Source organism: Equus przewalskii, chromosome 5 (assembly GCF_037783145.1).
Source record: "Equus przewalskii isolate Varuska chromosome 5, EquPr2, whole genome shotgun sequence".
NCBI lineage: Eukaryota > Metazoa > Chordata > Mammalia > Perissodactyla > Equidae > Equus > Equus przewalskii.
Window position 1 is genome coordinate 14,470,813 of NC_091835.1, and position 66,460 is coordinate 14,537,272.

General features: G+C 38.2%; 1 long non-coding RNA gene across 1 annotated transcript; it reads right to left on the reverse strand.

Annotated features, from left to right (window-relative positions):
• Nucleotides 1–27,599: 27,599 nt before the first annotated feature.
• On the reverse strand, nucleotides 27,600–59,406 carry LOC139083249 (uncharacterized). Its single transcript, XR_011539805.1, has 4 exons — nucleotides 59,173–59,406; nucleotides 31,974–32,103; nucleotides 30,233–30,408; nucleotides 27,600–27,828 (listed from the first exon to the last, which is right to left on the reverse strand). It is a non-coding gene; the product is annotated as an uncharacterized lncRNA (long non-coding RNA).
• Nucleotides 59,407–66,460: the final 7,054 nt, after the last annotated feature.

A 66,460-nucleotide genomic window follows, 5' to 3' on the forward strand; every position in this document is an offset into this window, starting at 1 on the left:
ATTTATTGAGATCTCAGCATATCCTTGCCCTATGGTATACACTGGAGTAAAAATACAATAAAACGTACATCTTGTATTGAAAGGTTTTACAATTTAGTGAGGGACACAAGCCAATATAAGGCCACAATAAACTTGGTCATTGTCATCTCAGAATTGCACATTACGTATACAATGGGGACTCCTAAGAGTGATCAATTCTTCAGACACAGGAAAGAAGAAGTGGGGATGAGGAGAAATTTTTCCAGAAGTGGTTATCAGGGATTAGTGAGTCACTCAATGCACAAGATCCTTTCCTAACACAGAATTGATATCTCTGAAAGTTTAATATTCTTATATATTCTAATTATATAAAATCAGAAATAGAGATAAAGTGAAATTAAATTCATATAAATCACCAAAAGCATCTCCTAACCCAGTGATGTCTATCATTAATGTTTGGTATGGGTTTTGTCAAACTATTTTTCTATGCAGTAATGCAGCTTAGGTGGGAATCATGAAGAGGAAATTGCATAACCATATCTCTGAATTTTTGTCTATGGTTAGATAACACACTCTCCCAGAAGTGGACTATGGTAAACTGAATACGCCTTCTCAGGGACTTTGACTCTTCCACAAGCTACCAGCCATTATCAGGTGGATGAAATCCCCAGTAGTTTTCGTTTGTTAATTCATTTATTCAACCAACATTGAGCCCTTCCAATATCCAGGTGCTGAGCTGGCTGCTCAGAGAGCAGGGCTCAGTTCTAATAAGGGATAATCCAGTAATAAGGGATAATCAGTCTAGCAAGGGATAATCCAGTAAATTCTAGTATCTGGAAGTGTACATTCCAGGAGATATTAAAGTTCTTACCAAGATTTACCATGGTTTCAAACTTCCCAGAATTGAATGTTCAAAAATAGAAAACGTATGTGGGTACACTCTTCTAGCAATCCAGTGTATAACTAGTATTATCCTCTTTGTGTGATCTTTCCCTCACCGTTCCCATGACCAACTTCTCTTTCAAGCCTCAGCTCCAATGCCTCTTCCTCTTCAGAAACGTTTTCATCCCATTTAAAGAAGCGCTTGTTAACCAAATTATTCACTCTATCGCATCGTTCTATTTATTTCCTTTAGAGAATTAATCCTTTAAAAGATCAATCATAATCTAAATGCATTTATTTGTTTCATTATTTATTACTTGTCTACATCACTGCAATACAAAGTATGGAGGGCAGGGGCCTTATTTATAATCTTCACAGCTATATGCCCAGCATTTTAGAACCTTACGTATAATAGTCACTTATTATATAATTTATTGAATAAACTAGTCATAGGCTCAATCTTTGTACCAAAATGTAGGATGGTATTTACATCACTTAGGATTTATTCACCTGTAAAAAATTGAAACCCAAAAGCCAGGTGGCTTAGTCTCAAAACTGTATTATCTTAGGGGCTGGCCCCGTGGCCGAGTGGTTAAGTTCGCGCGCTCCGCTGCAGGCGGCCCAGTGTTTCGTTGGTTCGAATCCTGGGTGTGGACATGGCACTGCTCATCAAACCACGCTGAGGCAGCGTCCCACATGCCACAACTAGAAGGACCCACAGCAAGGAATATATAACTATGTACTGGGGCGCTTTGGGGAGAAAAAGGAAAAAAATAAAATCTTTAAAAAAAAAAAAACTGTATTATCTTAGACCAAGAAGTTTAAGGATAAAGAAGCATCAGAGTACACTTGGCAGCTCAATGACATCAAAGCCAGGTTCATTCCATCTTTCAGCTCTGTCATACTCAAGAGGGTGGCTCTTGCAAAGGCCAGCTCACCTTGTATTTGCAAGGTATGGCAGTACTTCTGGGTTATCATATCCACACTTGAAAACACATGGAGGAAGAAATGGGATTGTCTCTTGCCTTTTGATTCCTATAATGCAAGAACAAACTTTTCTGAACAACACTTAGAAAATTTCCCCTCAAAGCTCATTGTTCAAAATTCTGTTGCACATCCACAAATAAGCCGATCACAAGGGAAACAGGATGGTAATAATTGGTTCACACCAATTGTTTTCAAACTTTTTGGCTGTGGTCCACAATAAAAATATGTTTTTACATCAAAGCTTAGTACATAGGTAAACACAACTGTTTAAAAAAACTTCTATGAAATTTTTCTTATCTTCACTTTATGTGAAACACTCTGATATTCCTATTCGGCATCATTTGAAAAAGGATACTGTAATCCACTACTCTGATTTTATTATCTATGAATGGTTGCAACCCTCAGTTAGAAAAACGCCACCTTGGACAAGTCAGGGTCTACTTTTTTGTTGGTGGTGGTGAGGAAGATTGGCTCTGAGATAACATCTGTGCCAATCTTCCTGTATTTTGTGGGATGCCTCTACAGCATGGCTGATGAGTTGAGTAGGTCTGCACCCAGGATCAGAACCTGCAAACCCAGCCATAGAAGCGGAGTGGGCGAACTTAATACACTATGCACCAGGCTGGCCCCAGGGTCTAATTTTAGAGGTAGACTCAAAATCAAATGAAGGAAGAATGGATGCCCAAACTACATTGTGATCAAGGGAAAAGAAAAAAATGGCCTTGACATAGGCAAGTAGCATCTACTAAGTGTTTACTGAGTTATTTTTAATATATACAGTTCACTGGAATTTTCATATTACATTGTTATGCGCATTGTATGATAGTCATATTAACTGCAAGAAAGAGTCTAACTACATTTGGCTACCAAAGACAATATGTCAATAATCAAATTAGTGCCTGGAGCCATATCAAAAGGAAAAGTATGTAAGGATTTGTTTTGTTCATTTTTGTTTGTTTCTTTGTTAGAAAAGGTCACTTGTAAAAGTACAACTTAAATACTGGGCCAGCCTAAAATACCAGGTAAGTGAGACCTTCTCAGTTCCTTTGAAGGTTATCATAAACCATCCCAACAGTCTCAGGGTTTCCCTGAAATCCCTGCAGTTGGCTCTTACTGATGATGACATGCCCTACATTGATGTTCGCTGTCCAAGGTATTCTCGTCAGAATGCTGGAGAGCGGCCACCTCCTGAATGTCTCTGAAATATACTAGGTCAAGTCTGACTGGCTGTTTCTCAGAATCAAGAAGCTGCATTTTTCTATATGTGCTCTCAGTCTTCTCTTGGCTTTTACTTCTTGAATATGTATCTCTATTTTCTTCTAATGGTATTATCTTTTTTAAATCCTATTATTTCTAAATTGACAGTAGACATTTTAATTCAATTACAGTATTATCTCATCTACCTGTCACGGCATAGAATCAAAGTGTGCTACAAAATTGGATTTTCCAGATAACTGAATGTGACCATTTCAAGCCCCAACACTTTATTTAATTTTAATTATTTCCGTGAAACATATCCTAAACTGTATTCTAAAACTACCTGTACTAACAGAATGTACTGAGGATCTATACTTTTGTTGATAACTCCAGATGATCGTTAGAGAGAAAATTCATTTCCCCAGTCTTTAATAAAGAGAAGACTTTAGATGTGTCCTACTTAAAAAAATAACAAAAATACGAAAATGAATGCATCATTCAGTGCAAAAAATTGCGGCTGAGGGAGTGAGGGAATAGAGAGAAAAACAAAAAAGCTACAGAGGGAAATTCAGAAAATTGGCAATCTCCCCAAGGAGAGCTAATATTTCTCATTTCTAACACTTGAATTTTTCCCAGTCTCCAGCAAGCCCTATATGTATGTCTGTAAATAGACATGTGTGCTGTGTATAATGTTCTGGCATAGTTTTTTTTCATTTAAGAATATGAACTACCCTGTAAAATGGGTAAACTGAGGCATGACAGATCTAAATGATAAAGTCCTAGAATTTGGAATTCAAATAAGTGTCCTATATCCAAACCTACTTTCTGTGACTTCATATGTTCCCTTTGAATCAGGCCTAAGAATAGTTTGGACACCACGGAGAACACCCTCTCTGCCCACATGATAACTGGGGCAGGGAAAAGCCAGGCTCACCTTGAAAGGCATGTGGCTCTGCACCAGGCAGTCAGGGTCACTCAGCAGGATTATTTTTGCTATTCTACTTGCCTTTCCTCCTTGGCCATGGCCCAGAGCATTCTGGGCTCTGTCATCGCTCTGCATTGTGTGGAGTAGCGCTCTGCTCGTGGAGCAGCCCATTGGCCTTAATACCTGAAGCCACAGCTGCATTGTAGGATTGCTCATGATCAACCTAAGGCCTCCTAAGCCATTACTTTTTCTCTCTCTTCCACATATGATCACAGAAGGCATCACTGTGTCACCTTCTATCATCTGCTTTTGAGGGAAGTAAAGTTTGATGAGCCATGTAACAATCTCTATTAGAGCTTAAGAAGGCAATGGGCCAGACAGTCAAAGATGGGCTGCCCAATTTTCCAAAAAGAAAAAACAGGGATTTATTCTAGGTGAAACTGGCCCTGGGAGGATAAGGGAACATGGCATTCTTTCTTCTGACAAGACAAGAGAAAAATACAAATCTCAAATTTCTGGTGCTGCAGAATGAGGGTGATAGACACAAGTTAATGTAGATGGATATTAAAGTAGTTCATATTAAGGATAATATTAAATAATATAATAATATGAACAACAATAGACCAAATATGAGATTCATTAGTCCATGATGCCAAAGCTCCATCATGCTGAATGAAGGAGAGCACAGCATCCTTGGCACATTTTCAGGGCAAGAATTGCAAATCCTCAAATTACAAAATTTTTCTGTATTATAGTGTGTCTTGTATAATAATGTATCTTGCGTAATTGAAAAAAATTGGACTGAGATAAGAATACGTGAATTTTAATCCCAGCTTTGCCACTAGTCAATATCCAGCTTTTGGCAAATCATTTATCTTTCTTTGTCCTTCAGTATTTTTGCTAAAAAATGGGAAAGGAAAATTCTCACTAGTTGGTCCAGGAGTTCCCTTCCAACTCCAAAATTCTTTGATTTATGTGGAATCCATCAAGCCTTCAACACTGTGCAATTATAAAGGAGGTCATGTAAACACTAACATTGCAGTCACATATATGTTAAATAACCTTTGCCTATAGGGCTACAGGTTCTCAGCTTTCAAATTATTTTCTGTAAAGTCAGCCCCAGCTATTTCTGGGTAAGATGCTGTAGCAAATGCTGGTGGAGCTTTATCCAGATCCCCTCAAGTCCCTTTTACTGTTTCCATGTGCCCTCCCCCAGCTTCTGAGGGCCTTGCTTCTAAGGACTCACGCTTGCGGCTTCCTTCAGAGGACTGTCCTTGACCTAACTGAGTTGCTTTGTCTGCTCACCAAGTGCCAGGAGGCCCTGAGACAACGGCTGACTTGACAGATGAGTGAGGGGGTCTCAGAGCCCAGCCCTCTGCCTTAAGGCAGCACATAATCCATAAGGAGCGCTCTGTGAGGGTTGTTGCCTGAGATCTCACCCCTATCTGTCCTGCTTCTCCCATTCTCTAGGGTGTTTCACATATACTTAGGTGAAAACCTCTTCCTGCTCTTCTGAGCTGGCCTTCTTTTAGACATCCACTGCCTGCCAGCCACTTGAGGAATGTGCCTTGCCAGGATGTGGCTGGAGGTGACTTCACTGGGCACACTGCTCGCCTGCCAGGGATGCTGTCTCCCAGGGCATCTCCAGACTGTAAATAAGCAAGATGCCAAGAGGCCCTGTCTCCTCTTCAGTCCTCTTTGCACCACCTGAATCACGGTGCAGTCTTGTCAGAGAGGAGGAGATGTGTTTCTCTTCAACTCTGTCACACTTTGTATCTACACCCCAGAACTGAGTTGCTGGTGCCCCGTGTTTCATAAGGCCTATTGTGCAATCAAGATCTTCCTCTTTACTGTGATGTTTTCAGTAGTCAAGCTTAGTCACTGACATGAAGCAGACAAAAGAAACATCATCCTGGTTTCTCCATTTCCCCATCACTCCTCTGCATGTCAAATTTTACAAGTAGGTTCCTCGAAAATCACTGGTATCTTGTTCAACCTAAATTCTTGCTGTTACATCTGGAATCAGGTACCAGATCTAGAGAGATCGGAATTCCAGACTTAGCCTTCGTGATCTCTTTAAGGCTCTCTCATCTCCAAGCCAATCAACTTAATAAATTTGGTCCTCCCAAAGCAAGGAAGTGGTAGAATTACTTTTTTCATAAAGCACTACTTTTAAAAAAATCCACTAATAAAAAGTGATTAATAACTAACTTATTTTCATGGATTTTTACTAGAATTTCCATCCAGGTATATTCATTCTTTTTTGTTATCTTCTTCAAGAACCTTAAAGTAACAATATTGGTTAATTTTCACATTATTTATCTGGTAATCACCAGCAAATGTGTCATTTATTCACTCCAGAAGAAAGGAGACTTTGGTTAAGCTGGTAGTGAAACCATACCAATAGTCCTGTTTGTTCTGGACTTCCTCAGGCCAATTTGGCATAGTAGAAACTATCCGGGGCAGTGGAGCAAAATCTAGATTAAGACCAGCATTATTAACATGCAATATGCACAGAAGACCTGACTTAAATCACCATACTCGACCCTACTTTTAAATAGTCCACTCTACACTGGGATAAAAGAGGCATCACAGTCGCCTTCCAGCTCCTGTGTACAATACATCCATCATATAAGATTAGCTTCCCTATTTAAATCAAAAACATCTTATCGGTTGTTTCCTCTCATCCATCGTTTTGTCTCCCTACATTGAAAATAATTGCATGTGTCTGTCAAAGTTTATTAACTAGGCAGTGGAATAGAAAATACATTTTATTTCTAGTATGTCTGTTGACTCTTAAGTGAACTTGATCAGACAAAGCGTCAGCAGGAACCAATCACATTTTATGCTCCATCCTACATAGGACTTGGTGTGGGGTATTGTGATAAAAGAAAGCTTCCAAGAAAGGCATGGTTTCTCTTTTAATCAAGTTTATAATCTAAGAAAGCAACATGGAGACAGAACGAGCATTGTTCAAACACATTGTTCAAACACACTTTTAAAAGCACATTCTTCATCTGGCTTTTATAAAATTTCTCCTTGGTAATAACTTTTAAGGAGATGAAAAAAATTGGCAAGAACAAGATTAAATCAAAATGTCCCAAATAATATGACCAAAGTAACTTTAGAGAAGTGGTTCTTAAACAGTTGCAGGGTCATCAATCCCAGAAAAACATGTCAGTGTGTAAACACTGACATTTTGTAGAAAATGTTAAGGAATTCAAAAGCTCTGAAGCTCCCTGTTGAACCTCCATTTTAGGGTTTTCCAGAAACAGTTTATGAGATGTCCAGTCTTGTTAAAATAGAGGAATATTTGCCCAAACTCTCTCCCTACACAAATTCTCTCTCTTTCCCTCTCTCTTTCTCTCTCTCTCTCCCCTTTTGGTCTTCTGTGAATCAGTTCAAAATACTAAACCACCCACGTTCTCCTATACTTAACAAGAGTTTGGTAGTGAGAAAATAGAAATAAACAAGAACTTCACAAAGCTTTTTGTTTCTCCTCTACCTCCTGACGATGTGGTGATGATGGATTTAGAGAGATCACCAATTCTAATCCATGCCATACTATCCACTCTCTTTGCTTTACTCTAGAGGCCACGCCTACCTCAGAGAACCTGAGTGTTGCTCAGAAATACAAATGCATTTGATTTTGACCTTTAGACACTGCTGAATATGTTGACATTCTCCATGTGGAATGTGTCTCATTTGAATTTTTTAAGCTATGCTCCTGTTTCCCCGTATTATTTAGAGTAACGCTAGCTGCTGTAACAAAAAACTGCAAGCCCCAACATTTTCGTGGCTTAACCCACTGAGAGTTCATTTTGTATGCAGAACAGATGTTCTGTTCCTAATAATTGAGAACAAATGTTTCTGTCCTCAATGAGCAAGTCAGCCCTGCTCTTCATACTCATTCAGGGATCCAGCCAGAAGATGCACAGAAAGGGTAGAGACGCCACATCTGTGTCCACCTCGAGCAGTGAAAGTGCCACACATTGTTCCCACACATGCTCCAGTGGTGAGAACTAGTCACATGGCACCGCATATGAGCGAAGCGGTGGAGGTGGGGCTGGAAAATGTAGTCTCTTGTTTGTCAGCTGTTTCCAGCAATCCTGCCCTGGAGAAGATGATCACAGATTTTGGTGGGCCGCTGGACATCTTTGCCTTAGCACCATTTTGATAAGCAGAGCGTTTCTCACCCTGCCTTGCTTGAGAATCACTGATATGCTCTGTCCAGGTGTGTGGTAGTTATCTATTACTGCGAAAAAAATTTCTCCAACCTTAGTGGCTTAAAGCAACAAATGCTTCTTATCTCAGAGTTTCTGTAGGTAAGCATACGGATGTGACTTAACTGGATGCCAGTGGAGGTATCAGCAGAGGCTGCAGGGAGGATACATTCCCGAGCTCCCTCTCCTGGCTATTGGCAGACCTCGCTTCCTCACTGGCAGTTGACTGGTGGTAGACATCTGGCTCCCTGCCATGTGGTCCTCTCCATAGAGCAGCTCATGACTTAGCAGCTCCATATGGCTCTTCCACAACAAGGCAGCAAGGCAGTAAACAAGAATGCCTGGGACAGAGGTCACAATCTTTTTGTGGCCTAATCTTTGTAGTTTCATCCCAGCACTTTTGCCATATTTGATTCATTTGGAACAAGTCGTAGGTCCAGGCCCTATTCAAGGGGAGAGAAAGACACAAGGGTGTGAGTACCAAGAGGCGGGAGTCTTCAGGGGCCATCTTTGAGCCTGCCTGCTAGAAGTGTGGATGCACAAGGGGAGGTGAGGTCAGGTGTGTTTCCTTCTTGTCTCTTTATCTGCAGTCTCTAGCATTTAAAAATACATAAACAAACATCTTTGTGCTTGCTCTGGTAACAGGCATGCGAGAAGATGGCTATGCCACAGTCCCCCCTACTGCAATTTCGCTTGCAGTCATTTCAGTTAGCTGTGGTTAATGCAGTCCGAAACTATTAAATGGAAAATTCCAGAAATGAACAATTAACAAGTTTTAAATTGAACGCTGTTCTGAGTAGGCTGATGAAGTCTCTCACTGTTCTGCTCCATCCTGCCCAGGACGGGAACCATCCTTTCTTACAGTGTACCCACCTTGAATCCACTACCTGCCCATCAGTTGCTTAATAGTCCTCTTGGTTATCAGATCAACTGTCCTGGTATCACGATGCTTGTGTTCAAGTAACCCTTATTTTACTTGATAATGACCCCAAAGTGCAAGAATAGTGGTGCTGGCAATTTAGACATATCAAAGAGAAGCCATAACATACTTCTTTTAAGTGAAAAGGTAAAAGTTCTTGACTTAATAAGGAAAGAAAAAATACTGTATGCTGAAGTTGCTAAGATTTACAGTAAGAATGAATCTTCTATCCATGAAATTGTGAAGAAGGAAAAAGAAATTAGTGCTAGTTTTGCTGTCGCACCTCAAATAAGTATGTATAGGTAAAAACAGTATATACAGGGTTTAGTACTCTCCCAGGTTTCAGGCCTCCACTGAGGGTCTTGGAATATATCCCCCACTGATAAGGGGGGCACTATTGTACATCTAATTTCTGTTCCCAAGCACAGTACTAAGAGAACACATGGTAGGAGGCAGGAGCTGGTCAGGGTGGCCAGTTGCAAAGCCCATGCAGAACAGAGGCTCTCATGGAGCATGTTGCCTGAGCTGAGCTCCTTGTTACTCACCTGAGTATCACAGGCTCATGGATTCTTTTTTCTCTGCGTTACTTTACTTTTTTTACATGCTTTAACTTAAACAATGAAAACTTCATGATCCAATAATTGGTCTCAGATATGAGTAAACTGGTTAAATATTTATATTAAACATTAATGGGCCCATAGAGAGCTGTGTTCTTTAACTTACTAAATGTCAACAATTGACATATACAAATTTTTTTAAAACATCCACCATAATTGCTTCTAAACTCTATTTATTTATTACATTTGTAAAAATTGTTTTTATTGTGATACAATAGACATAACATAACCATTTTTAAGTGTATAGTCTGTGACGTTAAGTACATTCATATTCTTGTGCAACCATTAGCAACATCCATCTCCAGAACATTTTTGTTTTCTCCAGCTGAAACTCTGTATCCATCACTGATTTTTATAACAAAACCTCAACACTTACTGTCATTTTCTTCTCCTTCCTTGGAAATCTTTTTTTAATTGTTTTTTTATTAAGACTTTATTTTTACAGCCATTTTAGGGTAGCGGGAAAATTGAAGTGAAGGTACAGAGATTTCCCATATACCCCCTACCCCTGCACATGCATAGCCTCCCCCATTATCAATATCCCCGACCAGAGTGGTACATTCGATACAATTGATGAATCTATATTGATACAACACAATCAAAAGGCTACAGTTTACATCACAGTTCATTCTTGATGTTGTACACTTTATGGATTTTGACAAATGTATAATGACATGTACCCATCATTATGGTATCATATAGAGTATTTTCACTGCCCTAAAAATCTTCTGTGCTCTGCCTCGTCATTCTTCCCTGCCCCTCCCCCGGCAATCTCTGATCTTTTTACTGTGTCCTTAGTTTTGCCTTTTCCAGAATGTCATTTGGATGGGATCATACAGTATATAGCCTTTTCAGATTGGCTTCTTTCACTTAGTAATATGTGTTTAAGTTTCCTCCATGTCTTTTCATGACTTGGTAGCTCTTTTTTTAAGCACTGAATATTTCATTGTCTGGATGCACCATGGTTTATTTATCCACTGACCTATTGAAGGACGTCTTGGTTGCTTCCAAGTTTTGGCAATTATGAATAAGCCTGCTGTAAGCACCCCTGTGCATGTTTTTGTGTGGACATACGTTTTCAATTAATTTGGATAAATACCAAGGAGTGTGACTGTTGGATCTTATGGTAGGAGTATGTTTTGTTTTGTAAGAAACTGCCAAACTGTTGTCCAAAATGGTCTTACCATTTTGCCTTCCCACCAGCAATAACGAGAGTTCCTGTTCTTCATATCCTCACCAACATTGGGTGTTGTCAGTGCTTTGAATTTTTAGCCATTCTAATTAGTATGTAGTGGTATCTCACTGTTGTTTTAATTTTGATTTCCCTAATGACATATGATGCGGAGCATCTTTTCATATGCTTATTTTCCATCTGTATATCTTCTTTTGGGAGTTGTCTGTAAAGGAGTTTGGCGTGATTTTTGATTGTGTTGTTCACTTTCTTATTGTTGAGTTTTAAAAGTTCTTTGTATATTTTGGATAACAGTCCTTTAATATGCAGGCCTTTTGCAAATATTTTCTCTGAGTCTGTGGCTTGTCTTCTCATTCTCTTGAGATTGTCTTTCCCAGAGAAGAATTTTTTAATTTTAATAAATTCCAGCTTATTAATTATTTCTTTCATGGATCCTGCCTTTGGTGTATCTAAAAAGTCATTGCCATGCCCAAGGTCATCTAAGTTTTCTCATATGTTATCTCCTAGAAGTTTTATAGTTTTGCATTTTAAATTTGGGACTGTGACCCATGTTAAGTTAATTTTTATGAAGGGTGTAAGGTTTGTGTCTAGATTCATTTTTCTGCTTATGGTTGTCTAGTTGTTCCAGCACCATTTGATGCTTAGAAATCTTTTAAAATTTGATTGTTTTCCTAATTGATACCCTTTGCCTTTCTGTCAAAAGCAACCACTCATTATTCAAATTAAGCCAGAGATTAGAGTTTTATTCAAGAAGCTAAGATGGCTTAGCTCCTTGGTCCCTTGCAGCTCCTCAAATCTGCAGCTGGGTTTCTTTCAATGACACCAGCAGGTTTAACTTACCTTAGCCTGTGGGACCTTATTAAGCCCCTAAGAATAATAACTAACATGAACTTACATGTTTATCTGGGCCACACTGTATTAATCTCTGCTATTGCTGATCTAGGTCTTTCTTTTCATCCTGATTGTAACAAATGAGACTCTTGCTTTTTTCTTGGTGGTCATATAGCGGGATTCTAGTAGCCATGCATTATTTTCCAGAACTAAGTTTCTGCCTGTTCCTCTGGTTCTCACCTCCAGCTGCCTGCCTGGCCTTCCTAGATTTTGCAGGAGCTGACGAAATGTGCCTCTCAGCGCTGGGCTCTGTGCCTGCATCCCTACTGCTCCCTGTCAGAGCCCTCTTATCCTCTCTGTTACCTTGTGCTAGGTCTTCCATGATCATCTATCTCGCCCAAAAGAGACTGACTTATCTCTGGGCTCTGGTTATTCTTTTCTGTCCATCTTGCTGAAACCCAAATCTATGTTCTGTAAATTTCCTTAAGCAGCTTTCACATTCCTCTCAGACAATGAGACTGTTTTGAATTTACAGTAGTCAAGTTTACCAAATGCCTCCAGAAGAAAGAGAAACAAACAAACTACTCATCAGGTCCCAAAAGCAATTGGTTTTGTCCAATGTTGATCCATGGGTCTAAATTCTAATTCTACACATCCAACAGAGACTACTTGTCAATAAAAATCTGTTTTGCTTCTTCTAGAGTAATACGGTGTGTCTGGGTGCTCAGCTGCTCAGGTATACTCTATCTTTCTGTCTTTTGGTAGTTAGATGTGGCTGTGTCACTAAGTTCTCATCAATGGAGTATGAGCAGATGCGAAATGTGCAATTCCTGCCTCACTTGCTTGGAAAACTTTTGCTCTGGAATTGCTCCTCACTTTTCATTCTGCTAGCTGAAGATGAGAATGAGATGGCATCCCTGGAATCTACATGTTGAAGATGTCAGATCTGCTTCACCGTCCAGGGCATGACATCCTGGGTAGGAAGTCCTTCCTACCCTATACCATTAAGAGACAGACACAAAATGAAATTCTATTTTGTTGAACCATAGTAACATCAGCTCAACCTTCACTCTAATGAATACAATATAATTAATAGAAATCTTATATTCGTCATTTAAAAAAAACAAATCTAAATTTTTCTCTTTCTTCCGCAGGTTTAAATAGCTGATGAAGACCAAATGCATTTAAACAGGAAATAATTAAAATACCACATATGCTAGAAATCACCTAAACTTCTATTTTGCTACTTGCTTCACTTTACCACTCCTTTCTTAGGAGGAGGGGTGGAGAAGGGGAAACCCTAAGTGACATCTATCCTTCATACATCAGGCAAATAACAGGTTGCAGTCAGTTTGATATTTCTAGATATAATGATGATTGATTATCTCTCAATTGGCAAGACTGATTATATGCTGACATGAGAACCAAATAACTTGTTAAAGAAATCTGATTGACCATATTGGAGTCTCATGGGTAGATGTTGCATTTATAATGTTCACAGAAGGTGCTTGCAATTCTTTAGGCAACAGATATTGCACAAAACTGAAGAAACAAGAAAAAAAGGATGGAAATGTCTAAAGTATGTGTAATCCAGGGCAATTATCACTATAAAAGTTAATAATTTTTGGAAAACGATGTTCACAGAAAAAATATAGGAAGCTTATATGTTAATGGTTCCCAAACTGTTTAGAGCCACAGGCTGACCTGGGAAGTTAATGAAACTTCAGGCCCCTTTCCTGGGAAAATACAGAAACATAATTAATTTTGAATGCAATGTGAGATGGTCCACAACCACCCACCAGCTCAGATATATCCACAGATCACAGATTGAGAAGATGTTTTTACAGGGGAAAATTCAAAGAATAAATATCTTTCTTCTGTTCAATAATATTTACATCAAACCAGCATTTATTGTGTACTGATCTACCAGCAAAACCTGGGTCCGATGCTGAGATTTAAAACAACACATGGGTCCTCTTTATTGAGCGGCTGACAAAATACACCTAACAGATATTTACAATGAAATGTGATGCAATCGATAAGTGAGTAGCATGTAAAGAAGACAGAGAAAGGACTAAAATCTCTATCTGAAGGAGCTGGAGAAAGTTTCATTTTTGCCTGGGTAATATTTAAGAGCGATCTAAATAAACAAAGAGTAGCCAGTCCTGTGAAAGCAATATTTCCAAAGCTGCATTCATACATGGTGATAACAATAATTGTTATGGAGCGTTTATTATGTGTCAAATGCTATTCCAATAGATATTTGAGCCTCACAAAAGCCCACAGCCGTGAGGTAGATATTGTCTCATCCTCTTGGCAAGCTCAATTCAAGCGTCTTGTTATCATCACCCAGCTAGGGGGCCAGATTCCATCAAGTGTCTGCACACTCTTGGCCATCATGCTCTGCTAACCAAAAAACCATCATATTGTCTTAGATCTATATTTAAAACAGTATATTGGAGGACAGGAGGGAGTATGTTAATTGTATGCCAACTGATCATACAGATTCAAATAAGAAAGTTTGTGGACAGACGTTTCAATGCACAATAACCCAAAGGAATACGTATTATTTCCCAGATTTTATAGGTGAGACACAAAGAGTATAAATCAGTGGTTCAAAGCCACAGCCACATGAGAGAAGACCCATGTGTGAACACCGGCCTTCTGCCCCCCAGTGTACTCCATCTCCACTGCATCCCGCTGCTCCCCTGCCCCTGGGGAAGTACATACCATCTGGGATTCAGAACTTTTATGAAGAGCACAAGAAGTGAAGTGACTGCACCAGATTCAGATCCAGAATTTGGATTCAAGTCTGTACTGTACAATTAAACCTATACACAGTCATTTGACCAACTAAGATGACAACAAACTTTCCATTTCTATCGTCTTCCAGTAAGTAAAAACGCAAATAAGAGGTTGGGAAGAGGTGTGGCGTGAGATAATATTCATCTTAGCTGATTAAATCAAAATAGGTATTGAATAGCAGATGAATTAAAGCAAGTTTCAAGTTCTAAGTTCAAAACATCAGTTCCCAGTAGCCAGTAATACAATGAGATAGTAAAAAATCTGCACAAATCTTTTCTACATAAAGTGACAATCACTCTGCATAAGGTCTCTTTAATATATACACCTAATGTTTGGAGAATATTGTCAAGTTCTATAAAAAAGATAGTATAGATAAATAAGGGATGAATGATGCAGCATAAAATATAGGACAAACAATCCTTTCTCTTAAATTTGCTCTCTCAGACCTCCTGAGATTTTCCTTCTAACGTCAGTGTGCAGTATTAGAAGTTATCATGAAATTATACAGATTTCTATTCATCAAACCAACCTCCTTATAACAAATACTTTTAGATTTCCACTCATTTAACTCACAGTTTGGGTTTCAGGCCAAACACACTGTGCCCACACTGTTATATGTATATTAACACTTGCAATAAAGAAACAAACACTAGTTGATCCAGTCATCTCCCATTGACAGACCGTCACCATTCTGGTACACATAAAAACATACATTTCAAAAGCTCAAGACACATGGCACTTTTCCCCCTCAATACAGGTTCCTTGTTTATTACCACATGAACATTTCTCTGGTGTATTTTTAGTACAACGTGTTATCCTAGACTGATCATATGTTCACAGATTGTGGGGAGCCTGTGAAAGACTCTCCGCTGTACTTGCTATTGGGCGAAACCACGTCTGCTACCTGGTACTCATGCAGAGTAAACTGTAAGTAGAGACAGATGGTATGACCAAGTAGGAGAGAGACAGTCTGCAAAATCAGGAGAGCTTTGCTCTAGCAGGGGATGAAAGAGGAATGAACAAGTCCACCACAGCATGAAAATAAGATAAAATTGTAAAAGAACGTCAGTGTTGAAGGTCACTCCTTTCGATTTTGCCAAGATCTCAGTACCAAGTGAGCATGTGAACACTGCATAGAAGGCGATAACTCTATGTTCTGCACATGGTGAGCAGGGCCTGACTGTTCAAACCACAGGGGTTTAATACAGGGTTTAATACATGATACTTTGCATGAGATAATTTGACAAACACAGTCACTCAAGGACATGTTGCTCAATCTACTCCATTCTTCATTAGAGAATAAAAAGAAGTAATGTTTCACTGAAGGTTGTTTGTCAAATTATAAATGAGACCTGACTGGTATTATATACTGTATATTGTTCATGCTGCTCTCATTTTCATCCAGTCACTAAAACGGGGATCACATTGGTTTTCTTATTTTGAATCAGAAAACTCAAATTCGTTTTCTCCTCCCAGCCAGTTTACTGTGGTTTAGTACCTTCCAAGGGGTGAGAAGAGGTTAGCCAAATGGGATCTTCTTTACGTTTCCCATATGAACTACTACCCCTGGGCATTTTTTCCCCAGGGTATTTATTTATTTCTATAACAATAATGTTCATGCTTATGCTTATAAAACAGGCATACCAATTGGATTTTTAAAACACAAAAACATCTATCTGATAGAAGCCGTCCCAGTTTCAAGGAAGTCTTTGATATATTTATGTGGCTTCTATTCTCCCAATTATACACCCAGGTCACTAACTTGACAAAACATAGGTCATTGACCAAGGCATTCTGTCAATGGATGCAGAACGAATCAAGGATGAGAAAAAAATGTTTGCTTTGGTTATAGGTCATTATAAGTAAATGCTTATAGCTGAAACAACTTACACTTAGTTAAATGTTGTTTCTTATACTCTCCAATGGCACGCACTGCATTATGTTTGGCAACAAGAGGCTGCTAAAATTTCAAATTCAGCCAATGAGCTGATGATCCTAGAACAGGTATGACACACTGGAAGCAGTCCAGGGGCTGCAGGAGCTCCTCACCCTGGTCATTCTGGAAGCAGCTCTAGTGGATACTGGTTCTAACTATGCTGACTTCACCCATGAACCCCCAAAGATCTCACATAATGGCTTATATATGGCAGACAATAAATAAATATACACATTCTGACTACATGCAACAAGGTCCTAAACGTAGTAAAATTATTTCATTAAGATGAAATAAATTTATAGGTACAGAATGTCATTAGCTTCTGCTCCTCTGTGCAGGCAAATAGGATAGCAGGGAGTTTGAAGAGTTGTTAACCATCTGTTATTTGATATGACCATCCTGGTTGGTTGAATGGTCTGATAATTTGGAAATTATCCAAAGATTCAGTGTTAAAGAGTAGAAGAGCCCAGAGAAAGAGACAATGTGCCTGAGTTCTTCTTTGCTTAGCTCTCTCGGGCTGGCTCTTCCTATTATCAATGCACCCCAATTCCATCATCGGTAAGTAATGACCTGTTCTATTTTTCAGAGGTGTTCTGAGGATGTGTTCTCAGAGTACTTTGTTACTTCTTAAACCAATTATCCTTTTAAACAATGTTTACCTTGTTTAATTATACAAATAAGTACCCATTGTAAAATACTGAAGAGAGAGAAAAGCATGAAGTAGACAGTAAAACTCACTCTGAATCTTACTGTCTGGAAGTAGCTGATATTAAATAAATAATAGTTAAATTCTTGAAATATTGCTTTCCAGTACTTTTTTTTGCCCTGCATGTATAAATGTTTCATTTTAGAAAATTAGAATTGCATTTCACATACATTTTTAATCCTGTCTTTTTCATGTATTGAACATTTCTCTATCTTTATGAACATTTCTCAGAAGTCTGACTTTTTAAATGATATTTGAAATTAGTTGATGCACCACACCTGATATAACTATTCCTCCAGTTTTAAACAGTTAAATTGCTCCCTACTTTCCAAAATTATAAAGAAAATTTCATGAGTAGTTGGGCATATGAATTGCTCTCCACATCACTGGAGCGAAGTTGAAAAGGTGGAGTTATTGGGTCAAAAGATGAGAATTTATTTTTTTTTAGGCTTTATATTAATGTTGCAATATTGTATCCAGATAAATGACATGAATTTGCTGCCAAAATTAGCTATGTGTATTCTATCAACATTGAATATAATCACTTAAAAATGCTGCCATTTTGGAATACGTGAAGTGCTACGTCAATCATTTTTTTTGCTAGTAAGTAAGGTGGTCGTATATGCGTGTGTTTGTTGTATGTGGTGTGTTTTTCTTTGGCTTATTCATTAACATCTTTTGTCCTTTTTATTTCCTCTACAGGTTTTAAATTGTAAGAAATATTTATATTAACTTAACATGATTCCTTTCTCATGTTACTTTTCTCTGTGTTTATTTTAGCTAACAATTAACTTGAAAGTCTTTCATTATGTATTATTTCAAGACTTACTATAACATTACAGTAATAAAGATAGTGTGGTACTGGCAAAGGATGAACAATTAAATCAATGAAATGAATAGAGAGCCCAGAAATAGATTCCTACTGTATGATCATTTGATATTCAACAAAAGTGACACAGCAATCCAACAGGGAGAGAAGAAGCTTTTCAGGAAATGATCCTTGAACAATTAGATATTCAAATAAAAAATAAACCTTAACCTCCAACCTACTACAAACATTAACTTGAGATAGATCCTAGACCTAAACATAAAAGCTAAACTATAAAGCTTTTAAGGAAAACATAAGATATTTTTGTGGCTTGAGGATAGGCAAAGCTCTCTTTAAAAAGACACAGAAAGCAAAATCCATGAAAGAAAAAATTGATTAATTATAATTCATAAAAATTAACAACTTTGGCTCATCCAAAGACATCTTTAAGTCAATGATAAGCAAGCTATAGACTCTGAGAAAATATTTGGATTCACATACCCAACGTGGGACTGGTAACCAGAATAGGTGGGAAAAAAATCTCCTATAAGATAATCATAAAAAGACAAACTACCTAACACAAAATGGAAAAAATATTTAAACATATGCCTCACAAGCAATAATATATAAATGGGCAATAGGTACATGAAAAGGCACTGAATATCATTAAGCATCAGGAAAATTCAAATTTAAGCTACAATGAGATACCACCATGCATCCACTGAAATTGCTAAAATCAAAAGACAGACACTGTTAAAGTTTGGTAAGGATGGGCAGCCACCGGAATTTTCGTGTGGTCTGGGTGGCAGTGTCAAATGCTACCATCTTAGAAAATTACTCCTGCTTTCTTAAAAAAAGTAGGCAAACACCTCACCTACAACCCAATGATTCCAAAGAAACTATGTCCAAAAAGTCCTTGCACAAAATCGTTCGTTGAAGCTTTATTCTTAACTCAAAAAGGAAACAGCCTACATGTCCAGCAATAGGATGCATAAATAATCTATGCTATATTTCTACAGTTGGGTTCTACTTGGCAATAAAAAAGAACAAGCTACTGTTATATACATTAACACGGATGAATCTCAAAAACTGTGTGCTGAGTGAAAGAAGTTTTACACAAAAAGGTACGTACTCTGAGATTCCATCTATATGAAGTTCTGTATTAGGCAAGACTAATTTATGGTGTGCATGGGGATGAGGATTTACGGGGAAGGAATATTAGGGAACTCTGGAATGACAGTCATGTTCTGCTTATTAATGGGGGGTTGCTTTGCTCAGGTCATCAAATGGTCACTTAAGATTTGTATATTTCATGGTCTGTAAATATTACCTGAAAGGAAGTAAAAAGAACTGTAAATAAACATTGAACTCTAGTTAATGATATGTATACTTAAGTATTTACAGTGACATGTATGAAAGCCTGCACTTACTTTGAAATGCATTTGAAAAATAAGACGAACAAGTGAATATATATGTGATGAAAACAAGTATAGTAAAATGTTAATTATGTTAATTGTAGAATCTAGTGGGTGTTCATTCTGAAATTCTTACAATTTTTCGTTTTGTTTGCAAACTTTCACCATAAAATTTGCGGGAATGAGGGAACTCGCAGAATAGGGCAGAAGAACCATTCCTATCTTTTTGATGTGGATCCTGTAACAGGTTGGAATAAAGACGAACCAACTGTGAAGGACTGTCTTATTTATCAAAAACTTCGTGATTCCTTTAAGATGTTATAGTAATTCAATTTTTTAAATGAAGAAGCTATAATTCTTAGAGCAGTTTTAGATTCACAGCAAAATTGAGCCAAAAGTACAGAGACCTCCCCATCATCACACAAGCACAGCCGCCCCCACTATCAACATCTCAAACCAGAGTGGTACATTTGTTACAACTGATGAACTTACACTGACACATCATTATCACCAGAATCCATAGTTTACATTAAGGGTCATTGTTGGTGTTGTACATTCTATGGGTTCTGACAAATGTGTAATGACATGTCCCCACCATTGTCGTATTGTACACAATAGTTTTACTGCCCTAAATATCCTCTGTGTTCTGCCTATTCATTCCTTCTTCCTCACAACCCCAGACAACCACTGATCTTTTTACTGCTCCACAGTTTTGTCTTTTTCAGAATGTCGTATAGTTGACATCATACAGTCTGTAGCCTTTTCAGATTGCTTTCTTTCACTTAGTAACATGCATTTAAGTTTCATCCATATCTTTTCATGGCTTGATAGCCCATTTCTTTTTCGTGAAGAATAATATTCCATTGTCTGGATGGACTACTTTTTATTTATTCACTCACCTTCTGCAAGTTTCTATTCTTTCTGGTAATATATATTGGGATAGGCCCAAAGATTACGCCTTTGTCTGTCTCTCCATTGTATATGGAGAGAGCAGGGGATGTGCGCCAGGGCAGAGAGACCCAGGCCCCACAGACTCATCTTAACTGCTATACAAGTCTTCTAGTCAGAGATTCACTTTTAAACTATTTTAAATACGCCATATGAGAAAAGGCCTTCTGTTTAGTTCACACGCTCAGTCTAGGGGGTTGGAGGAAGAGGATTGAAGAAGTGAATGTCCATGGGCAAGGCAAGCCAGACCTTCATCAGCTGCAACCCTACTGCGCAATAGCACTCCTGGCCTCTCATGGCAAAGGAACAGAGAGTGATTATGTCAAGGTGGTGCATTGAAAGGTAAAAGCAGAACTAAGAAGCTTTTTCCTCCAACTTATTCTCACTAATCTGCCTCCTATCCCGGTATGACCTGTCTGCAAACACATCGAGACCCTCCCCAACAGGCAACAGCAACAGGCACTGTTTCTTGGTGGTCTTCACTCTCAACACAGTATTTTCTTACTTTTTGTTGGTTTCCCTCACCCGTGCCTTCCATGAACTGTAGTTTCTCTAGGATTGATTCAGGAAAATACAACCACCAGCCCATCCAAGTCCACCATTATGACAGGTACTAAAAGCTTCTATTAGAGCATTCTGTGTCTGGTTATGTAGATTATTATTTTTTTACCTCTGATATTTATTTAAATTAAAATTTAAGATATTTGTCTAAATTTTCATAAATAAATAATCCTAAGACTTACTAAACTTAGTATTTCTCTTTTTTAAAAATATACTTATTTTGTCTTTTATCCTCATTATCACTTTCCTTGTCATCTTTAAGACTTTGGGAGGATTCTTAGGTTACAGGCTTAGTTCACATATTTTCTATTTTTCTGTGTGTGCAGTTCAATTTACACAGAATTTGACACAATGAACTTTCCTCTGAATACCTCTTTGGACAGATTTCTTGGGTTTTAATATGTGTTTTTTCCTCAATCAGAAGTAACCTATTTTGATTGCAGATTTTCTTCATTTTTCAAAAAATAAAATAAAATATATTGGTAATTAAGAAAACCCCCAAGCACTGATAGCTGGGGTGCCAGCTGTTACATAAAAGTTCAGAAACTACCAATATTCTAATCATAAGTAGGAAAAGAAAATCACTAGCACAGAGTTGAAATCCCATATATGCACAATTTTATAAACAGTTGATTTTCATTCTAAATTTTTCCTATTTTTGTACAATAAGCAATTTTTCACAAGGGATCTGTGGTGTGGTATTCAAAGAAGCAAGACTGTAACGCTTTTCCTCTGGTAGTGTGGGGGACTGGAATTGGCCCCCCCAAACATGAGAATTATTTTGGGCTGGTTAATTTTAAAAACTGCAGACATGAGATAAACTCTGAAAAGTAGAATTTACTTACCCTTTGTAAGAGACATTTACATTTGTGAGGAAAATCTCCATCTATAAAGGTGTCTCCCTCTCTGTACCAGGAAGAAGGGGGGATGACCTTCTCTCTAAAAACTCTTGTCAATGTGGAAGGCAAGGGCTTAAATCTGCATAATAACCTTATTCTTGTTTACTGTACTTATCTTGTAATCTCCCATAACTGATTCCACCCACCCCTAATATCTCCCTTTGTCTGTAGCTGAAGATGGTATTTAAGATGAGAACCTCCACCATTTTGGTGAGTTGCTCAGTTTTCCTGAATCTGTCCCATGTATACATGTTAGAAAACTTTGTTTAATTTTCTCCTGTTATTCTGTCTCATGTGAATTTAATTCATTGCCCTGTCAGAAGGACCTAGAGTAGCTAGAGGAAATGTCTTCCTCCCTTACAGTAGCAACATGTCAATCATTTCACTTAATTAATCTCCTAATGATCCTGAAACATTTGCTTTACACCTGAATGATCTCATTCTAGCACCAGGCAATTTTCTGGAACATTTTCAACTTGAAATTTATTGGTAAACCCAAGCAAATACATTGCTGACAGTGTGGGGAGGAAAAACTTAGGATCAAATCTTTTGCCAATGAAGTGTATAATATTTTCTTCGACAGAAGCAAAGTGATCTATTGCATGTCACAGCTAAGCTGTAAAAACACCACGACCTTTCATCAGTCTCAATTATTAGAAGTAATAGCCTCAGGCTGAAACTACTTGGGAATCCCTGACCATATTTAACACAAAAACTGTAGAATCGAATGCAAACTGTACAGCCAAACTATGCCGTGTTAGGGCTGCCCAGTGGTCCATTTATCATTTTTTTCTGCTTACTCTGTGGCTGACATCTACTTATTAAGTCTTTCCCTGGGTCATTTCACACTGCTGAAGAGGCAAAGTGGAAATCCCATCAGGAGGCCTGCATGTCCAGAGGGAAGGGTGGCGTTTTATTTGTGATGCATTTGTTTGTGGTCATCATCTTATTAGGCAAAAGGAAAACTGTTGGTCCTGATAGTCCCTTTCCTGCTGTTTCAAAAGTCATATCCAGTGTGAATGAGTGCCTCAATATTCAGGGAAATTCTAGGAAAAAATAAACTGCTGTTCTGCAAAATGGTAATATTTTTCAGTAGCTAGGGGCCACGCCTTGTAATGGGGGAAGCCAGGTCCAACTGAGGGCTGTAAACAGCCTATGACAATCTCCCAGGGGACAAGCAAAGACAGTTTGAATCAATAAAAGAATGATTCAAGGAAAATAAAATTTTCCGTTGAATTCTACACTAACCATCCTTAATGGAGGAACTGGCAATATTTCACTGAAAGAGATAGTGACAATATGCAAACAGGTTGCTTTTGATTTTGGGATGGAATTCAGAAAGCTTTCTTTTCCCTATTCTTTAACTGAAATTTAACACTTTACTTAACTAAGGATTTATGAAACAAACCACAACGGTATTTGCTGTCCCTCTGTGTTACCAAGAGAAATTACAAATATCACCTATCACATGTCAGTTGTAGAGGTATTATGAAGTACCATTCACACTCACCACTATTTCAAAAATATAATATTTTTGGACCTGCCACTAGCTCTTGTTGTGTCATAAAGAAACACACACATTATTATATCACTTTTTAATGATTTGATAACCGTATTTCAATATTTGATTTCCTCTGGAATCCTTTGTATTTTGTTCTGTGCATTTTAAAAACAGTTTTCTGAGAAGGGGGTCTATAGGTTTCACCATACTGTGGAGTCCACGGCACAAAAAATATTTAAGAATTTTTGAATCAAATGGGCAAAGTTACTACTAGTGTTCCTCCAGGGTGTGTGTGTGTGTGTTTGATTTCAATACATAGGCATAGACCCATTCAGATTGCTATAACAAACCAGTTTCAATTTCAATTTCCAAGAATTGTTTTTCCCACTTTTGAAGTTCTAGATGCAACTACGGCATCTAAAAACAATGATATGTACAATAAAGTCTATAAGATGTGTTTTTAAACGTACCAAATATTATGACATTCTAAATATATAATTAATAAAAGATGAAAGCTTAATATAGACCTAAGACTCTCCATGAGGCCCTTTTTGTAGAAACCTGGGCTGCGGGAGGAAGGGTAAGAATCAGATTTTATTTCCTTCACAGTAACCTCAGTGACTGGTGAGCTCCCCCAGACTGAGTATCCTGGGTTGTGAACAACGGGAGGACTGATGAGACCCAACAGACAGAGTCTGTAAGGGGTGGATAGTCACCAGGGGGAGGTGGTGGCCTGCATCACTGCAACAGAGTCACGTGTTTCCCTCTAAATAACCCAGGTAGATACTTACAAGGTAAGAGGCAGCTGGAAATAGCCCCCAGGCCCAGAGAGCACAAAGACATCTTGCAACAATGCGAGTCAGGTGAGACCTGCCTTTTATCTTCATTCCTTGAGAAGAGGCTGGAGCAGGGGTTGGAATCAAAAACAACTCTTACTAAGGTGGGGAGGGAGAGATGGAGGCAGTGAAGACCACACCACTCCATTGGCTTCCTGTCTGCAGCAATTCTCAGCTGGGGGAGACGAGAATATTTAACTTTAAATCAAGTTTGGAGTTTTGCATATTGAATGTATCTGGACATTCTAATTTCTGAATCAAGATTCTGTTTGGTGACTTAAGGATTTGTAGGACTTATCAGCTCCATCATCTCACAGCCTAAGACACAGCTCAGGTAGAGCAAGCGATTCTACTGAATTTTAAAAAGACAGTAGATTGTAAAGTTAAGTGGAGCTATGGTTACACCTTGTGAGTCTGTACATTCAGTATAAAATTTATACTGATTTCTGTCTCTTTCCTCGGACATATAAAATCTCTACTCCAGCTAATTTGCTGTAGTCATAGACCCCTAGTCAGGTTCTGCCTTCCAGACTCATTCTTGCCCAGAAAGCCTTTTCATTTCATTCTAATCCACTGTAAACCCCACCCCCCTCCAGTTGATCTGGCTCAAATCCATTGCTTTAGCAATATTTTATTTAACTCCACAGCCCACACTGATTTTCTCCTCCAAATTTCTACTGCTTTTTGCAGTACCATTTATTTGACTTATCATTACCATATTCTATTTTTACATAATTTTGCACCTTTATATCTGTGTTTATCAGTGAACTGAGGGCTACCACAAAGTTGTACATCCTTGAGCTGTACATATATTAGCTATAAAATTAAATCGAATTTTAATCTGTTCCACAGATATCTTATATTGAGTGTCATCCGCAGAGTCAATTATTTTACACTTAAAAAAATTTAGTACATAAGGCTTGTTTCTTCCTTATGTGCTTGCCTTTCAATACCTACAGAATTTTTTCTTTTTCTGAAATAAGTAATCATATTTTTCTAGATTTCTTTTTTGAAATTGTGGGCAACTTCTGGTCTTAGAAAATCTAGGGGTCCATTTCTTACCATTTCATACAGAACATAAATCTTGGAATATTATCTGTTTTTATGTAAATATCCTAAGGATATGCTTTAAGGAGTTCTCCGGGTTTTATTTAAAATCTCCAACATGAAAGGCTGGAGGCAGCAAAGAGATGTCTCAAGGGTCTTGTGTGTTTTAGAGAGGAATGTCAAGAATGTGGGCTTCTCAGCTTGTAAAACAATAACTTCTTTGATGGCATGTTCAGTTGTGCTTTGCCTGGCATTTTCTGTTTTTAAATCCAAAGGTAAATTTAACTTAGGGAGGAGATATTTCTGTTTGTCAGTTTCAAAAGGGATTTGTTTCATGGTGTTCTTTTTTTTTAACCAGTAAATCTTTTGAAATTTGATCTTTACCCTTGTTTACCATGGTGGTTTTTGCTTCAGACATTAAAATTTGTAACATAGCCCCTTCTCTATCCCTAAAAGCAGGAGAGAGGGAAGACTGTTCAAGAAATTCTGTTGGTAAAACTATTCCCAATGATCCTGTTTAAGGCAGATTATGCTTTTCAAAACATGCCACTAATCTGTATTTTCTTGTGTTGTAATAAAAGTAGTAGCTGTCATCAATAAAATATTTCTTTGCAGTTTGATCAAACATCTACTGAAAGAATGTTCCATTTTTGAACTCACGCAAGAAAAATTTCCATGGTTTTGGGCCTTTTGCAAATGCTTACCAACCAACACTAATAATTAATATCCTCATGACATTTTCCTATTTTTGCACATTTTTCAACACATCTTTCAGTATTTGGGTTAATTCTTTTCTGAGTCATAGTTCTAAAGCATTGAAAAACAACTGAGAATTCTCGGTATCCGTCACACAGGTTGATTCTAATATTGTATGTCTAACGATACCTAATGTTCCTTCTAATTTATGAAAGTCATCAACTTATACTTTTATCTCTTGTGGGGAAATTAAAAATGAAAAAAAATAAACCAATCTCTTTTTTTTTTTTTTTTTTTTTTTAAAGATTTTATTTTTTTTTTTCCTTTTTCTCCCCAAAGCCCCCCGGTACATAGTTGTGTATTCTTCGTTGTGGGTTCCTCTAGTTGTGGCATGTGGGACGCTGCCTCAGCGTGGTCTGACGAGCAGTGCCATGTCCGCGCCCAGGATTCGAACCGACGAAACACTGGGCCGCCTGCAGCAGAGCGCGCGAACTTAACCACTCGGCCACGGGGCCAGCCCCAACCAATCTCTTTTTGAGTCAGCAAAAATGTAAAAGTGAAAGCTAAACCTGAATTTTAATACTATAAATACATCATTTTCAAATGATTCATCTACTAACAAAGGAGTAAAAGTCAGATACAGGAAAATAACCATGGCTTTTTTTTACTGTGAGAGTAAGAACCTTCTAAAGGCTGGACATAGCTTTGAGGTTATGGGGTGGGCAAACTACAGCCCATGGGGCCAGATAGGCCCACCACCTGTTTTTGTGTGTGGGCCAAGAATATTTTCTACATTTTTAAATGGTTGGAAAAAAAAAACAAAAGAAAAATAGTATTTCATGAAATCTAGAAATATATAAAATTAAATTCTCAGTGTCCATAAATAAAGTTCTTTTGGAACGTAGCCATGCTCATTCATTTACATATTGTTTATATTTACATATTGTCTTTGTTCATTCATTTACATAGTTATTTACATATTGTCTGTGACTGAATTTACGCCACAGTGGCACGGTTGAATAGCTGCAACAGAGACCCTATGGCCTACAAAGGCTAACATATTTACTATCTGGTCCTATACAAGAACAATTTAAGATTATGTCCGGTTTCTGGAACCATTCCATTGATGCCAGCACACGTGCTTATGGACCATTAAGATGTGATTAACCATGATTGCTATAGATCAAATCTTAAAATATCACTTGTCTGTTCTTCTAGGAATGATGACTTTAACAACTCTTTGGCACAGTAAATGGTGATTCATCCTGATTTTTTAATTTAGCTTCCCTTTGACCAACTACATATTTATTTTCAAAGTAGATGGGAAAAACTATCAAATACACTCTTACTATCATAAAGCAAACTCCTGATCATAGCATGATTAGGTCCATGCACTGAAATACCCACTGATATGTACTTTGGTCAGAAAATATACAAAATCTGATATGATGCACACCAAAATTGAATACATAGCTAAACTTGCACTCCAAAGAAGTTTTATTATTTCACCTAATTTCTCCTGTCAAAAAATCCTAGTAAAAAAAGTTTCTAATAAATTTCCCCAATACACACTGTTGGAATTTCAAGAAAAGCTTCACTATAGTGCTATAATATAATCTTTTTCAAAATGAGAGACATAAGCTGTTTATTTAGTGCTCAATCAATTGCAAGAAAATAAACTCAAACTGAAAAATAAAAAGATAATGTATTGGCTCATGTAATTGAAAAATCTAGGAGTTAAAATGATGCTAAGTGGGAAGAGGTTTCTCTCTCTTTTGGTTTAACTTGTCTCTACTCTCCTCCAAGTGTTGCCTTCATCCTCAGGCCATAGCTGATGAGAAGAAGCTAGCAGTGGCTTGTCACATACGTTCTCCCCGATTCAACTCCAGCAGAATAAAAGAACATCTATTTCCAATTCCTATAGCACAAAAGAGCAGATTCATTATGATTGGAACAACTTGAGAAATATGAAATACTTAAATATGACTTAGGGGGATTTGAAGTTTGGATTAGCCAAGTCTGGGTACTATGCCCTACCCTGGTCAGCATTTGCACCCCAGCCAACAACTGACTCTAAGAAATGGGAAGAATGGGTCTTCAAAGGAAAGTTGAGGTTTTCTTGTCATAAAAAGGGAAAAGGAATATAAAACCAACAAAAATAACTATTAGAATTAACTGATTCTTGCCACATTTAGAACTTTCAGATAAATTACACATTTTCTATTGCCAATTCTTATTTTTCATGAAGAAAGTTTTAAAATGTTATATGTTGGGTGGGACTGAGAAAAGAGAAAATAAGAGGGGCTTGGAGGTGGCATTTGGCCCTTTTTCACTAAGGCTTGCCCCTTGGCCATCCCCACACATGGGGCCAGCCCACTGAGAACAGCTGTTATTCATCCATTTACTGCATTTTGCCACTTGCCATCCCTGCCATGTCTCAATGACCCCACTTCCTTCTGCAACATAATAACGGGTAAATAAAATGCTGTGCAATGTACTCTAGAAGAAAGATAGTAGCCACACGACTGGCCTTCAGCAGACTGGATCTGAGAAGAAGAGCTAATGCTACCCAAGATCAACCCAGACCCAGTTGATTGACTTATGAGTAAAATTCAGCTCCCATCTGCTCTTTGGGTTCTCTTCAGTTGTCGTAGTCCTTTTTCTCAGAGTTGAAACAACAACACAACAACACAAAACGAAATCTTTTACTTCTTTTGGCCTTAAGAAACAACCATACTCTGAGTCTTCTCTCCCAACTCAGTGTTGTGTGCCTACAAGTTCCTTAAGCTGACATGAGGTCCCACGACATCATAGACATCCATTAAAAAAAAACAACTTTCAGAATGTAGTCTGCATATTTGGATTTGCAATATCACTTCAGCAGAAAAAATATTAAGATAACAGAAATATATAACTATTTTTTAAAAGGTTAGAAATGCTTTGACTCACAAATTTGGCCAGCTATCTTCTTTAAAATAATAGGCCAAGATACAGCATATTCTCACTGTCAGGAGGGTTTATCTTAAGATAAAAAGGAGTATTTCACTTAATACTTTGTGATGTAAAATAGTTGCTTAACCCGTCTTCCTTGGGGATCCTATTGGCCAGAATTCAGTTGCTCTAAGAAAGTCAGAAAGCAAAATTTTGTCCTTCTGTGTACCCAGAAAGAAAATGAAATGAAATTTGAGAGCCACTTTGCATCGTCTCTGCTATAGGGAACAAGGAGCCGCTCTCTGGAAGAGGCAGAAATTAATCAGGCCTAGAAAGGTTACATAAGCACTTTTCATCTCTAGCTTTGGAATTCCAGTAGCACTTTCAGGAACAAGAATGTCTAGTGTTCTCCTAATATTGACTCTAGGATGTGAGATGATGGTTATGGCTGCATATTTAGAAGTGTGAGCCATCAATAGCATCTCCCTTCCTAGAATGACGGTGGAGCCTGTCAGCTATAGCTGACAGTATTAGTGATTGCTGGAAACCTGAGTCAGTCACTTGATTCTATCATAAACCATCTGCAGCTAATCAATTCTACCATTCAGTGGAAGTTGTAATGATTCTGAATCAGTTTTGTTTCTGGATAGATAGATACAATTGAAATCACACTCAGCTTCTAAAGTTTCTACTTTCTCTGCCTGTGCCAAGTGTAGTATATATTTGGAAGCATTTGATAGATACTTGATAGATAGATAGATAGATAGATAGATAGAAAAATAGAGCAAATGATGTAGAGAAATAGCAATGGGGAAGACATACAGCAAAAAATCACACTTTCCAAGGATATTTTCAATTCCCTTTGGATTTTTTTCCCGCAAAGGATTTAGCAGGATTAGAAATCAAAAAGCAGTGAAATTTTATAAAATACCTGGATGTAGTTCTGTGGAATTACGCAATATGTATCAGCGTGATTATTTTTGTCTAGTAATCTTACTGTTTTCACTGCATCTGAGAGATAAATATTTACAAGATGCCGGTTATATATTTCTCAGTAAATACTAAGAGGCACGGTCTGTTGATATGCTCCTACTATACAATGGGTATTCCAAAATATTAAACAATCATTAAACAATCTGGGGTATTATAAGAATGGAATTTTGGAACTTGAACTAAAAGCGCTAAAGAAAAACAACTTAATGTTTTCAAATAAGCTGTAGATGTTTGTATAAATTGGTAGAATTAAATTTTGGAATAATAACTAATCTGAACACTCAGACATCAGTCTTGGTGGATAGAATTGCCCCGTTTGAAACATTTTGACACAGCAATGTTCACAACAAAAGCACAAATTTTTCCAACTGCAATACAAGAGATTGTCAGAAGCTTACCTTGTCTTGGAAAAAATGAACCCCTTGATTATTTTTGATTGCCTTGTATTCGGTGTAGCATGTTTTCTCTCGCTTTTTAATTTACTTCTTCATTAATTCATTTTCTTGAAAAATTATTTCGTTCAAAACATTTTCTTTGGTGCTAAAATTTAAAACTGTTTCCAGTAACGTGCTGCCTATGTAAAAAGAAAATGCATACGGGAATGTGTAAAATTACAGCAGGAAGTGAGGTACAGTGGGTAAGACAACAGGTGCAATTTTCAGACTCCTTAGCAAAACCTAACTCTGTGACTTACCAGCTAGGACATGGTGGGAGATTACTATACTTTTTTGCACCTTAGTTTCATCATTTGTAATATAAGAACAACATTAGTAATCACTGGTTAAGTGATGTGAGAATTAAATGAGATCATCTATATAAAATACTAGCTATGATGCCTGGCAAGAAATAAATCCTATAAGCATTAGCTTATTTAATATTTTTATCAAATCATTATTTGAAAAAGTAAATTAAAAAATGATTCAAAAGTGATCTGACAATCTCAGTGTCTGATAAGGTACACTTAGACGAGTCCATCATGGTACACTTACATTGAAACCCTGGTCTGCGTTCCACTGATCTATTTATGAAACATTCTTTAGAAAAAAATGTAGGAGACAGGAAATTCATGTTATCAGGAATTGTCTAATAAGTCCTAAATACTTATTAATGAGTCTGTTAAAAATCCCAGGAATAAGAAAAGCACGAGGTTTTAGATAGTGTCCAAAAAGATTATTTGACACATTTTGTCTTTAAGTTTTCCACACAATCCTTTTGATCTTTAACTCACTGAAGTTTTATTTCCATCTGGACCACAAATTTAAAAAATTGATGAGTAAGATACCCAGTGATATCCAATATGCTAAATAAACAATTCTGAACTCATACCTAACTTGACCTTCTTTTTAATTTTGGTCCTTCTTGGTCCCACTTTATGTCACCAAGTCAGTTGAACTTAATGAATACTCATTGACTATGAGTGTGTCAGTTACACCAGGTCTTAAACTTTATAATTCTTATCTCTCCTGATTTCCCTCCTACATTTCTGATTATAGCATTCCAGTCTTCCTTATAGATGCCTTTCTTGACTGGTCTTCAAATAAATTTCCTATATTTGTGATCCAATATCTGCTTCTCTTTTCACTCTAGATACCTCTTATCTAAGACCATGATTTATTACAAGACCATTTACTGAGGAATCTCCAATATGCATAACTGTTCCAGCTCCTTCTATTGAACACCTTCCCCATATTCCCTTCAACATCCACCTGCAAAGTTCTTTTGAATCACAATTTCAGCATATCTCAATCTGAATTCGTTATCTTTCCTCCAGTTTAGCTCTTCTATTATTTCTTCTCTGGATTATGGTAACATCAGCAACCCCATCATCCAAGTTAGAAACCTGGCTCTCTAAGCATCTTCCTCTTCATCACTTTCTAGCTCGGATCCATTAAAAGTTCATATTGATTTTCATTCCCAAATACTTGTTCATTTCAATCTCCATGCTTCTCCTCTAATACCGTTGATCTAGTTTATTGTTTTTCACTTATATGACTGCAAAAGCCTTGGAACTGGTTTTCTGTCATCCATTTGTCCTTAATTAATCCAGTTGTCGTGATACTCCACAGTGTTTTGTTTTAAATTTTAAAAGTGTCATTCCTTCAATATCTAGTTTTAAAATTCTTAATTGAATCCCCAAACCTTTAGGTGAAGCTCTGTGTGCACGGGGTTGTGATGCTGTGATTTGACTCTCTGGTCTCATCCGTTCCAACTCTCTCCCATGGATCTTCAAACTCTTCTTTTCCACTGAGTTTCATCCCTTCAGCCTCATCTGAAAAACAGTGCAAAACAATTTTTTCATCATGCTTGGATCTTTACTGCCCTGTCACTCACAATTTTCATAGCCCAATCTTCTTAAACAAGTTATAAACTCTAATCCATATTCTCTAGCTCCTCACTTTCCATTCACTGATAATTTCACCTTAAAATCTGGCTGCTGTTACTGGGATCATAAATGGGCCAACTGTCAAATTTAATACTGATCCCTAAGTGTTTCTGTTGTTGGCCTTGTCAGTATCTAGCACAATTGGCCACTCTTGCTTCTTGAACCTTTCAAGACTCACAATTTTAGAGGCATTTCTCTGGTTTTTGTTTTCTTTGTGTTTATTCTGCTACATCTTGCAGTAATAGGTCTCAATCTCCTTCCCAAGTCCCTCCTTATGGGTCAAGTCTTAACATTGGTTTCCTTGGTCTTCATGTATCATTCCAAGCCCAGTGCTTCACAAGCTTGTTTGAAGCCCAACACACTGAGGGTTCAATATGCAGTAGCAATGTTACATTTGTAAAACTAAGTTGGAAGAGGGAGATGGTGTCCAATTTGAAAAAGCACCTCAGGTAATTCTGACATGTTGTCCCTCTCTGGTCAAGTTTTAACTCTTTCTGGCTGACCTCATCCCTGCCCAGTCTTTCACCATCACCTATGTGCAGATGACTCACAAATTTTTACCTCCAGTTCTTCCCTATTTACTCAGTTCCAACCTCATATATTTAAATTTTACTACCTCAAACTACACGTCCTCCCAGCACTTTTAACTCAAACTATGTAAATTGAATCCATTATTTTGTTCTCTCAAACCTGTTTACCATCCAGCACTCTTATATCCATAATTCTCCAAGCAAAACACCTGGGGTTCATTTTACCCTCTTTCCTCTCCATTATTCCTCACATCCAATATGCCCTTAAGTCCTATCATTTCTTTTTCTTCAATCATGTTCATTCCTTTGCACTGATACTCTCATTGTTTAGTCTTCTGTCTAGGCTATTATTATCATCTTCTAACTAATTACCATGCCTCCAGCTTTGCTTTCTGTAACCTATCTTTCACTCAGCTCCCAGAGTAAATTTTTAAAATGCAACTCTTACCATGTCAATGCTCAGATTGCAAGTCTTTTGAACTCTCACCATCTGCAGGACAAAGTCCAAATTCCTCAGCCTGATGTTAGATCTCCACTGTCAGCTGAGTAGGAACAAAGTTCACTGACTACGTTTCATTTATTTATTAGACAAATATTTATTATCACCAGGCAATAGTCTACACACCAGGGATACTGTAAGGAAAAGATAGGAAAGCTCCTAACACTAAGGGAGTTTACATTCTAGGTCATGGTGAAAACAAATAAACACATGCATACACACACAAAGTGGTAAGTTTTATGTGAACAATTAAAACAGAATGATTAATTGAGATTAATTAGATGATTGCTTTTATAATGAGGTTGGAAGTCGGGGAAAACATCAATGGGAGGTCACCTTTAACTTGACACCTGAATAAATGGAGGGAGTCAAAAGTCCAGGGAAGAGCTTTCCTTGTGGAGGAAATAGTATTGCAAAGATCCTAACGCAGAGACAAGCTTGGCATGTTTGAGGAACAGAGAGAAAGGCAGTGAGATTGGAGTGTGAGAGTGAGTCAAAAACTAATATGTCAGAGAAGGAAGCAGGAAACAGATCACGGGGCTTTACAAAACTTGCTAAGGAATTTGGATTTTATTTTAAGTTGAATAGGAAGCCAGTGAAAAATTTCAAATCATCAAGTGATATAACAATTTATATTCTGAAAAGATCATTGTGGCAACTCTGGTACAAAATGGTAACAGGAAGATGAATTAGATTAGAAAAGTCATAGTCATTGAGTTGGAGAGAGATGTTTGGATTTGAAATATGTTTTAAGATGGGGTAGATAAGTCTTGTTAATGGCTGGATGTGGTGGAGGAGAAAATGAGAAAAATCAAGCAAAACTTCTAGATTTGGGAGATATTAAGTGAATATACAAGTTTGAGTTTTGGGGAAGTTGAAGTAGGATCTATGGATTATAGACAAATAAGTATTTAGATGCCATTCAAAACAAAAAGAATGAATGAGATCCCCTAAGAAGGGTAAGTAAATATAGAAAAGGACCTACTACCAAGTTCAATAATAGACGGTAAAATCTAGGCTGGGTAAGTAGTGAGACTATGAGAGAAGTGGTTGATTTAAAAAAAATAAAAAAGAGAACACTAGAATTGAGAATATAATGAAGTTGAGGAATTGCAGGTGTCAAGGCACTTGGGTAGGTGAACTGAAAGGACAGGAGGTGGTATTCACAGAATGAATGGCTTGCGTAGAGAGTCCAGAAATGATACACTGCTTGTGATGACAAGCTTGAGGCGTAACCATGGAAATGCTTGGCTGAGATAAGGTGAAGGATAAGCTCACTGGAAGTATGGAAATCAATAAACTAAGAGACCAAAATCTCTCTGCTACTTTCTATCACTATTTGCAGCTTAAGCTCTATCCATACAAAACAATTTTCCATTCCCTGAAAAATGCCATAGCATTTCACATCTCTGTGCCTTTGTTCACATCATTTTCCCTCTTTAAAAGCCTGTTCCAGGTCCCAGGAACACATGCACCTTCTTCCTTACCTTGCTCAAATATCTCGTATTCTCTGCAGCTTTTTCACTCCTAGCCCATGTCATCTCTTCAAGGAAACTAATCAGGTTCTCATTTTTCGCCTTGTATGTAACTCAATTTTAGCATGTACTATTAAAGGTGTTTATTTAAATATCTATATCTCACACTGGATTCTCAACACCTTGAAGGAGAGAATAAATATTATTGAGCTTTTCAGGCTCAGCACTTAGCAGTGCCAGCACATAGTAGAGTTTTCAGCAATGTTAGTTGAACATACTCACTCGAGAGTGTTTGCAAATATTAACGTTGACTGGCCTTGGAATGGGTAAGATATTAGGTGAGGGATGGAGGAGAGAAAAGAGAGAAGAGAAGAGATGTTTCACCACGCAATTCCATTAAATATATCAGGATATAGTAGTAGATTTTCAATGTCAAAATATATATCTCTAATTTTAAAATTTAGGCAACAAAATGGGCAACTGACTTAGTACTTTTTTGTCCAGTAGATTTGTTCATCTGCAAAAAGTAGACCTTGATTTTTCATGTGTTTTATGTTCTACCTAGCTCTCTACTTATCTTTGACTACCTGATTCTTATGTTATATGCTTGTTAGGCTATGTAACATTAGCGCTGTAATATACCACTTCCTAAATCTCAGTGGTTTAATAAATCCCAGTTTTATTTCTTGCTCATATTAAGTCTAGTGTGTATTAACAGGGGGCTCATCTTGTATATTCATTCCAAGATCAGAATCCTTCAATTATATAACTCTTTTACCTCTTAAGGCTTTAGAATTCTCCACTAGATCCCATACAATCAGCAGACAGTGAGGAAAGGTGGAAGAATGGCCAAAAGTTTGTAGAAATCAGACCTAGAAATGATGTATAACAACTCTGTCCACATTATATTGGCCAAAACTCAGTGATATGGTCACAAATAACCTCATGCATCCTGTGTAAGTCAGATTGTTTTTGAGGAAGAAGAGGAAACAGATGGCTATTGATGAGCAAGAGTTGAGAGTCAAGGAGTAACTTGTCCAAGAGTGATTCCTTTCAGATTAGCCACTCACAAAGTGCCATGGGTACCATCTACAGCCAATTGTTTAAGACACTTAATCCTGGAAGAGGTCTGAGGTGGTGAATTAGGTAATGCAGCCACTACTTCACATGCATTATCCCCACAAGTCTTGTTTCCAGCCCACTGATTATACCATGGTAGAACCCAGGACTGCTACAACCATGCAGGCTGAGCCTGTGGAATTAGGCTGGAACCAAAGTTCTGCCACATGATACTGATCTCAGCTCCAACCTCTAATTGTATCTGGAGAGAAGCTGATGCTTAAAAACTTCACAGCTTTGTAAAGTCTTTCTTTTGAAGTCTGATGCTAGTTCTGTTAGTTGCAAGATAGTCACAGAGGACTCACACTCCTGCTAATGCTCCCGTTTCTTTTACTTTATCCTAGCAAAAGCTGTTCCAATAGACCTGCTGAATGCTGTCTGGCCTTTTGCCTTTGTTTACTCAACACTGGCATTCTCTGCCACAATATTTATGTTTCATTCTTAGGCTACCATCTAGTTTCTGGCCAAAGCTGCCTTCCTGTGTGTCTATGTGGCCAGCCAGATCTGCCCAACTTACACTTTTTTCACAGATTCAGCCATCAACCACCCTTATACAGACTGTGTAGGATCTTACTAGAGTATCAGACACTTCCCCCACTATACCCCAACCCTTTCCATCCAAAGAATCACTAAGATCTCAAATATAAGAGAATCAGGCTTTCTACAGACAAGTCATCTGACTGATTGAGTCTTCTCTCTGGCGTAATCAATACTCTAGCAGGAGAATTAGAATCTGAACACATTTGTTGAAAAGTTAATTTATAATTAAAAGTGCTATTAAAGGAAAATCCAGGGTATTTTGGAAGATAATAATGTGATGCAGATAGTTTAGGTGGGTTGGTCAAGAAAGACCTCTTGGAGGAAGTTGCTTATAAGTTACAACATGAACGATGAATGTGAGTAAGTGAAACAACAGAGAGAAGAGTATCTTAGACAGAGAACAGAGCACATGCAAAGGCCCTTAGAAGAACTGGAAGAATCAAAAGATAACCAGGGTGACTAAGCCCAGTGTGTGGATATGGTGGGGGTTGTATATGGGGTTGACACAACATGAAGCTGGAGAAGGGGTGGGTTTTGAAAGATGTTGTAAGGTGTACTTTTAAATTTGAATTTTATCCTAGGGAAAATTAATGGGCTTTGAAGGGTTTTAGACAATAGCCTCAGGTTATCAGAACACAGTGGCTGCTGTATGGAGAATTAATTCATTAGGGAAAGTGTGGAAGCAAGGCGTGAAGGCTATTGCGGTGGCCTAAGTAAGTCACGGTGCGGTTTGGACTGGGGCTGTGTCAGTGAAGATGGCGAGCTACACACTTATTGGTGATATATTTTGGTTATAAAATAGGCCATACTTAAAGTCAATAAGTCATGTGAATCCTTGATATGAAAGGCACCATTAGAAATAAACTTAAAGCGTTATCTTAAAGATAGCTATATTAAGCATGTAAAAGACACTGCAGCCCTCCATACCTGCAACGTGGTCTTTTGGTTATTACTGTCCTTTTTTCTATCTAGGAATAGTCAACAATTCTTATCAAAGTGCTATGTCAAGAAAACCAAGACAACATTGGCTCAAAAAGTCATATTATTAGACCTGAAAACAATAACATATACTGAATGGATCTTTCAGAATGGTACACGCTCATGAAAATATCATGATAGAGAGTTTTAAAGAAAGGCCAACCATGTGGGCTTGGGATTTGAACCCATTTTTTCAGTGACGTTTGAAGGTGAAGCTCTCCCCTGGAAATGGAGAGCTACAGATCCTCAGAGAGGTGCTTCAGTGGTTCCATTCAGCAGTGATTGCAAGGGGTGTCCAGATGAGTCCAATGACAGCCTCATGGGGTCCCTTAAAGGATCTGACCTACAGGATCAAAGGAGACTGCTTTGTTCTGGGCATTTTCAGAGTTTCAGGGACAGAAGATAACATATTATTTTATTATCTTACCTTAATTTATGAGAATCCCAAACACTCAGTTCCTAATAATATGTTTTATTACTTCTTCTGGTGGTGTGTTATTTTCCCTGCCAGTCTTCTGCTTATAATCACTGAGGCTGGGTGAGGATCTGATTATAATAGGCTGGGGTTGTCTGTTTCCTGTTGTTGGCATCTCTGACTCTCCTTAGATCACTTTGCCCCCAAGTCTGAGCCCTAGACCCCGATTCCAGGAAAACAGGATAAAGCCTATACAAAATCCCATGAAGATGGAACAAACTAACAGATTTTTAAGGTAACACTGTTGTTAGATTTAAAACAAGAAAAAGGTTCTGAATTTGAGAGACTCAGTTGCAGGAAGCATCCTGGCAGGGTGCTAAAGGCTTCCAAGCGTCCTGACTCTTATTAAATCAAGTGGTACTTTCCCAGCATTGTCGGAGCATCTCCTACTTTCTGTCCCTCAGGGAGAAGTTCACAACTGTATCTTGGCTCCCTGTTTTCTGAAAGTCCTTGAAAGAGAGGTGATATCAGTTGGAAGCGATTGCCTTTTGTGTAGCACTTTTATTTTCACATTCCCAGGGAGAGAGCAGGACGGGTACCTTACCAGTAGACAGTAAAATCAAATGAGAGAGAGATGCTATTATCTTAGAGCTGCTGAGGGTTCTGTGTTGACCAGTTAGACACCAAGAAACCTGACCATCACATTGGGGTACCCTAAGGAAACGTGGTCTGCATCTGCTGTCCTATAAGTGCAAAGGATTTTGCAAGAACAATTTTCCTAAAAAGTTATTAGAGTAAAATTTTATTTCCTTCTTATGATTTGTAGTGCCATTAGCCCAAATGGATTAGTTATGGAACGCTTTCATTCCAGAAAATTGTATAAATTTAGACAAATGTATATACTTTATTTATACTTTATAAAATTTATATAATTATATATAATTTATTTATACTTTATATAATTTATTAATACTTCTATTGCAGTTGGTAAATTCTTAAAGTGTATGATGATCACTTTTCCATCTATTTTTCATATTTGTAAAAAATACATATTTCAAAAACTTCTCATGTTTGTAAAATTTGTAAAAGAAATTGTCCCATATTTGTAAAAAATTCAGTATGTTTACATACTTTTTTTTCTAATGATATTCACTCATACTCTCTTGCTCTGTAATCTTCCCCATGTCTATCTGGATTCTTTCTACATCAGGGCAAATTTTATTCTATGGAATCACGCAGTGTAAGGGTTAGGAGAAAGCAATACCTTGGCCACAGTAAGGATACATGTAAGTTTCCAGGATGGAGAACATCAGTTTGCTGGGTTAGAGATCAGCGATGCTTTATTAATTACTAAGTACAATTCCTTCTCTTTAACAAACTTGGTAAGTTATTGTTTCCATCAATAAACATTCATTTTTAGTCAACTCTGTTCCAGGTGCTCTACAAATTTGAGTGAGGCATAATTTTTGCCTTAGTGGCTCATGCTCTAGAATAGGGTTTCTCAACCTCTGCAATATTGACACTGTTGACTGGATAATTCCTTGTTGTCAGGAACTCTCAGGTTCCTTGTAGGGGGTTTAGCACCATCCTTGGATTCTACCCACAAGATGACAGGAGCATCCTCAAGTCATGGCAACAAAAACATGTCTCCAGATTTGCTAACAAGCCCCTAGTTGAGAACCACTGTTCTAGATGCACAAATAAGCATGCACGTAAATACTTAAAATAGAAGCAGAAAGTGCACTGAGGCATAGTCTATACAAGCACAGTCTCTGGGGTGAATTGCGCTGAACTTGAACTTTGCTTCTATCAAGCTAACTGCTTAACCTCTCCATTCTTCAGTTTCGTCATCTGTAAAACTAGGCTAATTATAGTATTGACCATATCTTGGGTTCTAGTGAGTAGTAAGGCATTATGTGGGTGTGTGGGAGAGAGAGAGAGACAGATTAGAACAGATGTCTGCACCACATCAGCAGCACTAATTAAATGTTAGTTCTTGTTATTCTAATAGAGAAATATTTCACAATTTGAATTTAAAAGAGGTATGTTGGAAGGGCCAGTGGAGAATCTGTCTGTACAGTTGCATCTTTAATTAAGACATTGGATTAGGAAATGTCTGAGTACCTATAACTTTATGGATGAATATCCACATGAATGAATGATTCCAATATAATCTCCTTTTAGAAACGTGAACAGAAACTGCTTTCAAGTGATCTAAGCTATCTAAAGATTAATCCCCAAGCTTCTTCTTCAAATGTCCATTCAGTCTCCACTATTTATTATAGATTACAATATAGAAAGGTCACTCCACAACATCGTTGTTGAAAATCTTTAGATCTTCTTTACTGAACAGGGTAAATAATTCAACTGTGTTCTTGCCATTCTCAACAGAGAAATCACCTATCAGTTCTGCATATTTCTTCTTCCCTTATTTCTTCCCTCCCTCCCCACCCTCTCTCATTATTTTCCTCCTTCCTCTCATCTTCTTTCCATTTAACAAATGTTTATTGAGCGTCTACTATGGTTACCAGGCCAAGTTCCAGAACTATAATTGTTATGAAGAAAGGCTTAGCCTGCCCAACAGACTCTTGTAGTCGAGTATCACATGTAATTTAAATAGAAAAAAAAAAAGAACCCACTCTGCAGCAATTAATTCATTTAATCCAAGTACTTATTTTCTTTTTATGTTTCTTCAACTCTACTTTCTAATTCCATTCTGCTACCTTGTCCCAAAAACCAATCCCTAGGTCAAAACAAAGATTTCTCTCTGGACTGTCTTTCCTGCTCCTGTCTGAGTTCTGGGTTCTGGCTGTGCTCAGTTTAACCCATCCTTTTACCAACCAGATACCACCTCCGAGAGCCAGGCCTAGGGATAACCATGCTCAATAAAATTCGGAAAATAAAACTTGAGAAGCACATTTAAGATAAACACTAAAAATCATTTAAACCTGATTTTAAAATGGATTTGAAATTTTATACTTCAAATGAATTTATAATTTATTTTTATTTATAATTTGAAATTAAAAATTAAATTAAATAATTTAAATTTAAAAATTAAATTAAATATAATTAAAAATTTATGATTTGAAATTAGATATCTCACCAAAGAGGTTATATGAATGGCCAATAAGCATATGAAAATGGAAGAAGGGAGGGAGGTGTGGGGAGGGCATCAGGGGTGGTTAAGGATATGTGTATGCTGATGACTGTGATTAGTCTTTGGGCGGTGAACATGATGTAATCTACACAGAAATCGAAATATAATGATGTACAGCTGAAATGTATATAATGTTATAAACGAATGTTACTGCAATAAAGAAAAATAAAGTCAAGAAATCAAAAAAATAGAAAATTGTAAACACATTAAAAATAAACTTACTGAAAATAGAAATAGTCATAGTAAAAGTTTAAACTACTTGATGGATAATCAATTTATACAAAATGTGCATGACAACATAAGCAGATTTTGTGGCATAAGCTCCATTTTTCCAATATAGTATCCTAGAAAACAGCTATGTCTGTTCAAAATATTCTGTGATAACATCAATGAAGTCTGAATTTTTGGTGTGATGCATCTCAGTTCTGAGCATCATTATACATCGAATATTCAGAGAGCATTTTTCAGCCAACTCAATGTGCTATTTGTTATGTAACTTTTTAGTCTCCTATTTTTTTCGTTTGGAAAATAATTGTCTGCAAAACTTAGGAAATCTGGCCTGTGTTCAATATAAAACTTGACAGAAGAAGCCAAGGAAGGAAAGTTGGAAAGTCTCAAATTAGGGTGAGAGATAGAGAACGTGCCCTCACTCTTGACTCATCTCTGAAAATTATCCTCCGCCACAAAATTCTATTTAAAATATGTATATATTGCTTTTTAAAATCTTCTAAATTTCCTTTCAAAGTCTTTACAGCCAGTCTTGCCACTTTCTTTCAATTCCTTCTGCCTATTGTAGCCCATTGAGTCTAGCTAAGAAGAATCCAAAGTTCTCATTCATTACAAAAAGTAATCAAGATAAATAATACTGTAATAATACTTTATTGCAATATTTTTGAAAATCCACATTGAACAAAATATCAGAATTTTAAATTAAGACAGGCTGTTATTGTTTGTTTTATGACCCTGTTTTGTTGGGCAATGGGAACAGTCGTTTTCAATCAGCCCCCAAATTCTGGGTTGCTGGCTTCCACCGATGGGCTGGTTTATGAGGGTTGACAATGGTGAACAAACAGATTGGGCAATGCAAAGCTTTATATATAGTCATTGCTTTGATTGTGGGCCTTTTATTAACTTTTTCCACTTGGTTCAAATTAAGGGGGGTATTTTGATAAGGGTATATAAGGGTGCACCTTTTCATTTGGCTGCAGGCTCCAGTGCGGTTCAGCAGGGCACTGAAGAAAGGAATCCTTACTTGGCAGCCTACATTTTAGTAGCTTGTGGTGGGAGGGCAGTGTGAGGGGGGGCGAGTTCATCTTGGGACTTTCTCTAGGGAGGGGCCACATCATAGGGACTGGACCAGATGGAGTTTTATCAATTCTTGGCCATTCTTAACTACTTTTTTTCCAGTTTTTGACATTTTGTCCCTAATTCAACAACACATCATGAGATAATTTCTCAAAATGGAAAATCAACTCAAAGCTAAAAAATCATATCTTAAAATTTCAATGTCATATCTTTGCAAGAAAAGAATGGTTAAATATTTAAATCCTCAGTAACTAATCTCTATTGACTAAGATACGGACCTGTTTAAAGAGATGGTGCAATCAAAAGCTGGCCTTCAAATAACCTCCATTTTCATTTTCCATGGATACTTTCTCTGTTGTCAGTGTCCCCACGTATCAACACTGAACTTGGGTGTGTTTCTTTAGTTGGGGGGATTGGCTAATACTTATACTCGCTCTATCAAAAAATCTTCAGAGCTGGCTTTGCGTGGTTCCTCAAATGTTTATCTAACCTAGTCCTTCGGGTTTAAGGACATTTGAGTTTTTTAAAAGCATAAAATGCAAATATTATCCTGGGAGGTTAAGAAGAAATAATGTCAACCATTAACCTTAAAATCAACAATTAATGCTTCAATCCAAATGAGTTTATAATGTTTCTTTAATAATGAATGGACCACTGGTTGTTAAATTTTACGAGTTACTAGTACTGGAATTTGAGGTGACATTGAGGCTAAAAGGTGAATGCCAATTCTTTAAAGAGCACTTTTTAACATATTCCATCTTAACCCTATTCACCCGGTATTCTTTCAGTACTATTTGGAGGTTGAGTAGAAATGTTTATTTCCCTGACTTTGTCTTATCAGGTAAAATACAAGTCCAGAGGAGTTAAGAGTTCTCATGGTTTGTAGCAAACAGGGATCCTTTCGGTGGCATCAGCTTACCTCTGACCTAAAGGAGCATGTTCTGCCCTATCCTACACCACATATCCCAACTCAATGTTTAGGCTCAGTTTTCTGACTGACATCACAATATATAGTATGAATCCCCAGATGTTACAAAAATGAATTTTCACATCAATCAAAACGTTTTGTTTCATGTTTTAATGAAAATAACTAGAATAAACCTTGAGTTCTTCCAGGGCAGGAAACTGTCTTTGTCACCTTCTGCAACTAGAACTCTACACAGTGCTTGGCACAAGAGATACACTCACGAACTATCTCTTGGCCTGTATGGTGCCAAGTCCTTAGGGTAAGCGTCTTGTGAGAGAGAACTTTAATGGAGATAAAAGGTTTAGAAGGTTTATTTCTTGAGATAGTGGTGGTGATAGTATTGTGCTGTGTTGGGCACCATATTTCTTGGTGAAAACAACAAATAGAAAAGATGGATGAAGGGGTCGATGAGCATATGGGAAGGCCAAGGATGAAAGAATATGAAAAATCAACTTTATTTTCTTTACAATTTTGCTTATGCACAATTTCTTTTACAAACTCAACAGAAGGTTAAAATGGTGGCTCTTTCTAACTTAGCTTGAATGACGTCCCGAGAAAATTAACCCCAGATAACAAAATGTGTGTAAAAGAGTGGCAATAAACAGATTTTACAAAGGAAATGGGTAAGAATCTGTTGTATGATTCTTGCATCTCTTCATTTATCTCAAGAATATAGAACTTTATACAGAGAGGATGGAAAGACAACACACTGCAGACCTGTCTTGGGAGGGAAGATGGTGGTACTCCACCTGTTCCAAGTCTAGTGAGGGATGACCACACAATGACTTAAGAGTGTTATGCAATGTGTGTAAAATGTGGGCTCGGCTTGAATCACGACTGAGAAAGGCACAGCGGCCTGAGATGGGAGAATAAAGGTAGCTGCCCTGGAGTGGACCTGCTTGCCTTCCAGAGTTCTGGTGTAAGGATGCACACACGTCTCATTTATGCATGCTACATGGGAGAGAGAACCAAGGTGGGGTCCTGAAGTCCTTCTAAGAAGGACAACTAGATGGCTGGGGATACCAACAGAAGAAGATAGAAATGGACACCACGCTCCTGGTGCTGCAAAGCTTTTCAATCTATCATCATAATTAGAGGTGCATCTGCCCAGGTCAAGGAGATTACAGGAGTGGGGTCATCTGCTCATCCATGCAAAAGACTCTTGAGGGGAAAATGCCAAACTTAATCATCTGTTAAACCTAGAAAACTTGAAGCCTGCTCAAGCAAAATTTTTCCTCTGTTTGCCCTACTGCTGTGACCTGGAAGACAGACACTGGCTGGTGAGTTGTTGGAGGGAGAGGAAGGACATGCTGTAGAAAAGAGAGAGGGAATCAGATGCTTCCTACATGCTGCCCCCACTGCCCTTTTCCCTTTGTGGATTTCCAGCCAGAAGCAGGTCTAAGCTTGGAAGGAAGAAGATTTGATATTTGGGATGTCATAACAAGCTACAGTTTTGATTAATATCTTGGACAGGACATTCCATTTTCTAAAAGGAGACTGTGTGATATAAAATATCTATAGGACCAAAAGTGAGTAGCAAATTCAATGACCTCTTGGAGTTTTCATTTAGGATAAGATGAGATTACTGTCTGTGATTATATTTTTAAAATACAAATGAGCAACTAATTAACTAAATAGATAAATAAAGTAAAATTGCATTTTGATCACATCATGAGCTGTACTCAAGTGAGTTCATTGCATAGAACTACTCTCTGGCTGGTGGCAATAACATTTAATGTTATTATAATTACCCCTTTCACTCACCTTATTGTTATGACATATGCCCCTCCACCTACTTATCATGGCTGAGCTCTTTTTGGTCTTATATTGGAGTCACTATTTTGGAAAAGCCAACCATGGTGTGGGCTTCTGATCTCAGGTGTGAATATGAGGGATAAACAGTCAAACTCTGCAAATGAAAAGACAGTCTCATGCCTCCCCATTCCTTCATAGGCACCACAGCCTCCTCTTCCAAGGCAAGGCTGCCTTAGCATGTCAGACCAGGCAGGAAATGTCACCTGGTAAACCACCAGCGATAAGCATGAGCTAAGATCCCCGGCAGCCGAGGATGCTACCCTCTGGCTCCTGAAGGGTTTAATTACGCTCTCCCTGTCAGGGAGGGAAGTTGGATTTGCATCAGTGGAGTTGCGTTTTCCACATTCGGATGATTTGTCTCTCCTTATAAAATCGTTTCCCAACACCACTCTGGAATCCTAGAAACTATTTACTTACAAGCCTGCATGGCTCCCTCTCAGACCAAGGGCCAATCGGTGTCCTCGTGTTTACATTTCTACCTTTCATAGGTGGCCTTCTGAGAGGGCTTTGTGAAAACAACAGAGTCCTCATGGGTAAGCACTCAACGTTAGTGCTGTCAACTCTGTTCTCAGGCTCTGCTGCTGCACGTTCAACAATAGCCCTTAATTCCTGGGTTACGATGTCAAAGACACCGTCTTTTTGCTCAGTATCCCACACAGAACAAAATTCCTGTCTGCCTCCCCTGACCTATCGTGTTTGGGATGCAAGGCTGACTCCCCGAGAATCTCAGCCATGGCCTCCTGGTACCTTCTGAAAGAAACCTGCCCTCAGAAGTGAGCATTTTGGAGCTGGCCCGGTGGCTCAGTGGTTAAATGCCCACATTCTGCTTCGGCAGCCCGGGGTTCAGATCCCGGGTGCGAACATGGCACGGTTTGGCAAGCCATGCTGTGGTAGGTGTCCCACATATAAAGTAGAGGAAGATGGGCATGGATGTTAGCTCAGGGCCAGTCTTCCTCAGCAAAAAGAGAAGGATTGGTAGCAGAAGTTAGCTCAGGGCTAAGCTTCCTCAAAAAAAAAGAAGTGAGCATTTTATGGATGAGGAGTACGTCTGTGATATTTTCTTTAAACAGTGCACTGTGTTAAAAATGTTGTCAATCAGGCTATCTTAAGATTGGCCAAAGGCCAATCCTTGGTCAGGGCTTCAGGAACTCACCTGGATGCAGGTCACAAAATACTTGTCAGACTAGGTAAAACCAATAGAAAAAGAAGTGAATAGCTTAGAATTACTCCTTATGTAACAATCATATGGATGAGTTCATACTCATATACACCCTGTTTCTATAGCACCTGGAAAATGTTTGTTTTGAGTGTGAATGAATATTTGGTATTCCATCTTTGGAAGTTTCAAACTGTAGAGATTGCAGAAGTGTGGGTATAGATCCAGACTATAAAAGTGTGTACTTAGAAAAGTGGGAGATTCACTATAAGATGAATAACGTCTGAGGATCTAATGGAAAACCTGGTGACTATGGTAGATCACACCGTATTGTACAATTAAAATTTGCTAAAAGAGCAAGACTTAAATATTCTCACCAAATAAAAAAAGACAAATCCCTGAGGTGAGAGATATGTTACTTTCCTAGATGGGAGGAATCTTTCACAGTGTATACATGTATCAAATCATGATGATGTACATTTAAATATCTTACAGTTTTATTTGTTAATTACACCTCAAGAAAGCTGAGTAAAATTAAAAAATAAAAATTAAGAGAAAAGAAAAAAAATAAATTTAAAAAGATGGGAAAAAATAAATGAAAAGAGGGAGACATCACGCACTTCTACCTTAGTCATGTCATTGTCTCTGGCGGATGCAGCAACAATTGCCTACCTCCTCTCCTTGATTCCGTATTTATCACCTTCAGTGTCTTCCAGTGGTTCTCATGCAGGGCTGATTTTGCCCCTGAGAGACATTTAACAATGTCTGGAGACAGTTTTAGTGGTCACAACTGGGTGGGAGGTGTTATAGCAGTATAAGGTAGAGGTCAGAGATGCTGCTAAACCTCCTATGATGCACAGGAAAACCCTCCAGAACAAAGAATGATCCAGCCCAAATGTCAATTGTGCTGAGAAATGCTGGTGTAGTCCCACATCGCAACAAGAATGATCTTTTTAAAATATATAATAGATAATGTTGTTCCTGCTTCGAACCTTCCAGTGGTTTCCAGTTTCCCTGGGAGTAAATGGCAGTGTTTCTCATGGCCTATGTAAGCCCAAGATGACCTGCTCCTGCTGCATCCCTGACCTCACCTCTTGCTGCTCACCTCTCACTTGCTCCACCCCAACCACAATGCTCACCTTATTCTCCTGGCTTCTCCCTCCCTCCCTCCATGTCTCTGCTCAAATGTCATTCCCTCATTCTTCTGGCTTCTCCCTCCATCCATCCATGTCTCTGCTCAAACATCATTCCCTTGGAGAGGACTTCCCTGACGACTCTGTCAAAAAACAAGCAAACAACACTCTAAAAACAAACAGCCAATAACTCTCGCTAATTCCCCTCCCTGGGGCATAAAATTAGAGTAATCATAATCCTTGGCTCATGACATACATTCAGTAATAGCTCATGAAAGGCCCTTCTCCCTTCCCTTGTTTCTTTCTTTCCTCCTTCCTTCATTCTTTCCTTCCAAAATAATATAATTAAACACATGACTCCAACATCCAACATGGAACCTAGAACACTCACAGAAATCTGTGTGATCACTCCAGTGTTTCCTGGCCTCCCCTTCATCCAAGATAACTACTACCCTAAATCTTGTGTTAATAATTTTTTAAAATTCATTTTATGTATTTTCAATACATCTGTGTATATGCATTTAAAAGTCTATGTTTGGGTTGTATGTGTGTTCGACTTTATGAAAAATGCCTCATGATGTTTCTAATATCTAGGAACTAATTTTGCACTCATATTTATATTGGTAAGATCCATCTATAATGTTGCATATAGTCGTAGTCACCCATTTTCATGGTGTATAATATTCCCTGATGGAGTGTGTCACGTTTTGCCTCTCCAGTTGCCTCTACAGCGTGTATTTATTTCTAGGCATTTGTCATCATCAACTGAGTTGTTAGTGGGGAACATGTTGCAGAGATTCCTTTGGGTTTCTCTAAGTAGAACTTAGCACTACCTGGTATTTTATATATACATTGGCTTATTTGTTGACGTCCAGTTCCTCTCTGGAGAATGTAAACCCCCTGGACACAGAGCCTCTGCTTTGCCCCTGCTATACGTACAAAGCCCAGAAGTGCACCTGGTATATTATAGGAACTTGCTTAATATCTACTATCTTTCTTTTGTCCACTTTGGCTTCCTGTCCAGCTTATTACAATAGCTTCCTAACTGGTCTCTGCTTCCTCCCTTGCTGCCTCTGAATCACCTTTCAACATCACAGAGTGATCTTGTTAAAAGGTATGTCGATTCTGTCATTTTTCTGTTTAAAAATCTCCAATGGCTTCCCATAACTCAATGTAAAAGCCAAAGTCCTTATAATAAACAATGGCTTTTCATGATTCGACTCCTTCCTACTTCTCTGACCTGATCTCCTAACACTTGCCTCATTGCAGTCTGCACTCCAGGCATACTAGCCTCCTAGCTACTCTGAACATACTTGGTTTATGCCTCCCCAGGACCTTTGCACTTGCTATTCACTTTGCTTAGGGAGTTCTCCTCTCAGACATCCATATACCTCATATCTCATTTCCTCCAAGTATATGCTCAAAAGTCACTATTATGGGGTCTTCTCGGCTACCTCATGTAAAATTGTAGCCCTCTCATCACTTTCTGTCTCTTTACAGTGCTTTATTTTTTCTCCTTAGCTCTTATTGCTATTTAACTCAATGTTGTTTGGGGATTGTTACTGATATGTTTTGTTTGTTTGTTTCCTCTTACTGAATTGTAACCTACAATGAGGCAGAGATTTTTGTCTGTTTTGTTCATTGTTGAATCTTTGGGCCCAGAAAGTGCCTGGCACATAAAGATATTCAGTAACAAAAGGAAACAGTCAATAAAATGAAAAGGCAACCAAATGAATGAGAGAAAATGTTTGCAAACCATATATCTAGTAAGGGGTTTATAAGGAACTCATATAACTCAATAGCAAAAAAACAAATAATCCAAATAAAAAATGGGCAAAGGCACTGAATGGACATTTTCCCAAATAAGATGAAAATGGCCAACAAGTAAATGAAGACGTGCTCAACATCACTAATCATCAGGGAAATGCAAATCAAAACCACAGTGAGATATCCTCTCACACCTGTTAGGATGGCTATTGTCAAAAAGAACAAGACAACAAGTGTTGGTGAGGATGTGGAGGAAAGAGAACCTTTTAATGATGGTGGGAATGTAACTGGTATAGCCATCATGGAAAACAGCATGGAGGTTCCTCAAGAAATTAAAAATAGAACTGCTATATGATCCAGCAATCCCACTTCTGCATATATATCCAGAAAAAGAAGAAAACAGGATATCAAAGAGATATCTGCACTTTCATGTTCATTGCAGCATTATTCACAGCAGCCAAGATATGGAAACAACTTCTGTGTGCGTCGATGGATGAACGGGTAAAGAAGATGTGATATACATACATACAATGGAATATTATTCAACCATACAAAGAAGGCTATCCTAACATTACGAACCTGGAGGACATTATGCTGAGTGAAATAAGCCAGATAGAAAAAGACAAATGCTGTATGATCTCACTTACATGTTGAATCCAAAAAATAAAAAGAGTCAAATTCATAGAAACGGAGAAAACATGGTTGTTGCCAGGGGCTGGGTGTGGAGGAAATGGAGAGAGGTTGGTCAGGATGTACAAGTTTCAGTATTAGATGAATAAGTTCTGAGGATCTAATGGACAGCAGGTTGATAATTAATAATACTGTATTATATACTTGAAATTTACTAAGGCAGTAAATCTTAGGCATTCTCGCCACACACACAAAATGTTAACTGTATGAAGTGATAGATGTGTTAATGAATTAGAATATGGTAATCAATAATGTATATGCATATCAAATCATCAACATTGTATACTTTAGATATATACGATTTTATTTTTCAAGTATTCCTTAATAAAGCTGGAGAAAACAAAATAAATATTTGCTGAATGAATGAGAGTAATGAGGAGTGTGAGCAATTATTTATCATACAGTTATTTATTTTGACATTCATCACATCATATTTATAGCTTTGGTGGTCTAATGGATATCAAAATGACTTAAACCTTTAAAAAGAAAATTTTCTCAATGCTACTGATGTAAACATTGGAAGAAACAGAATATGAGGTAGGAATAGACACCTGGATTCGAAATATGTTACTAATTCTGAAAGATCCTAATTCTCAAAACTTGCTTAAATATGTTAAATGTAATTTTTGCCTTTCATAAAGCAGGAAACAATCATTTAGTAAAGAGTAAAATCAGATTTAGACTCATGCACTGCAACTATGAGGAGTGAAATACAGACCCCCTTATTGTGGTTGTCACACATGGAGCTTCTAACTAAAGACTTCAGAGGAACAAGAGTTTCTACACCACTGCTGTCACTGTTGTCGTTTGTCAAAACTGACTTTAGTGGAGCCATTTTATTTATTTTTATTTATTTAGTTTGTGAGGAAGATTGGCCCTGAGCTAACATTTGTTGCCAATCTTCCTCTTTTTGCTTGAGGAAGATGATCTTCCTCTATTTTATGTGAGATGCCACTACAGTGTGGCTTCATGAATTGTGCTAGATCTGAACCCAGGATCAGAACCTGTGAACCCCAGATCACTGAAGCAGAGTGTGCAAACTTAACCACTATGCCACCAGGCCAGCCCCAAGTGGAGCCATTTTAAAATGGAGTCAGAACTGCCTTTGCAAAGAAACTATTTTGCTCTCTTGAGCTTTGGACTGGGCCAAACCTTTGTACTGGGCCAGAATAGCAATTGTTTTATAAGCAACTTTTTGAGAAGTCAGCAAGAGAACAGACATCCTGATCACAAAGACTGAGGATGGTGGACTTTCTGAAGATAGAATCAACAGTCAATCAATGTTTAGACAAGACTAGCTCTCTGCTGCCAACCCAATTAACATTCGTTGTAATATAAAGAATATTTGTTATGGTGATCTGTGATCAGTGATCTTTGATGTTACTATTGTAATTGCTTTGGGGCTCCACAGACTGTGCCTACGTAAGACCACAAACATAGTCAATAAATGTTGTGTGTGTTCTGACTGCCCCACCTGCCTCTCTCCTTCTCCTCAGGCTTCCCTATTCCCTGAGACAAAACAATATTGAAATTAGGCCAATTGATAATCCTACAGTGGCCTCTAATTGTTCAAGTGAAAGGAAGAGTCTCATGTCTCTCGCTTTAAAGCAAAAGCTAGAAGTGATTAAGCTTAGTGAGGAAGGCATGTTGAAGCTGAGACACGCCAAAATCTAGGCCTCTCGTAACAGTTAGCCAAGTTGCGAATACAAGGGAAAAGTTCTTGAAGGAAATCAAAAGTGCTGCTCCAGGGAACACATGAATGATAAGAAAGCAAAAGCAGGCTTATTGCTGATATAGAGAAAGTTTTAGTGGTCTGGATATGAGATCAAACCAACCACAACATGTCCTTAAGCCAAAGCCTAATCCAGAGCAAGGCCCTAACTCTCTCTTCAATTCTATGAAGGATGAGAGAGGTGAGGAAGCTTCAGAAGAAAAGTTTGAAGCTAGCAGAGGTTGGTTCACGAGGTTTAAAAAAAGAAGCCACCTCCATAACATAAAAGTACAAAGTGAAGCAGAAAGTGCTGATGACGAAGCTGCAGCAAGTTCTCCAGAAGCTCTAGCTAAGATAGTCAGTGAAGGTGGCTATGCAAAACAATGTATTTTCAATGCAGATGAAGCAGCCTTACATTGGAAGAAGATGCCGTTTAGGACTTTCATAGCTAGAGAGGAGAAGTCAATGCCTGGCTTCAAAGCTTCAAAGGATAGGCTGACTCTCTTGTTAGGGGCTAATGCAGCTGATAACTTTAAGTTGAAGCCAATGCTCATCAAGCATTCCAAAAATCCTAGGGTCCTTAAGAGTTATGCTAAATCTACTCTGCCTGTGCTCTGTAAATGAAACAACAAAGCCTGGATGACGGCACATCTGTTTACAACATGGTTTACTGACTATTTTAAGCACACTGTTGAGACCCTCTGTTGATAAAAAAAAAGATCCTTTCAAAATATTAGTGATCATTGACAAGGCACCTCATGACCCAAGAGCTCTGAGGGAGATGTACAACGAGACTAATGTTATTTTCACGCTGCTAACCCAACAGCCATTCTGCATCCCGTGGATCAAGGAGTAATTTTGACTTTTGAGTCTTATTATTTAAGAAATACATTTTGTAAGGCTATAACTGCCATAGCTAGTGATTTCTCTGATGGATCTGGACAACGTAAATTGAAAACCTTCTGAAAAGGATTCAACATTCTAGATGCCATTAAAAACATTCACAATTCATGGAAAGAGGTCAAAATATCAACGTTAACAGGAGTTTGGATGAAGTTGATTCCAACCCTCATGGATGACTTTGAGGGTTCAAGACTTTAGCAGAGGGAGTAACTGCAGATGTGGAGGAAATAGCAAGAGAACTAGAATTAGAAGTGGAGCCTGAAGATGTGAGTGAATTACGGAAATCTCGTGATAAAACTTGAATGAATGAGGAGTTGCTTTGTATGGATGAGTAAAGTGGTGTCTTGAGATGGGTGCTACTCCTGATGAGGATGCTGGGAAGATTGTTGAAACGACAACAAAGGATTTAGACTATGACATAAACTTAGTTGATAAAGCAGCAGTGGGGTTTGCGGGGATTGACTCCAATTTTGAAAGAAGTTCTGTTGTGGGTAAAATGCTACCAAACAGCATCGCATGTTACAGAGAAATCACTCATGAAGGGAAGAATCAATCAATGTGGCAAACTTCACTGATGTCTTATCTTAAGAAATCCCACAGACACTCCAACCTTCAGCAACCACCACCCTGATCAGTGAGCAGACATCAACATCGAGGCAAGACCTGCCACCAGCAGAAAGATTATGACTCGCTGAAGGCTTAGATGATGGTTAGCATTTTTAAAATTTTTTAAATTCAGTTGTATACACTGGGGATTTTTCGACATAATGCTATTGCACACTTAATAGACTACGGTATAGTTTACACATCACTTTTATATGCACTGGGAAACCAAAAAATTCATGTGACTGGCTTTGTTGTAATATTTACTTTGTTGCGGTGGTCTGGAACTGAACCCACAATATCTCTGAGGTATGCCTGTAAAGGAGACATCCATTTTGCTATCATCTGTCTAATTAAATTAACTATGTATGCTATATAGAACTAGTATTTTCATTCGCACACGGGGATTTCACTTGGTGTTCTTTGCTGTTTAACTAATTTTTTAAAAAGTAAAAGCCCAAAATGAAACAGTTTAATGAGTTGGAAAAGTTTTGCTTTTAAAAATACTTAAAACAATTTTTTTAATGTAAAAATCCTCATGTGGTGATTTCCAGTGCCATTTAGGGAGATACAAGAGCAGAGATTCCAAGGCTGAAACATTTTATCTGCAAATGAAATGATAGTGTAAACAAACACATGTTTGATCTGTGTCCCGGAGCTTGGCATGGCTAAAGAGAAGGATGCACCCCTTTTTATCATTTGAGTCCCCACCCAAACCCAACCTTCAAAGCAGAAAATTTACATGCTGTGAAAGACAGAGCTAAGATAAGTGAAAAACTCTTCAGATATTTGTTTTAAAAATCCTATGAGAGCACACTGAATTTGGACCATGAAAGTAAAGCTCAATTTGTACTTTTGATTTTTCCCAGTTTCACATTTTTAGAAAATGTTCTTTCACCACCTCCATGTGCAGAAGGCTAGGAGCTTGCTTTGTTTCCCAACTGACCTGTTCATACCAAGTTAGCTACACCCACTGAAGTCCCCCCTCCCACCCCCCACTTTCAGCTAGTCCCACGGAGTCCTCCTATGGAGCTGATATGGAGACTTTAGTTATTTTTATAGAGAATTCAATCCTTCAATGCCACAAGACACCTTTCTTACTAAAGAACAAAATGCAAGGAAGTTGTTAAAAACAAATCATTTCCATTAGAAAAAGTTACATGATTGGGAAAAGAGAAGAGCACATTGCTGTAATTACCAGTACATTAAGCAGGGAATGAACAGCTGCGTGAACTTGGAGTTCAGTAGAATAACAGCCCCCGAGCCAGCTTCCCCATATGGTCCAAGGGAGGAGGCGGGGCTTCTAGCTGCTTGGGGTTGGAGAGGTGAGGAGGGGGCATGCTCGAATCCCATTCAAGTGAGAAACTCAGGCCAAGAAATGTCTGGCTTCCCAATCCAAACCCAGTTTCCTCCGTGTTGCAGTGGGAAAATCCCCCTGGCCTCCATAACAAAAGCCTCTAAAATCAATGTTGTTTTTTCCTAAAGAGAGCAAGATGTGAGCGTTTTCAGACTTTTGGCTACATTGCTACTAATAGAAAAGATGACCTCAGAAAGACTGAATCACTTCCTCAGCTTTCTTGGGGTGTGGCTATCACTTGGAATGATTGATATCACTTCATAAACACTCTATTTGATCGAGCATTTGCCTCCTCTCCCATTCAGAAGTAGGGTCCAGCCAGCAGAGAATGGGTCCTCACCACCAGGTATTGGTCTCAATCTGTGGCAGTGAAAAGCATTACAGCTTTCTAATTGGCATTCCCTTCAGAATTTGGCAAATTTGGTAAAAGCAGACCAACACTATGGTAACCTTTCATTATCAATGCAAATCCTAACGCAAAAGCATTCCATTCTTCTTACATTGTATGTCATAAATTAAACACAATAAATTTTATTGTGAAACCTCCTCGGAAGACATTCCTGAATAGCCGAGACAGAAAATGCTTGCATTATACTAAACAGAGCTAAAATTTGATAGTCGCTGGAAGGGATGGCTATAAGGAATAGAGCTATTTACAGGGGGAAATACCAAATAGGCTACATCATTTGCAAGGAGATGTTTTTGTAAGTACCATGTCCAAAACCATTTGAGTTTTGACTATATGAAGGCTATTATCATGGAGGATGGTGGCCAGCTGTTCCTCATTGCCACCGAAACAGAATGAGAAAAAATGGCCTTAAAATGGAATTGGAGGAATTCAAGCTTCCTGAAAATTTTAGTTAACGGGAGAGGGATCCACTCTAGGGAGTTATATAATAGATGCCTTTCATTGGCTGTAGCTATTTTTTTAATTGAAAAGAGGCCCTTTTAAGACAGTTTAGGTAAAATATTGTCCATTAGTAAAATAATGAAATTTGATAATCTTACAAAATTCTCCTACTGAAAAAAAAAAAACGGAAAGATCTTCAAGAATTGTAACTATGGGAAATCAGGCCATATACGGAGTATAATTTATTCAGTCACGCTATGGTGCCATGAAATCTCATAAAATGAGAGAGTATTATTAAAAGAATCCTGTCAGAAATGGGTGCATTTCATGCCATAGATTCCAATAGGCATATTCCAAGAAGAAGTATAATAATTTCCCTGTAAATTAATACTTGATCATCTGTGGAAACATCTAAATTTAAAAATAAAATAAAAACACAGTGTTCTACTCAAATTAGGCACACTCCTGTTTCTTAGGAAATTATTAGATAGATAAATGTAAAAACATCATTTGATGGGTATTGGAGTAACCATTCGTATTTGACTCATGGGCTCTCTATTTAGCAATTTATAATGATAGTCAAGCAGGTACTGAAATATTAATGTATAGGACTTTCTTAATAAACCAATTAATAAATCAACTATGGGAAGGACACTCATTCCAGTCTTTCACACATGGAGTAAATCCATCATTGCCAGACTTCTGAGCTCCATAGAACACTCCCTTTTATGTTTTCCATTCAACTTGACTGGAAATTTCTGCTAGATCTCCTTCCAGACCCCCAGGAGACAGAGCTACCTCTCAGCAATCAGTACTTCACCGAGGGCTGCACTCCAATTTGAACATCTCATTAGACATGGAATCAGAAATGTGGGACTATTAGATTTCACCCTGATAGCTTTTCTTCTCAGATGCCATAATAAAACAGCATCCCCTTCATTTGTGCTTTTCTGACAACTAACATTTATCTTTGTGGACCTCTGCTTTCTAGGGAAAAGATAGGAGTTGTAGATATGTTTAAACTTTAAATTTCTTCCAAAGCAGGAAGGAAAGGGTAAGACAACAATAACCACAAAGAAATAGTTTCACGACATAAGTCTATCTTGACTTAAAACTCTAGGGCATTTGGATCACATGCCATGTCCCACTGCAGGGGTTAAGTAGAGTCAAAAATTGTTGTCAAATTACAGGACTAGTTACTTACTTCAGGAAATATTTAGTTATGCAGTTTGAGGTACAAATTGCACGAGCATTCAAAAATTTGCCCAAGTCTAGAATTACAAATGAAATTATTATTTTTCTCTTCTTTTTATCATTTTAGGGGGCATTTCCAAGGGATTCTTTAAATTAGCTGCTCAGTTTCCCTCCCTATAAATAGCTTTTCCTATGGACAGTGTAGAGTTGACTTTTGAAAAGCAGACAGTTCATCATGGCAGCTAAGAGCACAGATTATGGACCCAGGATGACTGGGCTCGAATTCCACCTTTGTCGCTTACCAACTATGTGCCCTTTGGGCAAGTTACTTGACCTCTCTGAGCCTCTGTTTCTTCCCCTGTAAAACTAGGATTTCATAGCACCTCCCTTATATGGTTGTTTTGAGGATTTTTAAAAGTGCTCAGAACCTTTCCTGGAACTGTTTGCCTATAGCTCTGTGAGATGAGCAGAGCGGGAAGAAAGAAAGATGAAATCGGCCAGCAGAAGAAGACTGTGGGATCAAAAATAACTACTTTCCACACAGTAAGAAAAACACTAGAAAACAAGTACTTGAAATTAGGAGCCTCCCTTCTCTGCGTTCCTCATTCACCATCCTCTTCAGATTTGGAAGCTGCCTTCATCCTCCAAAACCTTTCAAGATCAATTGTAAGTACAGATTTATTCACTCAGATCTTCACTCATTAATTTAACCAGTATTAATTAAGCACCTACTATGTGTTTGGGATTCTGCCAAGCAGCAGCTTGGGAGATAGGGCAGGAGGGAAAGGTGTGAAGAAAGACCTAGATTCACAAAGATGAATAAGATACCATCCTTCTCCTCAAGGAACGCATGGTCTACTGAGACACATAAAATAAATGATCCAAAGGAAATAAAGAGCAGAACAAAAATTATGTGATGTGTGGCAAAATGAGATGTGAGAAAGAGACTAAGAGAGAAGGAAGTGTCTAGTTCTGCCTGTGAAATTTTGGGAAGTTTTCTCAAGTGAGAAGAAGCTTGATTTTAGGGCTACAAGAAAAGTAGGAATTAACCAGGTGAGGAAGGGTAAAGAAGGCATGAGTAAACAGTACAGACGGAGGAATGTCACGTGCAAGGCCCCAAGGCCTGGAAGAACTCTGTGTGCTCAGAGCGTGCTTGGAAGTGTTTGCGGTTGGAATGCAGGGCATTTGGTGGCCGCATGGGGTTTGCAAACATAGTAAGGACACAGGTGTTTTCAACAGGCCACAAATGACAATATGGTGGGAGGCCATTTCTGAAGTCTTGCTACCATCCTGGTTTATCCGATTTCCTGCCTGAAGGAAAGGAAGAAGAGTCCAAAAATACTGACAGCCTTAGGGCACTGAAATGAAGAACATGCCATTTTCCTTAAGAACTAGCTCCCAGGAATTCTGGAAGACAAGGAACAGGATATTGTCTCCCATGTGACCCATATCCCATCCAAACATCTTAGAAGAGACGATTATGTCTCTTAAGAGTCATTAAGAATGTCACAAAGGAATTATATTAACTCTCAGTCACCTTGTTAGTCTCATAGCTGCACTGAATACATAGTATTTACTTATTGTATATTACCTAAATCAGAAAAGTAACATCTTCTGCTCATGATTTATAATATGAATTTGTATTAAATAGTCTTTAATTCTGAAAAATATTGCTCTTTGCCCTAAATCCCGCAAAGAAGAGAAAAACCAGTGAGACCCAAGCCAATGCGAGAAGGCCTAAAGGGTTGTACATGGGTTTGACTTGTGGGAAAAAAATGCTGAGGCCGTTCAAAGAGGAATTTGTACAGATAGATTTTAGATTAGAAAGTGGTACAAACTCTGGCAACTTAGAGTTGCCAATATCAGAAGAGGTAATAATGGATCATGGTGATCTGTACTAGACAGACCATGTCTGGACCCCTCCATCAGCCTGTAAGATCATTCTCCAATGAAAATCATAACACTCTCCAAAGACATATTTGAAGCAACAGCGGAGTCTGTAATAAACACTATGATATTTGACCCTTTGCATCTATATAATAGAGCTATAAAAAATCGATCTGGTTTAGCCCTACCAACAATAAATTTGATAGGACTAAACCAGTTCAGGTTTTCAAGGCTCCGTGATATGGATGAAAAAGACAATAATCGTGGCATTTACTTTACTTCTCCAGTTTCTCAGAAAGCAGCATGAGTCAGCCTTCTCCAAAAGGCGAGATGGAATCTGAGCCGGTAAACACATTGTGTGTTGCACCTCTGAGCCGCACCACATCTCTTGTTCATTAACAAGAAGCAAGCAAAAGACAAAAAGATGGTGCGCTACATCTGGAAGCATGTTCACAAAGCTGAGCTACCAAGCAGGTGAAGCATTTTAATCCCTGAGACTCTGCCGCCTGTAAAATCTGTCCAATTCCTTCAGCATTTGTGAACAACCCTCGAAGAGGAATTCTTAGGACAAATAAATGGGAGCGCATGTGAATTAAAAGAGAATAACACCTGTCTCTGCAGCTGGCCAACAGACCTCGCTTTAATGTGCTGTCTGCTGGGAAATTGAGGCGTCTCATGTTACCCGGAGGCCTTAGCCTGCAGTGGAGCCTGGAGAAAGGAATTCTATGACCAGAAGATGTGAGGCTTGGTTTGCAGCCAAAAACAATGGTGAAAGGTACAAAATGAAAAGCTCTGTCAGGACAAAGGCATTCAATCACAGAATAACACACAACTCAGCCGTTTGAAGAAATGAACCCCAAACCAAAGTCACAACTGGATTAACAACTGGTTGATCCCCTTTTACCTTCTAATGCTTCTCTGGCTGGCGACTACTTGTTGAAATTAGAATGAAGAGAATACAGCCTCCAGCAGTGTACAGTGTCTTCCTTTAGGACTAGTTCTGGCTGGTCTCGGAAAAGCAGCTTGCAAGATTTATGCTCCTCTGCCCTCCGTCCATGTTTTTTTCCATTAAAGGGGGAATTTAGAGCAAAGTTACCAACATACTTCCAACCCAGTGCTGGAGACGTCCTCGCTGACTTGCAAAATAACTGTGGCTTCAGCAGAATCATGTGCCCAATAGTAACAGAGGTGAAGCCCATAAAAATTGTGTGCATGTATTGTTCAAAAACAGGAGAAAAGATCCTGGAATTTGGTCCATATTGGACCTAGTGGATGGTTTTGCCCTACAGAACAAGCGAAGATTGAATAATGGAAACAAATAGAATCAAAGGGGAGGTTCTTTCCAAGAAAAGCTTAGAAGAGTCCAAATGTAAGTATGTATACATATAGCTAGAAACAGAGATGCACAGATTTTTATGTAATGTACAGAACACAGAGAAGCTATCAAAGTTAACTGAAGAAATATAGAAGGGTTAAAAGTTAAAGGAGAAAATATCTGCTGATGGTCCTAGGTCACATGGTCCTGAACATCCATGGAATCACTGGGAGTCAGGACAAGCCTGTGTGATGTGATTTCTGAGGGCCAGGAAGGTACTATTGCTTTCTCATCTGCACACTGATGCCTGAAAATCCTATAATGGGAGCCAGAGCCATTCATGCCCCAACCAGAGCTTAGATAAAATGCAACAATTCTGGAAATGTACCAGCAAAATAAAATTCACAATGAGCCCTAAATGTCTGAAAACTACCTGAAGCATGGGGAAGGGTGGCAGAGGCGAACCAAAAATGCCTCAGCTCCTTGAAAGGACAGCGCTTTAGAGTGGGGGCTAAAGTGGGGTCAATGAAGCAGGAAGAGAAGCTATGGACATGAATGCCAAATTTTTTCTCTTTGAATTTGGCTGTATGTGGGTTCTGACTACAACAGCTGGAATTGATTGGGTCAACAGTATATGAAATGAGAAGGAGGCCTGTGCCCAAGGAGGAAGCAAGTGCCCCAGGTGATCAGTCCCAAATATTTTGGCAGTCAACTTAGAGACAGGGGAAAAAGTCATTTATTCACGGAAAACTCTCAATGAACTGTTTTTTAAAAATGCCTAAAATATCTGTTGCCATTTTCCATTGTCAATAGATAAAAGCTAAGTTTCATTGTTAGTTTGAAGAAATGCTTCCACTCTATTGAAATTTTGCTTAATATTCTGCTTAAAGCAATCATGACAGGGAACTCATTCATTAAAATACATTATCATAACCCTAACACAAAGAAGTATTTGTTTTTCCAATGACATTCTCCTCCTTGTGTAACACTTGAGGAAATTAAACCATTTGTAATACTCAGAAATAGATTTTTCTCTAGAATCACCTATCTTTCACACACTGTCTCTCACACACACTCACGCACACACTAAACTCTATAAGAGAGGTCACAAATTTGATTCATGTCTCTCTCTGCATCTGTGAGCATATCCCACCTCCATCATTGTAAAGAATAATTGGAGCTTGGCTCTTACTCTGCTTCACTGAATATACCAAAGAAAACGTTCCATTATATTAACACTACCTCTACTGAATGAGATGTTGACCTGCTTGGGCATTTTCATTGAGTTTGAAAATGCACCATTATAAGTCTTCCTCACTGTGATGAATTATGAATCTGCATTTGACATCCATCATACCATTTGCACTATGCTCTGTCTGGTGGGAAGAAGAATGAGGTCAAATAGCAATTAGAGCATGGGCACACTTCAAGAATTTGTAGCACTTTCCAGTATTTCTTATTTTCATCGTCTTCTGTCAAGTATCAGTTTGCTCACAGAAAGGCAATATTTTGGATAGAAAGGGAAAAAAATCCAAAAATTCACAACTTCTTTAAAGCTATGGCTACATTGTAAAGTTGCAAAGTTTTAGTTGATGTTCAGATCTTATGACATTCACGCACATTGAGAATTCATTTGACACTTGAAAATTGATACCTGTTTCAAATGTTGCCCTACTGCAGAGGGACCCTGTCACAAATCCAATGTTACATTGGCAACAATCAGCTTAAAGTATTGAACATAACCCTTCTAAGTCTGAGACCATAGAAATAAAATTATATCTTTCAAAAAGAGAAGATTGGCAGGAAACATAAACCTCATTTAGTCAGTAGCTGGAATTTCTTTACTCAGGAGCACAATTCAGCTCCAATATGTTCTTTAAGGTAAAGATCACAAATGAGCCCATCCTTCTTAGTAGGAAGTCTCTTATTTATCACATGATGTAAGCTGCCTATCCAAAGCAAACCCAGTTATAGGCAGGCCCAAGATTACTGCGCACTTTTTGGAATGCTGCCTACAGACTGCAGTCACAAAGTATTATTTATTGAGTCTATCTGTCTCCTCTGCATGCAAGAAGTATTAGCTGAGCCTTTCTCAGACACAAAAAGTAGAGCTCTACTTGATTCAGAACTATTTCTACAGGCAGCAGCCTTCATAGTATGAGGAAGAAGCAAAAGTGATCCAACTGTCTCATAATTGTTTTTTTTTTTTTGCTACAAAAATATAGCTCTCTCACCTGAAAAACTAAATCTAGACTTAAAAACACATTTATTGTAATCAGACAAACTATGATATATAAACATTGCAATTCAATTTCATAAACAAGGATTAAATACCTCCATTTGCCTGGGGGCCGGCCCCGTGGCCAAGTGGCTAAGTTTGCCCACTCCACTTCGGCAGCCCAGCGTTTTGCCAGTTCTAATCCCGGGCACGGACATGGCACCACTCGTAGGCCATGCTGGGGCAGCGTCCCACATGTCACAACTAGAAGGACCCATAACTAAAAATACACAACTATAGGGGCTGGCCACATGGCCAAGTGGTTAAGTTTGCGCGCTCCGCTGCAGGCAGCCCAGTGTTTGTTTCGTTGGTTTGAATCCTGGGCACGGACATGGCACTGCTCATCAAAACACGCTGAGGCAGCGTCCCACATGCCACAACTAGAAGGACCCACAATGAAGAATATACAACTATGTACCGGGGGGCTTTGGGAAGAAAAGGAAAAAATAAAATCTTTACAAAAAAAAAATACCTCAATTTGCCAGATGAAATCTGGAGTAAAAAGATAAATAAGACAATGTCCTGAGAGAGGAATACAGACATATGTATATTTAACTATATTATGAAGCAGAATGTTTTAAACACTTTTTGAATTTATACACAAAATCCTCTGAGAACACAGAAGAGCAATAATTCTCTTGTGAAGTGAGGATGTCTTTAGGAGGAAGTGATATTTGATCCGTTTCTTGAAAATGATGGAATTTCAACCAAGAGATGACAGGTAGTTCAATCATTAGAAGAGTGTGGGGCCTGGGACAACTGGCTATGACAGGGAGCCCAAGATAATCACACTTAAAAAGAGACTTTGCTGCTGCCATCTTTCCTAGGCTATTGGAATTTCAATAAAGATAGAAATGTCAAAATTGACTTGTACTTATGGTCAAGAAGAAGAGTAAGGTGTAGTGGCCTGTGGTCTCTGCCTCTTCCCACAATTACCACCAAGTGCAGGGCCAAGGATGCTGTCTAGCTGGCCCACCCAAGAGTTGGACCTGAAAGTAGGTGAATGATGAAAGCAATGCAGCCTCCATCTCAACTCTCTACTGAAAGTGCTTTCACCAAGGTCACTAAAGATATCCTTGACACTGAATTCTCCCTCCCCAAAAAAGTAATTCTTATGTCTCCCCTTGGCTGTATTTGACATTTCTAACTTCTTCCTTATTGAAACAGCTTCACTGACATTCCTGGGACCACCATTGTCCTCTTCTTTCAACCATTCTTGATATGTTGGCACTCCTGCAAGTATTTCTTAAGTACTATACTCATTCTATGCACTCTCTTTGAGCAATCTCATCTGCTTCCATAGCTTTAGCTAAACATATATGCTAACGAATTTCAAATCTACATCTTAAACCCTCATCCCTTTTCTAAGCTCCAGACTTAGATATCGCCTGCCCATAGGTCATCATCCATTCTACTTAATCCTATACCACCAACGATAAAGCTATCACTAAATCCTGATTTTTATACCTCTTAACTGCTTCCTAAGCCAATCCACCTTTCTCTGTCCTTATAACAAAGAATCCAGTAAGTACTCCTAAATACTCCCACTTCCTCTGGTCTTTTCTTTCAGTTTTATCCTTCACACTGCAGCCAGAATGATTCTTCCCAAAACAAATACGATTCTATCATATCCTTGCTTAAAACAGACGTCCACTTGCTTGCTGTAAAACGTCCAAAGCACTCATGCTGGTTTACAAGTATGTTCAATATCTGCTGTTTTCTTACTCTTCCAGCTTCACCCTAGTCAGCATTCTCCTCTTCATGTTCTGGGCAATCATTATATTGAATATCTTTGATTTTTATATTATGCTAGCCTGTTTTCTCTTGCTTGTAATCAGCCCACTCACCATTTCTCCTTCTTTCATTGGCTCAACTTAAATAGTGCCTACTTTCATAAGCAACTTCCTGCCCAACACACCACCATCACTACCACTGAGCACAAGGTAAGGTGCCTTACTGTATACATTTTAGAATCTTTTACTTTTATTTATTTATTTATTTTTGTTCTTTTTTCTGTGCTAGGACTATGATCTCTATATTAAGGGAAGTTCTTTTCTTATTCATTATTATATCTTTGGCACACAGCATAGAATCTGGTATATTATAGTAAGTGGCTAATTATTATCTCTAAATAGAGAAATAACATGGAAATGTCAGATCAGGTTCTCACACAACTAGTGTTCTAATAATTTTTAGATGTAATTGGAAAAATGAAGGCTGAAAAAAGAGATTGATCCAGAAGATGACAAATGTTAAGCTTCAAACTAAAATTTTTAAAAGATTTTTATATTTTAATATTATTTTGTTAGCAAACAGGAAACAACGCAGATCGGTAGGCAAGAAAATGATGTGGATAGGTCTTGGCTTTTAGAAAAGGTAATGATGGCAACAAATAGAATCATTTGGTGAAAAGGTATACCAATGAGGCATCAATTTAAAAGCTTAAAAGAGATATTGTGAGTCAATATCATGGCAACAGGAATAAAAAGGAGAAAAAGAGTTTGAAAGGCATTGTGGTAATAGGATTGCCAGTACTGAGAGATCATCTGGATGTGGAGGGCAAGGAAAAAGGCTGTGTAAAGATGAAGTTAGAGCTCCAAAACATAAGTGATATGGAGGACACAGGAGAAAAAGATTGTTCAAGCAAAGAACAAGATAAGAATTGGTTAGATCCTTTTTATACTTTTTGAATTTGAGAGATACTCAACAGGTAATTAGAAATATAGATTTGAAGTACAGAAGAGGAAAAATAAGGAAACTTTAAAAAATATGCATTTGGGTTTTATCTGTAGAGAAGTGATGGTTGTAGGTATAGTGTAAGAAAATAATGAGAAAAAGAGAGGGATAGTTACTTAGGGGAGTTCCTGTATATGGGGACAAACAGAAGAGGAACAAGTGAAGAAGCAGGAGAAGGGGGGATGGAGTTACAAGAGGAGAAATAGAATGGTGTATTGTAGTTTAATTACATTAAAGAGAACTTCAGAGAAGAGAAATATGCGTTCATTTCAATTATTTCAGGGGGATTGGATAGGATAAAGACAAAAGTGTAATCTTTGGCTTTAAATTCAGCAAATAATTGATGACATTAAGACAGCAGTCTCAATTATGTGTTGCCATTTGAAATGACATTACAATGGGCTGAGGAATAAGTAGAAGGTGAGAGAATTGAAGAAGCCTGTGTAGCCTACTCTTCCGATATGTGTGATGATAAAAGAAAGAAAAAAGATGCGAATAGGATCAAGGAAAGACTTTTAGAAACATTTGAAAGAGGAGATCACATTTGGAGGCTGAAGGGAAATATCCAGTGGAGCTGAAGATCATGTCAATGCATAAAAGCAAGGGGTAATTTCAGAGGCCAGATTGCAGAGCAGAGAGAAGGGATGGAGCTAGAGCACACGTAGAAGTAGCGAGTCTTCTTTGGAGAAAAAGAACATGGAGCAAAGAAGAGAGTAAAATCATCCAATCTGTAGGTGAATGTTATGGGAGTGGAAGTAAGAGTGGGAGGCAGCCAAAAATTCTGAAGTCTTTAAGGATGAGTAGAAATCTTATGCAGCTGAGAGTGGAGCACTCTAGGTAGAGATATTAATGTCAGCCGAACATAGAAACAAAAAGCATAACATTGGGAATGACAATTAGAAGTGGTTCAGTGTGGATGCTGACTAAGCGCAAGGTAGATGGTGCAAGAGATAACACTGGAAAGGAAAGTGAGGATCAGTTATATTGAGATATTAAGGAGCATGGACTTCAGTCTCTTGTAGGTAAGTCTCTCGGTGAAGAGGTTTAGGCAAGGGAGTGGTGTGGGAGGTTATATGCTGAAGATAGATTACTCTGGCAGCTATTGTGTAGGTGTAGGGGAAGACACATCCAATTGCAAATTTGCACGGCAGTCTAGCAAAAAGTAATGCAGGAGAGAGAGGGTGCAACAGAGTCAACACACATTTGGGGGAAAAATTCTACAAGACTTTGTGATCACTTAGGGATTTAGGAAAAATGAGCAATCAAGGAAAATTTCATTTCTCTTTTGGATGATTGGATAGAACTTGATTTCACTTACAAAGGAGTAGGAGAGTAAAGTAGATATCAGAGGGGAAAAGTGAGCTCCATTTTGAGCATGTTGGACTGCAGGTTTTGTCTGACTGTTGGATAGAGAAGTTCAATGGGCTATTGGGTAAGTCTCAGAATTATGGAAGTGGATAAGTTCAAAGAGGAAAGTACACTAGTGGACTAAGAGTGTAACCCCCAAGAAACATCAACAATTAAGGAGAACAGATGGAGGAAGATTAGATATGGGACTGGTCAGAGAGGGGGAGGAAAATCAGGAGAATGTGTGTGTTCGGGGGGTTCCCACAATCCGATAGTATAAGAAGAGCTCCAAGACAAGGACAAAATCCACAGTAGCAAGCACAGCAGTTGTGCCAAGTAAGCTAAGCTCCAAAATCCAATGGACTGAGCAAATTTAGCAAACTGAAGAACATTTTGAGTTTTAGCAGAGCACTTTCAGAGGTATAGTGAAAGTGGAAGCCAGCATACAGTGGGCTGAAAAGAAAATAAGACATAAGAAAATAACAGTGCGACAATAAGGTTAGACTGTTTTGGGGA